We start from the raw sequence: 62,380 nt of genomic DNA on the forward strand, positions 1-62,380 counted from the left end.
TACATAGAATACTTAAGGCCAGTAATTCTAGTTAGTTGCAAATATTCCTTTGATTCAAATGTCAATAACAATATTAATATGAAAATGTTATTGTCCATTTAATGACAAACATACATGTATGATAAAGTTAAAATTGCTATCATAGAATTCAAAATTCATGTGATTCATATTCAATTAATAAAATGATAACATCAGATGGAATTAATGACTTCCTATAACCACTTGTGTTTGCAAAGGGCACTTTGACGGCATGTTGACCCGATTGACAAAATTGGAACTTATGATGAAGTAGATGTGTTTGGATATTTGAAGAATTTGATTAGCTTGGAGTCAACGATCTTTCCTGCCATGTTAACTATTCTCACAAGCCTAGTTTTGTCTATCACTGAAAGATTCCTAATGAGATGGTACATCAGATTTACTTTTATTGTAACTTGGCAAGTTTCAAATCAAAATATTGCTGAATCATTGGGTACTTGAAAACAAAAATCCAGTGCTCAGTTGATGCATGACTACTGCTGATTTAAATACTGGATAGTACTATAGAGAAAATTTCAACTTAAAATCACCCTTTTGAAAAAAATACCATCTTTGTTTAATAATAGTTTTTTATCATTGGCAGGAAGAAAAATGATTTGCTTTTGATTTGAATCTTGACATTTCAGGGCACCAAAGGAGTGTCAATGTTCTACTTGGAAACCAGAAATCCTGATGGCACACTGAATGGTATAGATATACAGAAACTGAAGAATAAACTTGGAACACGACAATTACCCACAGCAGAGTTGTTGCTGGATGGAACAACAGCACATTTGGTAAGTACAAGATATACGGAAAATGGTGTTGGCACTCACATTAGTAACTTTAGGTGAGATATTCAACAGAAAACATTAACATATTTCAGCAAAATCATAGCAACACTGTCACTGAACCGGGATGAGGGGATGGGGAAATACTGTTAGTATACTCCTCCTAGGCTCATATGACAAGTCTACATTCATTGAGGATTGAATCATATACAATAACAGCTGGCAGAGTGATTTAGCAGAAATATACATAACTAATACAAAGTTCAGAACTAATACAAAACATATATTCAATGAGCTGTGTGCAACTACTCACTATGCCAATGACATGTTATATGGATTGCCAAATACCAACATCAGTCTAAGAGCATAGAACTCCACAACTTGACTTATTCTGAAAATAAGGAAACAAGACCACTTTCGACCAATCCATGCAACTTCACAGACATCAAGTAACCAACAGAATTATATTCAAAATCCTGCTTCTTACGTACAAATCAACACATGTACTCTTGCCAAATTAGATGCAATTTGCTGAATCCATTCTGTAGAATGAATGACAATACATGAACTCTTCGTTCCAGTTATGAACTTATAATAAAAAACCTACAGCTATCTATCATTCACATAATATGCCCTGCAACTTTATGGAATCAGTGACTCCTTGCTCTCCATACAGTATCAAATAGTGTAAACTTTAAAACAATTAAAACCCACCTTTTACAGAGAGTGTATATATGACTATTATTTGTAGATTGCACAAGAGCATTACTGATGGAAACTACTGTATGTGCACTATCTATGAACATTTTGTATCATATCGGTATATCATTTCCAAACATCAATGTAATTCTTTTAGATATCGGAACCAGGCAGAGGTATAGCAGGAATAACTGATATGTTGACTGTGTCTAGAATTCACAATGCAATTATGGCTTTGTCAGGAATGCGAAGGTAGGCACACACCCAAACAGCAAACTTTTTTTCCCCTCAGTTGTTAAAATAAGCAGCACCTTACTTCAATTTACAGGGTAATATTATTCCCTGGGCCCATTAGTCTTGATTTATTGTTATGAGAAAAACTGTAATAAAAACAAAAACAAAAGTACTGTGTCCTTGCTTGAGTGAGGGCGCTAAGGCAGTGCATTTTAGTATATCATTTATAATAAATATAAAATGTATAAATCAAATTGTTTTCAGAATGATGAACTTGGCAAGAGATTACAGCACAAGAAGAATTGCATTTGGCAAGCCAATTGGTGACCATGTTGTACATATGCAGACCATGGCAAGGATGGAGGTAGTATAAATTGCATTGTGCGCGTCTTTTTTCTTCTTCTCATCAAATTCTTATCTCTTGACAAAAGCCAGAGAATTGGCTCCATAAAGTAAATGCAGTAGCTCTACCAGTCATCAACATTTACTTGGTAATAATGATAAATAGGAGAATGGTGTAACAAGTAAAACAAATAGAAAGTATTAAAGGCAAACTGTTTTAGTGCACCTCATGTCGAAGAGAATTAACTTCTTTTCGTGCAAGATAACATTTAGGATACTAAAACTCTCATCTCATAATCATGTTTCCTGAAAACATACTATATATTCATGTTGGGGAAACATTCATAATCTACCTACCATAACTTAACTAAATAATAGTACTTCATTCCTGAAGATGTATTCCAATTACCCATTAATACTGAATAGTATTTTCTACCATAAGATCTGTTATAAGTTTGCCTCATTTCTCTGTGTTATAGGTTGAAGCCAGAGGAGCATTTCTGATGTTGATGGAAGCAAGTCGATTACTTGGTTTAGATGAATGTAAAATGGCTTCAGAAGATGAGATCCTGGTTCTCAGAATCTTGACACCATTAATGAAACTATACACAGCTAAACAGGTAACTTTTGTAAGAGTTGTTTTATGGTGTTTGTCTTTGCAGATATAATGTGCTGTTGTGATTAAAATACTGTCCTGGTTACATACTATTGTAATTGTAATGTCTACAGAGAATATTCTGGCATGAAGTAACTGCCTAGTATCCTTACCGGTAACATGTTGCTGTGGTGAGATCATGATTTTATCTGTCAAAACATTTTTCGTCATGATCGTATACATATAAATGCTGCAACAATTTACTTTTAATACTGTCATGTGATTGCACATCATTATGGTCTGAGCTTGTCATTCCTTTATGAACGTCTAACCAGTCATCTATTAGCAACATCAATAAATTTGAAATGGATTATAATATATTTTTATATGAACTGGAGTAGTATTTCCATTGAAGAAGGGTCAGTTAGAGGTCCAAGCCAATGCTGATAATGTCTGTGGATATGGAATGAATACATAAAATTACTCTTAGTGCCACATAATCTCATTCTTAGAGAGTATTGTATGATAACTTTGTCAATCTGCATGATTTTGTCAATCTGTCAATCTTTCAGGCCATGGCACTTACATCAGAAGGCTTAGAGTGTTTTGGTGGTCAGGGTTACATTGAAGATACTGGTCTACCTAGCATATTCAGAGATGCACAGGTAAATACTTGTTAACATTTTTATTGCCCGTAAGGGGAGATGTGGTGATACATGTAGTTATGTGTGTGTGTGTGTGTGTGTGTGTCTGTCTGTCTGTCTGTCTGTCTGTCTGTCTGTCTGTCTGTCTGTCTGTCTGTCTCTGTCTGTCTGTCTGTCTATATGTCTGTCTGTCTGTCTCTGTCTGTCACTGTAATCTCAAATATGGCTGATTAAACTTAAAATGATATGGAATTCAAGTAACACCTTTATTAAAACTAAGGTTAACTTTGAGGTCCTCTATAAGAAATACTTTATGTTGTACTTCAGGTGTGTCTGATCACGTACAGTAGAACACTTCCTTGTCCTTTCAAAACCAAATGAATTCTATAATTAGTGCTGAATTTGCTTATTTGCTTATTAGCTATACTGGTATGCATACATGTACATGTACATTTTGTACATGTACTTTTGATTTGAATGCCTAGAAAATAATGAGTTTCAATTATCTCAAAAGTGTGATATGGTATTTTTAGGTTTGATAAGATGCTTCAAGATGCTGACAAAGATAGCAAACAACAACCTTTCAATATACAACACTGCTAATCCAGCTTTTGATTTGCTAAGATAGACGCAAACTAAATCTATTTTTCTTCAATGTGATAGATTACACAAGTGGATGATAGCTGTTCCTCTGTTGTGCAATTCTAATCACCCTGTGATCAAGATAGTGTAAACATTGGAAGTCCCAAAACAGCACTGCAAGTTCATGGAACTATAAAAAAACTAGTTTTCAGAGATGCCTCCCTGATGAGTCTATATTTAAACCAATGTCCATTCAATAGTTTATCACTGTTTTATCAACATGATGAGACAGTAGTTTTAGTTTTGTGTTTATCTTAGAAAACTGAAGGCTCAACTACGAGGGTAATAGTTCATATTATGCATATATTATGATGTAATAATTACCAGCCATTCACACTTTTGCATTCTTAGGTGTTGCCAATCTGGGAAGGAACCACAAACATCATGTGTTTTGATGTTGTTAGAGCTATTACCAAGACGGATGGTAAGGTCTTACAAGCCTTATTCAGTGATGTTAAACTGAAGATATCAAAAGCATCAACATCATCCAATGAGGACATGAAAAAGAGTTACATAGCAATCAATATCAGTGTCAATAAAATTGGCCAATTTTTGGAAAGAGAAGTGACAAATCAGCCCAAAGTACTAGAGGTAGCTGGTCGGGATTTTGCATACAGTCTGAGCAGGACCTACATAGCAGCACTATTGTTAGAACATGCCACTTGGAGTGAGGCCACAGAACAGGACATAGCTGCAGCTGCAAGGTTAGTTGGAAGCAAATTTCTTGACTTTTGTGTAGATTTTACATTCTTTTGTCTATTTATCTTAGAACAATGTAATTCTGGTAAGATTCTGCATAATTACAATAGTTGAAATGTAACTATTTAGAAATTAGCATATTGATAAAAACAAAAAAATTGCCCACTAATTTATGCTGTTTTCATTTTTTACGGTGTATATCTCATTGTTATTTCTGTAAGACATGGAAGGTACGATTCATGTTATAAATTGCTTATTAGAATTGTTCATGATAGTGTCATTAGTCACACGTTTGTATATGTATTTTCTATTTTTCCAGATGGTGTGCACAAGATCTGTGCCCAGTGGTGACTAACAACAGTCTTGGATATTACACATTTAAGAATACTTACCTGGACAAAGCCCTTGTCATGGACGGATACACCGACAACCCACTTTGTAAAATGTAAATGCCCCAAAATAGAATTGAGTTCTGAACTCAAGGTTTTCCTGTCAATGTTTCCCAACCAAGGGCATAAGACAGCAATAACATTGTTAGTATCACAAGGCTAAGAAATAGAGACATGTACAAAGTTCACCTTTTACAATCCAACATGGACACTAAGTTTTTAAGTTTCTTGTAAAATTTCACACTGAAATTGAACTTCAGAAACTTGTACTCTTTGCGGTATATATTTACAGGGTGTCTTTTACTCATTTGAAAACTTGAATATAAGAGTTTATATTTTATAATCTGCAATTTTACAATAGTGCTTTGGAGATATTACAGATTTATGCTATCTGTAAAACTATGTAAACAGAATTAGGTTTTGTCAAATATTAAAACTATATCAAAGTTCTTTTTCTATATTTACATTGGGGAACTGAATGTTGCTCTAGGTGCTGTAGACTGTAAGATATGTCATGTCACTCAGCCCTCACTGGCCTGCTGAAAGGGGTTGACTAATGAGTGAGGGCGCCCTGTCATGTCATTCCTTACAGACTATAGGTGCTATTGATGGCTTTTTGAATATTTGGTGAATATGAATAATTATGAATAATTTTCCTAACATAAATAAGACTGGCAAGTCAGCTTTCTAATGCTAAGGTAGACACAAACTAAAACAGTAACTAAATCAATTGTTTTTTTTCCATAAGAGTACTTAGACACTGTAAATAAATTTTATGAATAAATACATGACAAACGACAAAGACAACGCATTTTAATGTTAGATAATGTTATGAAAGGACACATTACATTTTAGGTAATAAAGTTTCTTATTCAGAAAGAAAATATTTAGACATCAGGTTTGTGCTAAATTAAACATGCAAAGATGTAAATATGTATTGGCTGTTTTCAAATAAGGACAATCACAGCAATAATTTATAGCTAATCTTTTATAGTTGTCTCACAAATAATGGACCATTGCTAACAGCAAGTACATCTTCACAAATGAATATATCTCCATTTCAGAATGATTTTACACTGTCAGATAGACAGACCTGGATGGAACTTCATAGTGCTTGCTGTAAACGTGAGAACTATTTTTTTCTGGAGAAAAATATTGCACTCAAGCAAATAGCACAATGGAATAAAATTGAAGAGATATTAAATATGTAGTTGTATCAATGTCAATCAAAGGATATTTTATATGAATGTGTAAGTGTGTGAGGTCACACATACATGTATTTCTTGGAAGTGTTTCGAAATCCCTGAATTGTAGAATGTGTTAAAGAAGAGATGTGTATGCATGTCCAGCTATAGAAATTAAGAACATGAAAGTGGTATGAGACTTAATATATGCATGTATGACTCCCCTGCTATTGTAAACAACCTACATTGCTTCACTTAGCACTCTCATACGGAAATGGTGATAATTTCCCACATAGCAGAAGACTTGAACTTGAATGGCTGATAACATGTAGCTGACCAGGCATTTGGCATGGATTATCTTGTGTATCACATGTTTTGTAGTGTGTGAGTGTGGCTGATTTCTTTGGAAATCTCATACATATAGTATTGGATGCCTGATTTCTCCTGATGCTTGTATAACTTTTGACTAAAGGATGGTGATGCATATTTACAACAATAATACGTCATCCTGTAATTGGAAAATTAATTATACCAAATTATAAGAAACTTAAAGCTTGCACTCTTAAGATATTGTGTAATTACCAAAATTCATTAATTATGCAAATGACTCATTACAATTAAAAACTACATTGCCAATATATATTACATATGCATGCTTTGCTATCATCACTGTGTTTACCAAATTATATGAAATTTGAACTTGAATTGCCTAATTTTACCAAAACCCTTTAATTATACAAATGTTACTATAAGATGACCAGCAAGCTATGTTTGACATGTGCCGTTGTTATCACCAAATATATGTATACATTATAAGAAAGTTGAACCTATATTGCCAAATTACCGAAATCATAATGCAAGAGACTCATTCAAACTAAAACATACGTCAATAAGTTTTGTAAGATGAAGTGCACATTGTTGTCATAATTTCATTAGAATTGGTGTAGTAGTAGTTATTGAGATATTGTGTCCACAAGGAGACAAACACATACATACATACATACATACATACATACATACATACATACATACATACATACATACATACATACATACACACACACATACATACATACATACATACATACAGACAGACAGACAGACATGTTCAAACAAAACCATAGCACAACGTTAACCCTTTCCTAGCGGGATGGAAGGTGAAAAAATAAACAAAAGCATGTGTAATACTGAACTACGTATACTGTAGCAATATGATTGATTCAACAATCTTGCCTACGCTATTGGCAATTAAAGCCCAATGTGCTTTATTCTTTCATTATTTAACTCATCTTGACAGATTCTTGATTAGTTATCATCATAAATTCAGATAGTATCTTACGGTATTGCTTAGTCCTGCGTGCAGACGAAGTAATTTGAGATTTGATTCTGACATTGTTCCATCAACACAAGTCAGAATCGAGTCCCAACTTATCCGTCAGCTGCAAATACTACCAGATATTCTTAAATTTAGAGTTATGTATTTATAAGAAAAAGATAGAGATATATTGGAACTGAATTTGAACACCAGTTGTTGAATGGATATTCGTTTCAGTCAAATGCTGCTGGAATTGTGTTACAACATATTCTCTCCTAGATGATATACCTCCATATAATTTTCAGTGGTAAGATTATGCGGTGAGATCCTCGTGAGCTTACAGTAAGTTTAGATTCTGAGCTTACAGTGAGTTGCTGATTCTTAGTCCGTAACATACGTATTGAAAATATGGTTTGAACTCACAATTTGGCGTAGAGGACGTAATTTATTATTGTGGATTTTGTTGTTGTTGTTGTTGTTGTTGTTGTTGTTGTTGTTGTTGTTGATTGTTTGTTAATTCTTGGTATCAAATGCTGTGGACGTTTGTTTTTATAATATGTCTATTATCTATAAATGTATTTTATTTGTGTTTGTAGTTTGTAGTGTGGGTATATATACATATACTACCCCCCCCCCCCAACCGTTTTTGGACTCCGAACATTGAATATATATTTTAAAGCATTATGCAGAGGTTTGAGCCCCTCTCTTTGAACACATGAACGTATTTTCGAAGTTTCAGAACGTAGTTTCCAGGTTGCCGATTTGAAAGTATTTGTCCGAAACTTTGCACTCCTCATCATTTGTAGCTATAAAAATAACGAGTGTGAAGCTACCATCATATTCATATTCATCTTCACTTTCAAAAGTTGACCTCTAGCTCAATGTGAATATGATGATAGCTTCACGTGTTCATCATCAGATTCGAAGTCTTCCGAATAGGTACGAACATGCGTTCGGTAAATCACATATCCTTCATTGGCAGGTTGAAATCATGTGATTATAATTACTTTTCACTTGATTTGCGTGGATTTGCATGCTTTCTTCTTATTTTTGCCAGAGTATCCAATTTGCACCATGAATTATTGTTGTCATGGACCATAATTTTTACAATCGATTGCATTGAACCTCCCCGATCAAGGGAACTACATACATTGTGATAATTGTGGTCTTGACAACACTATTTTGTGTAAATTTCACCAGTGTAAGTGTTAAGTAGGGTTTAAAAGATAGCGACACTGCGGGAAATCAAAACACACCCAGCCAAGCCGTATTTTATTACATTACTCATACAGGTTTTTTGTACACCCAAATATTGATATTTCATTTTCAAAGATATGGGAAAGGCATACTAAACATCCAAATTAGTTTTTTATATGACAACAATAATTCATGGTGTAAATTGGATACTCTGGCAAATCCACGTAAATCAAGTGAAAAGTAACTACAATCACATGATTTCAACCTGCCAATGAAGGATTTATGTGATCTGCCGCGGCCCGAACGCTTGTTCGTACCCATTCGGAAGACTTCGAATCTGATGATGAACGTGTGAAGCTATCATCATATTCACATTGAGCTAGAGGTCAACTTTTGAAAGTGAATATGAATATGAATATGATGGTAGCTTCACACTCGTGAAGTCTCGATGGATCCCTTGTGATGACATCATTATTGGGACATCTGTGGAGCGAGTGTACACTTCCAAGTCCAAAGTTCCGTATAAAACGTACCCAACAAGACTCCTGCAGCATTAATGCCGGTGGGCCAGGTAGAAAATACTGATGCTACAAATACATACAGTACCGTGTACAAATGAGTGCCGATTTTATAGCTGGACTTGTTGGAGGTAATGTGTCATTGTGTTTAATCGTGTTTACGTGCGCACGTACATAAGCCTTATGTGTTTTAAAATGATTAAGTATAACACAGAATTGTTTCCACTCATACCACTGTTGTAAATTCTGCTACACGATATGTCGGTGATACTTCCATCATGATATATGCCAGCAAACATTACTTCACAGGACTCATACTGTAATAGCAATGTGTACTCCACCACACTGGCATGGAGTTATTTACAGGCTTAATCATCCACTGGGTGGAGGGGCTATGCTGTAATGTAACCTTGCAAATGACGGTGTAATCTTCCGGTGTGATATTGACCGATATTGCACGATTATTATCGATACTATAGTGCTACCTGCTGCCTCTACTTGGTCATGTATTGTTTCGCCATCATGTCCATTGTATAAACTACACGGTAAAACAACAAAATCGTAGAGGAAAGAGTTTACCACCTTCCCTAAGATTCAAAGTTCGATGGCCGAACTCAGATTCTAATTACAATTTACATAACATAGTTACATAACTTGTCATTTTACGCGTAGCATGTAAACGTGTGCGTAGTACAGTCAAGGAGTCTCTGTCTGTCTGTCTGTCTGTCTGTCTGTCTGTCTGTCTGTCTGTCTGTCTGTCTGTCTGTCTGTCTGTCTGTCTGTCTGTCTGTCTGTCTGTCTGTATGTATGTATGTATGTATGTATGTATGTATGTATGTATGTATGTATGTATGTATGTATGTATGTATGTATGTATGTATGTATGTATGTATGCATGCATGCATGCATGCATGCATGCATGCATGCATGTATGTATGTATGTATGTATGTCATTGCCACAGTCGCTTGTAAACTGTTATTCCTTTCCTAAATGGTTTTATTCTTGTCTATGACGGTCCTAATACAGAACAATGACGTTATTATAGGGATTGGCGATATTCTTATAAAATCGCAGTCAACGTTTATATGTAAAATCGGTAGCGATGTCATACCCCCTACATACATACAACACGTGCTTGTTTACTTTATTCACTTATTATTTATTTATTTATTCATTTATCTATCTATTTTTTCATTCATTCATTCATTCATTCATTCATTCATTCATTCATTCATTCATTCATTCATTCATTCATTCATTCATTCATCCATCCAAAAATGATCATCAGCTTGATAGATCAGATAGTTAATTACACGGATATAAAACACACAACCACACTTCAAAGTTGTTTAGCGTTTCGTTCTGCCTCGCAAGCCAGTTTCTGCTGATGCAACGAACAAAACAGAAACAGTTTGTAGACACTTTTTTTCAGTGAAATTAAAATGATGTATTTTTTTAATTCTATTTTTTGTCTATCATTAAATAATTTTGTATATATATCGAAATCTACAGGTGGTACAGGTGTTTTTGTGGGGTATCCATTGGATACAATCAAGGTATGTATTCGTTTTGTGGTGGTAAACTAAAATTTTCAATTTAAAAAAAATAAAAACTGTCCTGTGTTTCTTTTCACTTTTTCCGTCCGTCATTTACCGGCATTCATTAATTCCATATATGAAATAAAGCATTTACTGAACATTTTATTGTTTTAGACCAGACTACAGGCACAGAGTTTAGCTACTCATAAATACCGAGGGATTCTGGACTGTATGATAACAACTTTTAAAAATGAAACGGTAAGTATACTCTAGTACTCTAGCATGAACACACACACACACACACACACACAATATATATATATATATATATATATATATATATATATATATATATATATATATATATATATATATATATATATATATATATATATATATATATAACTCGGTGAGTATCAATCTGCTAAGACAGTGCTCTATACCGCAGTGGCAGAGCGCAATAGTGTATATATATATATATATATATATATATATATATATATATATATATATATATATATATATATATATATATATATATATATATATATATATATATAAAGTTAATAAACTCTGTATTTGTAAAAAATGCCTATGCGGGAGTAACCATTGCTCAATACATATGTATGTAGAGCTGTATAAATAACAGTATCAAGCAAGATACTGTGTTATATATATGTGTCTGTCTGTCTGTCTGTCTGTCTGTCTGTCTGTCTGTCTGTCTGTCTGTCTGTCTGTCTGTCTGTGCGCGTGTGTGTGTAATTATATATACTGCCTCAGCGAGCCTAATCTGTAATAATGGTTCATAACTGTTCACATAACAATTTCTAGCCCTACATTGTTGACGATCCAATAATCAGAGGACAGTCTTAACAACCGGACAAGAAAGAAATCATTCACATCAATTGACGTTTTTGTTTTGTGAATTTTAACGTACGCTATTCCTTCGATGTAAATACAAGGCAAATGTGTTAACTATGATATTTTATACACTTTATGTCTTTAAAGATAAATTAGTTACGGACAATAGCTGTCCTGCTACGTCACTATGTGGCTCACAATTAATGGAATTATGGGTATTAAAATCTTTCAGGTCTTTGGATTCTACAAAGGGATGGGTTTCCCTTTGGCAACAATTGCTCTGCAGAATGCCGTTACCTTTGGTGTCTATGGTAACGTGCTTCGCCATCTTTCAGAATGGAAAGGTCGTGACTGGAACCAAAACCCTGAAAATATTGATATATACATTGCAGGTTGTGCAGGTGGTGTGGTTCAACTCAGCATTGCTTGCCCAATAGAGCTGGTTAAAATTAGACTTCAAATGCAAACACATGGGAGAGGTAATGGAAATAGTTACGTATTTCTTTGAGGGAATAGGGAACTTGCAAACCCACCATGTTGAATGTTGCATTTACCACTGTTACCATTACCGTGTTGCTTCATGCTTGACAGTATGCCGCAACATCAATCTTAGGGGCCGTGTCATTTTAAAACTGACGCACAAGAAACGTAATTTCTTCGTTTTAGTTTAACCCCTCCCCCAGAAAGTGCAACATAATTTGTAATACATGGGAAATGTGGCAATGTTTGCAAAACTTTGAAGTGTACACTCTAGATCTGTTTGAGGTAACTGTAGCGATTTTTCTCTCAGTGTCATATCCTCCTTTAGCAAACCCTAACAGAAAATAAAAAGTAAAAAGACACAAAATAAAATGGAAAAAAATTAAAAATTGTTGCAAACAAAAACAATGCTACAGTTATTGCATCTATATTTGAACGCAATTATTTGTAATAAGTATGAAGGTTCACAGCTTCTATTCTTTGTTTATCAGGAAACCCCATCCCTGGTCAGACTATGCCAATCTACAGAGGCCCAATCCACTGCATTGCAACAATTTTCAAAAATGAAGGAATTAGAGGATGCTACAGAGGTTTAACGGTGTTGACACTTCGTGATGTCCCATCTTTTGGTATATACTTCCTTGCCTATGACGTATTCTGTAGGAAACTTACATTTGAAGGACAGAATCATCCAAGCACTTGGGCATTGCTCCTGGCAGGAGGAGCTGCAGGCAGTATATCCTGGGGTATCATCAACCCTTTGGATGTAATCAAAAGTAGGCTCCAAGGTGATGGAGTTAAAAGTAGCAAATATCACAACCTCTGGCACTGTGTTGTGGATAGTTACAAGACGGGTGGAATAAAGGTGTTTTTTACCGGTATGTCAATCAACTGTGTACGTGGCTTTCCTGTAAATGCTGCCACGTTTGCCGTATATTCGCTGATCCTACGAGTTCTGAATGGCCAGGACAAGACACATACTAATTAAGTGTACAAACTACAGTGAATTGCTGCATAAATGAGTTCGAAAGACGAGTAACGTAACATTCAGTGGGATATCAGGCTGTTCCATCACCTCTTTGCGACGAGAGTAAAACAATTTCCTGCAAGTGAGAGTGGAAAATACAGTCAATGGACGGCAAAGCACAGTTAGCTTTCTGTGCTGACTATCATGACTATCAGACTTGTGCTGTATTAGAACTGTTATATTCCAGTACAATTGTGATTAAAATATAATAAAATCTTACGTGCTTATACTATAACAGCCTCTTACAGCTACTATAACGCTTGATAAATTTATAGAAGGGGTTTAGACAGATCAAATCATCAGTGGTTGGATAGTCTGGATGTCAACGTGCGTGCACGTGGTCTCTAACTAAACCACCTAAATCGTAACGATGCAGTACGTATAGGAACTAGACTAAAATACTCAAATATTTTTTGTATGGCCCTCTTCCTTTCCTCATTTTCCTGTGACTCCTCCCTCTTGTGTATGTGGGGGTAGTTTTTTGTTTGAGTGACCCTACAACTTCTACTTCTTCTTCTACTTTTATACTTTGTAAGTATCCAAACAGGATTATCATTGCACAGGTTTAACGCTGGCGGCGTCCTTTAGATCTCATCTCTATGAGATCGGAGATATCAATGCTGGCGAGGGCAGATTTGAAACTGTCTGTTGACTTCGATTGTTGAATAGCCTTGACAGTGGTAAGAGATTCCGTTCTGGAATTATCCGAATAAGAAGTGAATATTCATAACAGCTTTCTTGCCAATGATCGATATGCCAAATTCTTACGTCACGCCTAAGGCCGTAAATAAATTAAAGGACGACTCCCTTATAAACATGATAAAATCTGTTATCAATCAGTTAAAAGAATTTTAATCAGCCAGGGGAGTCTCCCCGCCACTGTCTATGCCCAAACCTAGTCTATCTGCTAGACCTCGTATGTTCTTCCGATACAATACGACACACGACCGAACATCGCTATCGAGGGTGGAACATCCAAGGGCAAGCCCTCACTGCGAACGTTAACTTCGATCGCTTCTAGTATCGAAAGAAAGCCCGAACGTCTAGCAGCAAGACTAACCCAAACCCTGAACACTCAGCAATAATTGATTTCAATATTTAATATTGAAATCAATGATTGCTGATTGTTATATATTTCAAACAAACTTTGCCACACCACATGCACAGTAGTTCAATGAACTCGCATAAATTTAACTACATGGGTTCAGAGTTGACGCAGTACAAATTGTACTGAACCCATCTAGCACAATAAAACAGTCCCTAATGATTACTATATCACAGAACCCAGGTGATATGTTACTTTCATGAATTAGATGTCTCCCGATCCAGTCCTGTTTGCATGCAGTAACCAGAATTTTCCCTTAGTTCTATCTCAGCTGATAGCATGTTGCTCAAATAAGTCAAAGATTGATGCAAACTCTGCAGTGCTACTTGTAAGTGCGGTATGTAATGAATCATGTAGTAATTAAAACACGCATGATGATTCATAACGCACACAAATTATTCACTTCCGATAGATTTGCTAGGGGAGCCATCAGTGATTAAAGGAGCCATATGTATAGCGAAGTGCAATTTACCCCTTTCACTATATAGGGGTCTCCCCTAGAAGCTCTGAATGTTTTTTTTACTATTAAGATCTTTTCGGGCAATAATTCCCAAGCTTTACCAGTACAATACCATAATTTAATTTAGTAACTACATTATAGGTGCTGGAATATTTTTAAAGATTTAATAGTATCTTGACAGTCAGTTAAAGGTAGGTGAAGAGCTTGAGACGGGGATACGCCCAACTCTCTTGGTGAAGCTCGAAGCTCAGGAGATTTGTTTTACTCTCAAAGCCATTCTTTCAACAGCAGACAGCACTAGAGGGCGTCATTCTATGCTCACCTCGATCCGGATCTACATTCCCCTACTAGATAAGTGCACCCGCCCAGTGACCTCAGTGAAAGTATTAGTAAACATTGACCCTATGCAAAAGCAAGGAGAGACCGTATATGCCATAACGCGACGTTGTACTCACAGGGATTTCTTAAATTCTCGAGTTCCATTATATTAAATCTAAAATTAGCTAGACCATGTACCGTTTGAAACCTTTGCAGCTTAGACATTTAAGTCAGATCAGACAGAAGAGCTCGGCAACTGTGACAGTCCAACTAAATGACAAGGATTTTACTAACAAATTCGTACCAGCTACAATGGATTCATTTTCGAGTGCAAAACGGGGTCAATTTTTCCAGCCAGAAGCCCAGTTAGAAAACCAGTACTTGGGAGATGCCCCTCTCAGAGGTTATCTACAGAGGGTTGTACCAAAAGAGGTATGTTACAACCCGGGGTTTGTTTCAACAAACGTTCTCTCAAGGCGAGTTAGTTACATGTAATATGTATGCATCTACTATGATGTACAGTTTGACATAAACCAACGTCGGTGAACATTTGTGATCCGAAATATGTTTCAGAATATACCAAATTATCGATACTATTGACGTATTTGGCCGGTATAGTAATAAGTGAATGGGGTACACACAGGATTCTATAGTCTTGTTGCTAGACCCCTCGGGCTAATATTCTGCTCACTTTGAAGGCGACCGAAGGTCGCTAGTGTGAGGGCGATAGTCCGAATGGTTGTTCCACCCTCATACAATCATGTCATATCTATCAGAAGAAAGTCCAAGGTCTAGCAGCTAGACTAGGAAGGATTCTAGCACTGCGTGATTCTTCTGAAATCAGCTAGGCCTGGTCCATAATATCAGTCACCATTCAAGTGCGGTTTATCAAAATTTGGTTGTGTCATCCCATTTAATGTAGATTCATGTTTGAGTGCAGTTTTTCTCATTGAGTATCGTAATAACCTGATCAGGAGTTCACAATTTGGGTGGAAAAATTCAAAATTAGTAACATAAGGACTTTACAAACTTCTAATGAAATGTCAACCTGGTGGTGTGACAATAATTACATTAACAATTGTACAAATTGTTCTTAACCCATCCAGGGAACTCATCTAGTAAAATATTAAATATCGTACTAGATGTGTTTCCTGGATGGCTTCAGTACAATGCATTATATCATATCTGAACCTTCACACTGTTCACACTCAGTAATATACTCATATTGGTTACACTGAGCAAAAGGGCATCTTGAATTTGTCCACCCACCACTCTAGTTTTTGACTTTTGACTTGACTTTATTTCCAGATACAAAATAATTATGCAAGACCATAAAGAGAGTATGATTACGTAAATAAATGGGAAAGGGGTCAGTTCAGTAAATTATAAGCTTCAATACTCACATCCCAACAATCATGTATGCTCTCTCTCTCTCTCTCTCTCTCTCTCTCTCTCTCTCTCTCTCTCTCTCTCTCTCTCTCTCTCTCTCTCTCTCTCTCTCTCTCTCTCTCTCTCTCTCTCTCTCTCTCTCTCTCTCTCTCTCTCTCTCTCTCTCTCTCATGTATGCTCTCTCTCTCTCTCTCTCTCTCTCTCTCTCTCTCTCTCTCTCTCTCTCTCTCTCTCTCTCTCTCTCTCTCTCACGCGATAGATGAAGTGCACATATATTTATTCACTTAGCAACTAAGACCAAATAGAAACAGTGAAATGATGGTATATATTGTTTGCAATCTACCAGTACTTTTCCACACTAAACATCTTGACTGACAGAAAGCAAGTTGATAGTGATACCATCATATCCTGCCACAGCCATATTTTTTCATTTTTACATGGACGTCACTCGACCTGAAGATTGAGGGATACTTTTGTATCCTGTACAACTACATTTGTATCTAAAAATTTGCAACAGGCTTTTCTAAAGTGTCATGATATCTATTTTACATTTTTTTATATAGATATTGGACAAGATTTCTCCTGATCTCGAGAGATTTGGCCACCGTGTTGCAACAGACATCTATAAACTTAGCAGAGAATGTGAACAGAACCCCCCAAGTCATCAAAAATATGATGCCTGGGGTAACAAAGTGGATGAACTGATTACTTGTCAGGCCTGGAAAACAATGCACAGAATATCAGCAGAGGAAGGCTTGGTGGCAATTGCATATGAGAAAAAATTTGGTCCATGGAGGTATAGTATATACAGTATATGAAGTATCCTGCAGGACATAGTCTAGAAGCTATCCATGGCTTTGATTCTCTTTGTGTTCTCTCACCCCCTGTCTAGTCAAATGATTGTATGTAGAATAACATTCCAAACTACATTTGAAATGACCACCAACAGCTGTACTTAATCCAATCACATTCACACATGACTTACATTCAAACTTGAAAGTGGTGTTACAATGTGGATCAGGACACTTGACTTGCATTCAAACTTGAAAGGGATGTTACGATGTTAACATAATTTGCATAAGCAAGATTAATACATCCATATGATATATGAATATACGTGGATAGAGATCAAAGAGAATCAAAACCGTGTACGTCTCAAAGACTATATAAGACATTTTCCTACTGTTATAACTTTAGTATGATACTGTGTAATAGGAATATCTCCCATTCAAAGGAGAAACACTCAAGAGAGATAAAATTTATTTTGATTTACTAAACAAATAATTTTAATAAAACATCAAATCAACACTCAAAGAAATTCAAGCATCTTACAAATTAAAAAAAAATATATACATGTTTGGGTATTTGTAAACATTCATTTTTAGAAAATGAATTTATACATCAAGAGCTTGGCAATATTGTTGATGAACTAGTAATTATTGCAGACTGATAATTTGAAACATGTTGCATTAAGTTTACTCCTAAGTGAACGAGTGAATACACCATGTTCTAGCATAGTGGAGGGTCTATGGTTCTTGTAACGATGACAAATTTGAAGGAAAACGTTCTCACAGTAGACACATTGTCTCTCTGTTCATATAGTCGTTTGTACCAGAGTGCAAAGTTATACCTGTATGGCCCCTCATCTGGTTTATACTCGTGTCCGCTGGCTATGACTGATGGAGCACTTCAGACCATAGACAGATTTGACAAGGTAGGTATGATAAGTGATTAATACAGGTTGTAATGCACAAGGAGTTCAAAGCTTTTTTAGCATTGAGCTTTCGATTTGTCTTGGTTGATGATCCTCATCAGCATGACAAATTTCATAGTTAGAACTGACCACTAGGTGGCGGTATGATCATCCGATTATATAGTTAAGTCAGTGACCCCAGCTCTGTTGACTTTGGAATTGCTGCATTTGATGTTGATAGCCTCCCTGATCTTTCTCAGGAAATCATGTGGGGAAGTATCAATAATGGAAACACAGTCCCAGTTGATAAAGTTGATATGATAAAGTGATTTAATTACTTGACAAAATAGTGGGTGCAGTTGGTTGGGATCTTGTTTTCATGTCACAGTGTAGCAGTAGTTTATTTCAAATGAAACATAACATAATAATATTAATAATTAAAAAAATAATATTAGATCAATAGATGTAACAGCAAAACAGTTCTGGTGATGACATTGATATAGTTCACTTGTCTAGTTCATGTCCTAGAAACCTAGAAACCTAAGAAGCTATGCTAGTTACATGATATACAGGTCTACAAATAAACAATAAAAGAATCATGGAATACAGATCATACGTACTTACATTTCTATATTGTTGAAAACAAACCAATACTAAACAATATTGATTTCTTTCACATCTGTAATACATTTATTTACAGAATGACCGTCATCCACTTCTAAGTGAACGTGCTTGGCCAAGGTTGATTTCCAGAGATCCTGACCAGTTCTGGACTTCAGGACAGTGGATGACAGAGAGGAAAGGAGGATCAGATGTTGGTAAGTAACAAATCATGTAATTATCTTGATTTCCCCATCTGCTCAGTATTTGGTCTTAAGTACAAAATAATTTTTTTTTAAAAACCCACACAATTGTATGATTGTATGAGACATGGTAACCCATTGTGAAGGTACCTGGATCATTCTGCCTCGATTATTCAGATCGATCCCCAGCATATGTGCACCAAATTTCGTTTGAATTGAGCCAGCTGTGTTTGAGAAAATGATGACACAGACAGACAGACACACAGACACACAGACACACACTTTTCAGGTAATAACAACTCTGCACTTGAATTAGGTGTTGCAGGTAGGAAGATTTCTATTGTATTAAACTGTAAACTGAAATGCACATACGGTATTGCTCAAGAATACCGGTTATTTTATTAATTACATTAGGCTCGATATTACATTAGGCTCGATATTAGCCTAATGTTAATTTGGTGATGCCAAGCTAAGTCTTTCTCTTTGGCAATGCAAGTTATTATTTTCTTCTATTTTCAGCTGCAGGCACAGAAACTGTTGCTGTTCCTCAGAATGATGGCACATATAAGCTGTATGGATATAAATGGTTTTCATCTGCCACTGATGCCAATATGAGCATAACATTGGCAAGAATAGTTGACAGCAATGGACAAGCCAAGGAAGTATGCTTCCCTGTATAGAATGTTTGTAATAGGGATGCTCTCAACCAACTTTCTACATATATTGGCAAAGTGCTCTAAATGAGTACAGAAATTCTACACACTTCAGTGTAAAACAGCAGTCATGAATATTCAGTGTGCAACCATTGAATAGTGTATTTCTGCTGATTCCCATGATACAATAGCTCATAGCGATGTTACCCTATACAGGCATAAGATCAACTTGTCCTGATGTTTCTCTGATACCGCAAGTAATTGTAGGTGATGTAAAATCATGAAATGACACTCCAGAACCCATAGTTTATGAAAATGTCTCTATTTCCTGGAGTGGTGTTCCCTTTTAATGGAATTTATGGTATGTGTTAATCTTTGGTGCAAGTTTTACTGGATTTCTCTTTCATTTCTGGTTTTCTTTGAATCATTCCAGGGTTCCAAGGGACTTTCAATGTTCTATATGGAAACCAGAAATCCTGATGGAACATTGAATGGTATAGATGTACAGACACTGAAGAATAAACTAGGAACGCGACAATTACCCACAGCAGAGTTGTTGCTAGATGGATCAACAGCTCATCTTGTAAGTCTATATTTGTTGTAAACAGCAGCTCAGATTGATAGATAGATAGATACATAGATATACATTGTACAACATACAAGTCAAGGTATGGGCATTTTAAAAAAAACCTACAGAATTTATACCCTGGCCTTGCTTGGCACAAAAATGTTTGTCTAGATCAGTGGTTTTGTGATACTGGAAATAGAATCAAAATGTTCAAAATTTCTCCCATTATTTTCTTACATTATTAAAGCTTGCACATGTATAATTATATTACAAGAATGAATGTTCATGGACTCTGGGTTCATACTTAACAATGAAAATTCCTACTCACAAAGTCAAACAATTCCTAAAAAACAAATCCCAAATTTTCCCTGACATCTCTTCAGCATTGTCAGTAGTACAAGCCGATGATGCTGATGAGATGTCTGCAAAAATTTGGAATTCACTTCCAAGGAACTTTTGACCATATGAGTATACAGAAATTTTCATTATCAAATATAATAATATCATTCTTTAATATTTATTCAGCCAGAAAATACTTGTGATACTCGCTGTTCTAATTATGGTCTAGTGATGACTGCAGTTTACTGTTTCATAGATATTATTCCTCAGAATGTATTTTTGTTCAGACAAGGAAAATATGAAGGACCTAGGGGTCTTATCTCTGAGTGAAAGACACAAATTGACAAAACTCCAAGGTTACAAATATTTTCCAACTAAATTGGAAGAGACAAGATTATACCTGTATGGGCATGATTTGTGAAAAGTTGAGAATAATAATATTGACTGAAATTTTGACGTATATTTTGAGCACTGTAGAACAAATGACACAGACATTCGTTTTACAGTACAAATCCCATATTCCTGATTCTACAATACGCCATATTCCATTTAGAGGAAAGATAAAAGATTTCGTAGTTTGGCCACTGGGAGTGCTGTTCACAAGCCATTTGGAGGCAGGAAGTGAAGGCCAGAATTGTAGCATGAAGACAGCAGACACTAAGTTACCACACATTCTCTATGTTGTTACCACAATACTACATTTTATTAGCGACTACTGATAGTCAAAACATGCCTAACCAATATTGCACTACGTGCTCCTTCATACACATTTCATTCACTATTTCAAGCAACCACCCAGTGGCCATGACAAAAAATTTAGCCCTCACTTTGCCAAATCTGGTGTACCCTCTTGTGGTGATTGCCAGAAATGCCAGAACTTCAGTAACTGGAATACAGATTATTGATTTTTTGTCCAATATGCTGTTTTCTAGATATCACAACCAGGTCGGGGTGTTGCTAAGATTGCTGATATGCTGACAATCACTAGACTTCACAACTCAATCTCTGCTGTAGCAGGAATGAGAAGGTAATTAAAATTGAATTAATGGTATGAGAGGAATGGGTGGGGTGGGCATGCAGGTGGTGGGGGTGGGTCAGATATAGCTCTTACCAAAACTAAACATATTTTTTTGAGCTACGTACGATATGAACAAGATCTGCTGCTTGTACACTAGGCAACCAATTTTGCAAGGAATGCCCAATCATTCACAGTTTTGCGATGGTATACGAGTACAAAACATTACCTCATACGAGGTATGTGATCTTTCATTACCTTGCAAACAGTCTGCGAGGAATGTCACAGTTGGCCTGCTATTCTTTCCATTCCCTTGCAATAACTCCCAGTTAGCTCACGTATAGTAGCTTTTGTATTTTTGTATTTCTAGTAGTATTTGCACTGAACAAGAATAATTTGAATTAGAAAATATTATTCTTCAATCATATAAAAGATATTAGACCATACAAAAGGTGTGTGGTTTGGATAAAAAAATGTCATTTTTGGTCAAAAATGTTAAACTGTGCGGCAGATTGGTCTGAAATTTGATCTAAACATTCTTAGAGATGTGTAAATTAAAAAAACAACAACACATAGAGTATACAGTTGTGCTACAACACCATTTGTGCAATTTTTAAATTATCACCAACTTTTCAGTTGTGCCACAACACCATTGCGCTATTTTACTTTATAGGGGTCCTTTATTCTGTTTCATTTTAGGATTTCAATGAACCGTCATAAGCAAATGTATTAAACAGCACCTAACATGTTTATTCGTGTTGTTTGTTCATTTAAGATTAAATTAACATTTAATTCCAACAAGAATGAAAAAAAGTACAAATAACTAGTAGAAAAGTAAACAATGAATATGATGTACATGTGAAAATTCAATGGCGGGGAGGAGAGACTAAAAACTAGTTTTGTAAAAAAAATACCGTAATTGAGGTCACTCACTTCACGTCCTTGCATAGTAATCATGCCATTGATGTTGTGCTTTGATTTTGTCATTACAAGTTATAAAACCAATCATAATTATATTAAAGTTGCCATATGGATGAGAATTTGGTATTTATTTTGGATTTTTATTTGATAAAACAGCTTCACCATGTTTTTCTACTTGAAAAAATAATGTGAAATAACATATACAAAGTCCATGTTCACATCTCAATAAACGGCAAAACATTAAACAATGTGTAAAATGTTTGTTATTGTACATACAATAACAAACTTTTTACACTTTGTGCATCTTTTTTGCAATGTACTTGGTATATGTTATTTTGCATTATTTTTTCAAGTAGAAAAACATGGTGAAGCTGTTTTATCAAATAAAAATCCAAAATAAATACCAAATTCTCATCCATATGGCCACTTTAATGTAAATATACATGAACCAAGAACATGTTCAAACACTGAGTAGAGCATGTACAATTCATATTTGAATAATGGAACTATTTCTCTAATTTAGGATTTTCTTAAATAGGAAATGTTGTAAATGTTGATACATATTTGACAATTTGTTACGCCAAACTTGCGAAAGTGTATAGGTATAATCTGGTATAATCTGGGATTAAAATCACAGATTAAAGGATTTCTTTAGTTGCTAAGACATAAGACATTATTGTCAGGGGGTCCAGGTTGTTAATTCTTTGAATATTAATGAGTCATTTGCATAATTCATGATTTTCAGCAATTAGGCAATATCTTAAGAGTGCAAGCTATACATTTTATACAATTGGTACACACTTGAACAATGATGACAAACATGTATCCAGTAAAACTTGTTGAAGTAGTTTTTAATCGTAATGAGAAATCTGCATAATTAATGATTTTACACACACACACACACACACACACACACACACACACACACACACACACACACACACACACATTTCACCATGCCTTAGCACTACTGAACCAGTTCAGTTGTGCTAAAATGCCAATCGCGGTGTTTAAAATGTCTTTATGTGAGACAAGTCCTGATGTCTTAACTGAATTTGTCTCAGTAGAGTAGGTGACTGACATGGTTCAACAGATTGACTTCGTAAAGTAGATACATAAAAAATCATGACAAAAAAACAACATGAATGTAAAGGAATTATCACAGTTTGTGGAGGCTGCCAACAAGAGGGTTCACTACCAACACTAATGGCGACTTTCTCTTTGTTTGATTTTATAGGATGGTGAGTCTGGCAAGAGATTATGGCAAAAGAAGAATTGCATTTGGCAAGCCTATCGGTGAACATGCAGTACATATGCAGACAATGGCAAGGATGGAGGTATGATATAACATTATTCCATGATGTGTAAATGCAAGTGTGGCATACTCGAGATACTTGCACAAGTTCTTGCGATATTCTCTTTGGCCATAGAAAACACTGCAAATACCCTGTCTGGCACTCATGGATAATTGAGTTCTGTTGTATATACCCATGTTTATCTGAAATAGCAAAAAAATCGGTAAAAATCATATTGTGCAGTCACTCTTGGTAACAGAAAGGGAGAAAGGGGTAAAAATGGCAGAGAGTCTGTGGTAATTTTAGTTGAGAACCCTGGTAGATTTTACCTAATTACCACCCTTAGCAAAAAACACTGGGTATACTATAAAGTTTTCGGGATTACACTGCAGAGCAAATACCTCCAATATTTATGTGTACCAATGCAAGTACATTAACTAATAATACTCAATCTATAGACATATACTAAAGAAAGTAAAAGATGTTAGTTTGCAGATCACAGTATTAACAGATTCATAAGGTTGAAATTTCAATAATAGAGTAATGTTTTGATACACAACAAAGTTACTCTTTTTTCGTATCTACACTGGGGAGTGATGAACAGGGACGAAAGGGAGTTTTGCTCAGTTATGTATTGGACAATTTATTCCCCACACTGCTATCTAGTGGTGAACAGTGCTATATCATCATCAGTTTGCCCTGAAGAAGGCAACAGTCATGTTACCGAAACATAGACATGAAAAAAAAGTAACTTGGTTGTGTATCAACGAACATCACTCTAAGAATGTAGCTCACTTTTAAAAATCTGTTGTAAATGATAATTCTACTGCAGAAACCAAATTGCTGCTTAGGGCATAGAAGCGCAAAAGTAACCAGTGATGCTGTCCTTTATCAATCAGTATAATCATTGATGCTTTGACAAAAGACATAGGCGAGATAAACATGGGTAACTACTAGTATTATGATATTATGTTCATGCTATGGCATGCATTCTCACAAACTAGAGCTGTTATTTCTTCTGCGAAACTATGAATTAACAAGCTTGACGGTGTCGTAAGAGAGGCTGTGGTTTATGATGATAAGAGCATGTCTTTTTGTAACTTTCAATATACTAGACAGTAAGATTCTTTCACAAGACCTTGATATTATCGAATGTGTATGTTTACAATAGGTTGAAGCAAGAGGATCTCTATTATTAATGATGGAAGCAAGCCGATTACTTGGTTTAGATGAATGTAAAATGGCTTCAGAAGATGATATCCTGATTCTTAGAATCTTGACACCATTGATGAAACTATACACTGCTAAACAGGTTTGTCAATATGTAATTGCATGTAATCAGAAAAAGGAGTATTCTAGGTAATGTCCAGTGTCTGAAATTGAGGGAAGCTGATACAGTCATAAGGACCGATGGCTTGTAAAAGCTGATGCTCCTTCTCGTAAACTGTTAGTCTTTACGTATTGTTTTTGAGTAAAAAAGTGACAAGTTTAAGGGAATTGCAACATAGAAGTGAATTCAGTTGAAATTAGTATTGGAAAATGCTGTTAGAGTAGCTTGTGTAAACATTCCCTGATTTCCTCAAAAAGGGTTGTCAGTGGCCAAGTGATTAAACCACTTGCCTTTTACCACTGCGGTCAGGATTTGAACCCATTCTGGGTTTGATTAAATTTATCACGTGGTAAGTAAGAAGAGTGTTGTTCAGTTTGATTCTTCCGAACAATGCATGTTTTCCCTGGGTACTTCGGTTTCCTCCTGCATTAACACTAAACCCATGACGGATAGCCCTCACTGGACTTCTTCGGAGACAAGTGTTTATACTTAAAGAACTATCCAGTATAAATTAAGATTATTTATTTATTTATCTTTACTATTGTATAGAAACAAAGCATGCCTCTCAATTAATAAATTTGCACATTATCAGCAACGTTAAACTTGCTCAAGTCTCCAGGCATTTTTCTTTCTTTATTTGAATAAAATTGATTTTAAAAACAACAACCCACAACTTGTGTGATATGACTGACTGATTGCAAAACAGTCAAATGAACACGTATAGCCCTGTGGAGGCTACTACTATAGTAACTGGGAATTTTTTTTAAAAAAGTTGAGGCCATTTTCATGACAAAACTAGAAATGAATAACATTCAAATCATGAAGGTAAAACGACTAAAATAAAAATCTGCAAAGGGAATGGTGCCAGTCTACAGCAAACTTTGAACTCTATTGTATCACCTTAGAAGCTAGGTGTTAGGAAACAGACATGCTCTAGACATGACCTTTAAACCTTTGAACTTGGACTTTTTACTAAGGACTTCATCACTGCGGACAAAAGCTTCGGACACAGCTTTCTAAAACTGTTTGTGTTGGAAATTGAAAAGTTTATACTACATTAAGATGGCTAATACCACACACTTTTAACTTGCATATTCGGTTTATGTTTTCAGTATTGCACTGCAGTGTATTTACATATGTACATCCATTCATATCATTCCCTAGTATTATCATGACTACTATCTTCATTTCAGGGTGTAGCTGTTACTTCAGAAGGACTTGAATGTTTTGGTGGCCAGGGTTATATTGAAGATACAGGCCTGCCTTCACGTCTACGAGATGCTCAGGTTAGAAAAGTGGCTCAAAATGTCCAATCTGTAGACCAGTGCTAGCTAGCTATATATATATATATATATATATATATATATATATATATATATATATATATATATATATATATATATATATATATATATATATATATATATATATATATATATATATATATATATATATATATATATATATATATATATATATATATATATATATATATATATATATATATTTATCACATAAATATGTGCATATCTTCTACTGTGTGATGTCAAACAGGGGTGACTTCAGAGCATATCACCCCTGTTCTACCGAACTATTTTTTCTCCGTACCTTGTTCGAGTGTTCGTGTCAATCCTACGCTACGATCAAGTTTATCGTAATAATTATGTGCTTTCAAAACGTAAATGCATACATTACGTTAGTAACGTTACATATATCCTTGGATGGCATGAGTTTCATACGTAGAAGTCCTTTTATTTTTATTTGATACATTTTATTCTATTTAAAAATCACGTAGATTATCGATGTAGCAGCCGGCAAGCTTACTTCAGATTTTCCGTCGAGCTCAGATCTCCGAACTTACACAACCCGAGAAAATATTATTAAAATGACGGCACAAAAATCGTATTCAGACAATTCTACTTACGTTTTAAACTAAATTCGATATTACATGTACATCGCAAGGTTATAACCGATAATTTTGGTTAAGAAACAGTATGACCGATACCATACATGGTAAGCTTGACCTCGCGACAGGTCACGCGATTATGTAATTTGCATAGCCATCGGGTGCCATTTTTTAATACGCGATGAAGAATATAGTGCGATGAAATGATGCAGTATTCGTAAAATACGATTTAAAATTTCAGAAAAATACGGGGAAATACTTAGTTATGTGATAAATATATAATTCCATGAAATCAATGTTAGTTTTACGTCATAATGCTCCTCGTATGATTCCGCGGACTACAACCTACCGGCTCAAATTTGTATTAGTCCGCGGAATCATACTCGGAGCATTATGACGTAAAACTAACATTGATTTCATGGGATTATGTATAAATATATATATATATATATATATATATATATATATATATATATATATATATATATATATATATATATATATATATATATATATATATATATATATATATATATATATATATATATATATATATATACATACATACATACATACATACATACATACATACATACAATATTATGAGATTGACAACTGTTGTCACGTTACGGGAACTGTACTCATGGTGATATGACGAACGAAGAGGTGATATCGGGTAGTAACCAATTTATCAAATGTCTGAAAAATAAAAAAAGCACGGCTGGCAGTGCGCTTTGTGTGTTGCATGACCTGTTATTAGGGGATATTCATGTGCACAGAGATATATTAGAGTAAGGTCTCTAAAAGTTTCCAAAAATGCTTTAATGTGTTAAGAAAACTAGATGGTCAACCGCGAACGTAACTTCTGCAGTATGATAATGAGCGTCAAAGATTGCCCACCATTTTGTTTATGTTCGGAATCAACATGTTTTGTCCAATCAGAAGGGTGTTTTCTGATGACGTTCAACGTGAATATCATGGCGTTTAACGTCCCGTATCAGAAGTGATATTTTGCGTTAAATGTCATCAAGAACGATTGATCTGGGCATAGGTATATGATAATAACGTATAGTTGACACCCAAATATGATCACATTCATAGACTGTGAGTGATTATTTTTAAGGTTCAATCATTTTATTACTTGTCTGCTTCTACATCACAATCACTTTGTGGTGAATTCTGCAGTATCCACAGTTACCAATCTCTGATAGTACAATCAGCAACACTCAGTTGACTTCTACAGTATCTACTATTTTGTATAGGTATTACCAATATGGGAAGGTACTACCAACATCCTGTCTCTAGACGTACTAAGGTCTATCACAAAGTCTAATGGTAAGGTTTTGGAAGTATTCTTCAAAGACATCAAACAAAAGGTAGTCAGTGCATCCAAATCTGAAAACCAGGATGTTCATAGGAGTTGCCTGGCAACGAACATCAGTGTCAAAAAACTGACCAAGTTTCTGGAAAGTGTTGTAACTCATCAACCAGCAGTACTAGAAGTAGCTGCCCGTGACTTTGCATACAGTCTGAGCAGGACCTACATAGCAGCACTATTGTTAGAACATGCCACTTGGAGTGAGGCCACAGAACAGGACATAGCTGCAGCTGCAAGGTGAGTCTCAGACTGGTTGTGAGATGATTGAATTAAGCAATAAACCACCCCCTGGGGATGGTATACTCCTAGTTTTGATTAGTTGACAACATAAACGTGTGAGTGTTAGCGAAAGTGTATATGGAGTCAACTGGTCAAAACCAAGGGGTATACCATCACCAGGGGCAGTTTATTGCTATTATATTATACCAGTATATTGAAATTTGCCAACTGCTCTTTGGAATGGAAATGAAGTGCAGGTATAGATCGGTCCTGAACATCTGTTCAATTTCAATTGTGATTTCTTCCATTATGTAGCGTATATATTAAAGGTGATTCAAAATGCTCACATTCACTATCGCTAATTTGCTAGACGACATGTTTGTGAAATGCAGTCTGGTTTTAAAACTTTTAAAAAGCGTCTGCAAACACCTTAAAATGACCCTTTTTCAGTCAGTTCCCTTCGGATTTACTTCGAGAGTTTTCGGGTATTTCCGGTCCCATCTAGACCACGGGATTTTATGACGTCATAAGGAGTAATGGTTAGCACTAAGCCTATGACGAGCGTAGTCACTAGGTGAATAAAACTCAACAGCATTGTGAAAAAATACATTGGTAGTGGTTGTAATAGATATCAGTAAACAAAAACTACAGTCTACATGTCTTATTAACCAACATTTACCGATATTTACTCACACTTTCTCACTAATTATCTCCCCATATTATGGAAAAATAAATCAAAACGGCTAGACTAGATATACATAAACACTTGTAATGTCGCGTGTTTCACATTTATTGACTTTTATTTATCTGATTCTTTAATTATTTGCCGACAAGAAGCATTACGATACCGTCGTGACGCGTTGAAGGCATCCCGCGCCGAGGACGGCATATATTTAGCCCAATAGTATTCGCGTCGCCTTTTGAATGGCGCATTTAACAACAAAGTAAACATATTTCATCTCGAATAAATATACTAGCTATTTGGCTTGTGAACACAAGTTTACGTCTATTATTTTCGGCCAGGGCTCTCTAGGGCGCAATACTCTAGTCCGAGTCTGAGACCCATGTAAAACCTCAGAAACTCGCATTCGGATCGGACTGAAAAGAAGTACAAGTAGGTCTCATCGACTTGTTGGGGACTCGAATTATTGCTTGTTTTTATCACTGTATACAGGTGATTATTATATATCGGTAGGTGGGTAGTGTTGTCAAGTTTTGTGCAGTCACCGCGGCCGCGGCAGTACAGTAAGCTTATACTGGGATAGTTCCGCCGATCAAAGCTGAAGCAGTGTATGTGCAATCTGATTAAAATCCGATGTGGTGAAAGCGGCTAGAATAGAGGTAAATAAGGACATCTAGCCGCTTTCACCACATCGGATTTTAATCAGATTGTGTATGTACGTATGGAATCGGGAGAGCACATTTGTGTCGGGTTGAATTTATCCACGTGTTGATATAATCCATATTTATCAATTAGATATATTGTAAAATTCTTCAAGTCGTACAGAAATAACGTCTCTAACTTCAAAACAAGCCCTGAGAAATTGGACCGGACGTGGCTAGTAAAGTATCTAGTTGCAGGCGCGGCTTTCTTTCATAACCATGTGCTGGGGTCACGACCTTGATTGCCGACGTCAATATTGTCCAATCATATTTAATATCTTGAACACATCGCGATATTTGATTTGTTGGTTTCCTAAACTGTATACTTCGAATACCATGATTCGTTACAAAATTCTTCAAATGAATATTAAATAGGCTCGTTGTATTCAGTGATATCGCAACAAGGGAAACCATACAAGTTTTCTTCCAGACGAGTTGCTAAAGTCATGTAAATGACAACACGAAACTCACGAAATTTCCTCAATTCTTTATAATTTTATTGCTGATAATATGGGTAATCTAATAGCTAGTATATTTATTCGAGATGAATATGTTTACTTTGTTGTTAAATGCGCCGTTCAAAATGCGACATCAGCGAGTATAGTCCAGTATACTAGTATTAGTGGGCTAAAATATGCTGTCGACGCCATACATGTCGAAGATATTGTAATGCTTCTCCTCGGCAAATAATAACAAAATCAGATAAATAAATTGAAACACGCGACCGACATTACAAGTGTTTATGTATATCTAGTCTAGTCTAGTCGTTTTGATTTATTTTGCCATAATATGGGGAGATAATATTTTAGCATTTATTATACCCACAGACACTGACAATTAGTGAGAAAGTGTGAGTAAATATCGGTAAATGTTGGTTAATAAGACATGTAGACTGTAGTTTTTGTTTACTGATGTCTGTTACAACCACTACCAATGTATTTTTTCACAATGCTGTTGAGTTTTATTCACCTAGTGACTACGCTCGTCATAGGCTTAGTGCTAACCATTACTCCTTATGACGTCATAAAATCCCGTGGTCTAGGTGGGACCGGAAATACCCAAAAACTCTCGAAGTTAATCCAAAGGGAACTGACTGAAAAAGGGTCATTTTAAGGTGTTTGCAGACGCTTTTTAAAAGTTTTAAAACCAGAATATATTTCACAAAAATGTCGTATAGCAAATTAGCGATAGTGAATGTGAGCATTTTGAATCACCTTTAAGTGTATTTTGCTTAGTTTGTACAGTGGCAAGTTCATTTGTGAATGGCCTGAACATCTGTTCAATTTCAATTGTGATTTCTTACATTATGTAGCGTATATATTATTAATATATACGAACGGCCTGAACATCTGTCCAATTTCAATTGTGATTTCTTCCATTATGTAGCATATATATTAAGTGTATTTTGCTTAGTTTGTACAGCGGCAAGTTCTTTTGTGAATGGTCTGAAAGTAGATTCTTTTTATGATGGATTCACGTACAGCAATCTGTGTCACTGTGTCTGCATTTTATGGGCCAAGAATGATGTTGTAGGCTTATGCTGAGCAACAGTAAGACAATTCTGTCTGTGCAAAGCAGAATAGTGCCAATTACCAGACAAACCACCCAGGTTGAATGATGTCCCTTTATCAACCCCACCAACCGTAATTGTATAGTACACCATTGTGATTGATTGCCCTTGGCATTGTGTTTTCTCATTATTTTTAATCAAAGTGAACCTTTGCAAAGGCATTACATTTCACCTATATTTTGTCTTGTAGATGGTGTGAAAAAGATCTGTGCCCAGTGGTGACCAACCACAGTCACGGACATTACAGTACAAAGAACATTCACATGGATAAATCTCTTGTGATGGACGGATACACAAACAGACCTCTGTCTAAGATCTAAACCCAGCTTTATGGACATCACAGTTATGACCCGCTTGACTTGCCTCTTTGACACAATCCAATAAAATGGCACTTGTTGATTCAGTAGAATGGAATCATACAGGAAACATGTTTGTCCTGTTAACCCTTTCATTCCTAGAGATGACATTGGAATAAATAGAAACTTGATTGTAAGAACATTTTCTAAAATTTAAGAATATTACTTCATTGGGAAGTAATATTTCTTGAATTCTGGTCTAAAATAAAGTTGATCTTTTTTGCAAAAATTACAGAGAAACAAGAATTTTTGTTCAAAAATTTTGGCGGGAAAGTTTCTAGTCCTGAAAGGGTTAATATAATTTTGTGCAGTCACTATAAATAAATTGGTATACGTGTCTGCAGTCCAGGAAGTTGCTGGGAGTTAGTAGCATTTGCAGATGATAAATGGTTCAATGCAGGTGAATTTTTGTAAAGACCTGCATTCAGCAAGTGACACTTTAAATCTACTGGCATTCAACAGATGATAATTCAACTTGACTGCATTTGAAGGACAAACTCTGGAGCCCACTTGCATATTGACTATTTTCATGATAATTGGGAATCATTTTAGTTGCATTAATATGAATATTGTCATTCAACAAAATTGATGATTATTTTGATTCAAGAGATAGACATGGCATTTGTGACATTGAATGTTGATAAGAATTTTACTTTGCTCCTAAGTTTTATGTTTTAGGAGCATTTTGCTCACAAAATCTAAAATTCAGGAGCAAATTGATCCTAAAAAAATCTTGCTCAAAGAGTTAACTTCCTAGGCTGGACTCTGTGTACCTGGTTTACAGACACACTGTGTGCAAGTGTGGTAGAGTTAATGGGCATAATGTGAAAGTCAGGTTTCAACTTTATATGTGAAGGGAAACATGTCACAAAAGCAGATCAGGAGTCATTTGACAAATTATCATAAGATGGCCAGCTTTTTTTCAGTTACAACACAATTTTTCAATTATTTAGAACAATTCTCTCTCTCTCTCTCTCTCTCTCTCTCTCTCTCTCTCTCTCTCTCTCTCTCTCTCTCTCTCTCTCTCTCTCTCTCTCTCTCTCTCTCTCTCTCTCTCTCTCTCTCTCTGAAATGTATCATTTTCTGGAAGTAATACAATTGTCATGAAAAGACACTGATCATAAGCCATGTGCCAAATCATGGAGTTTTGGCAAGTTTTGTGATGACAATATGAACACAGATGTGAAGTACTGATAAGTCATGTGACAAATGGTCAGGAAATGACCCTGCTCTTTTTTCCAAACCGTTAAGTTTTGACAATTTTTTTGGTGCATTTGAGAACACTTTCCCTAAAGTTGAGGATATGAACACAGATGTGAAGAAAAAAAATTTGATCAAAAGTTATGTGACAAATGGTCAGGAAATGGCTGAACTCGTTTTTTCCAAATTGTGGAGTTTTGGCAAGTTTTGTGATGCATTTGTGAAAATTTTCCCTAAATTGTAATTTTGATGATATGAACACGTGAAGAAGAAAACTTGATCATAGGTCATGTGACAGAAAATGGTCCTGCTCTTTTTTCCAAATTGTGGAGTTTTGACAAGTTTTGCGATCTTTTGCGATGCATTTGAGAATACTTTCCCAAAATTTGAGGATATGAACACAGATGTGAAGAAATGATCACAAGTAATGTGACAAGTGGTCAGTAAATGACCCTGCTCTTTTCTTGCTTAAAACCATAGTAGCTTTGTCATATTTTCAGTGCCTGTATTTTGAAGACCTTTTTTTCAAAAGTTGTAATTTTCACCAAATTAGATTAGGCGAAGAGAGGACTGTGGGAAAAAAGATGGCTGACCAGGATTAGTGTACATGTATGTCAGTGTTATATTTACAAATTATGAATTCTGCTTGGTTACTTGGGTGCTACTGAAAATATTTTTTTAGTCAAAATGTTACTGTAACACTTTCTTTGTCCTCATGCAGCTGAACGTTAAAAAGAGATTTACATTATTCAAAAAAGTATTGCAATGTAATAAAAACAATGTATAAATTATAATAAGTACATAAATATTGGTATTATTAATGGCAAGAATATGACTAGTTTTTATATGTTCTTTTCTGTGAATTATAACAGGTTACAACTTACAACAGTCAGTTAATCATTTTTGATGCAAATAATTATATTTGTAGTGTTAAATTTCAATATTAAATGGAAAGGTTACTGTGTGAATTCACCTTTATTAAAAAACTTGAACTTATGTTAAATCAGATGAAATGTGTTGGAGTTGGCATCAATCAGAACTTTGATGCTAATAGGTAGAATTGATACACATGTCTAGCTCATTGCATTAGTGTTATCTTACTAAGGCTTACATGGGATTATTCTGTTGTGGACCAACTCTTTCTAACAACATACATGAATATGGCAACATGGAGTAGAATGACAGGAGACAGATGGGAATGGAAATTGCTGGAATAGGGCTTCACCCAACATTGGATGAATATAGCTTCGACCGACCGACCGACCATTCGCCATCCGTCCGACCGACCAACTAACCGACCGTCCATCCATCTGTTAGGGCAAATAAAAAAATAGTGTATTTCCGATAACCTGAGCAACGCTAGTTTTAAGCCCCTGACCCTAAACCTTTGGTTGCATGCAAAAAGGTAAAATGGTAACAAAAAGTCAATAAAATAAAGTTCCGACCTACCTACCCTATTTTCTGAAGTCATGTTATAAAAAGCAAACATTTTATTTTATTTTGCCTTATTGCAGTTGTAAGGTTAGTTTGTCTGTGTATTAGATGTTAGAGAGAGATAATATATGTATGCATGCAGAAAGTACAGTGACAGTTTCACACGAAAAAAGGTGTTTGATTACATATGTATGTTATGAACCAGAGTATACAGACTGAACAAAAAGATAGTGAACCAGATAGAGACACTCATAGTGGCAATAATAGTCTGGACATCTTCACAAAAAGTCCATGTGATGAATTAGAAACACCTGGTGATCACTCTCAACCGTCACCAACTATCATTTTGTAAATGCAGCCATTGTGACATTACCTCAATAAATGCTACCAACAACAAAAAAGATTGACATCCATTGAATAGCTATATCAGAAAATGACATTTATCAAAAAACAAAACTGATGCATGCAAACTTGTGTTCGTTGAATATTACAGCACATGGCGTGCATTGAGTATTTGAAGTGGCCATATGGATGAGGGTCAAATATTTATTTTGATTTTTAATTTGTAAAACAATTTTATCATCATGGCTTTCTCTTGAAAATTCAACGTGAAACAACATAGACCAAATATGTGTTTGTAACTCAATACATTGCTAGAAAATGTGTGAAAAATTTGTTATTGTACATGCAATAACAAAGATTGTACAAATTTATCAATCTTTTGCAATGTATTGAGTTACAAACAAGGACTTGCATGGTATATGTCTCGTATTGATTTTTCAAGTAGGAAGCCATGATGATAAAATTTTGTTTTATAAATGAAATATCCGAATTCAATACCCAATCCTCTTCCATATGGCCACTTTAGATAATAACTTTGATGTGTATTTCACACAGATGGCAAAGAAAACTATCAAAACCCTCACCCGAATGGGCTCAGTTGACTAAATATTATAAAAATGAAATAAAACCAGCTAGGAAAAGTTTATTTAATTCTGATCGTTTAGTAACGATGTTTAAAGTGGCCATATGGATGAGGATTTGGTATAAAACAGATTTATCGTGGATTCCGACTTGAAAAATCAATGTGAAATAATATATGCCAAGTCCTTGTTTGTAACTCAATAAATTGCAAAAGATTAATAAATGTGTAAAATCTGTGTTATTGTATGTACAATGACAAGCCCTACCAGTGAATTATTTTTGATACATTAAATCATATTTTAGTGTTAAATTTCAAAATTAAATGGAAAGGTTACTGTGTGAATTCACCTTTATTAAAAACTTGAACCTACGTTATAAAATCATATGAAATGTGTTGGAGTTGGCATCAATCAGAACGTAGGTTGAATTGATACCCAGCTCATTATTATAGCATTAGTGTTATCTTGATAAGGCTTACATGGGATTAATCTTTTGTTGTGGACCAACTCTTTCTAACAACATACATGAATATGGCAACATGGAGTAGAATGACAGGAGACAGATGAGATGATGGAAATTGCTGGAATAGGGCTTCACCCAACATTGGATGAATATAGCTTCGACAGACCGACCGTCCGTCCGTCCGTCCATCCATCTGCTAGACCAAATAAAAATAGTGTATTTCCGATAACCTGACCAACCTTAGTTTTAAGCCCCTGACCCTAAACCTTTGGTTGCATGCAAAAAGGTAAAATGGTAACAAAAAGTCAATAAAATAAAGTTCCGACACTCATAGTGGCAATATTAGTTTGGACATCTTTACAGAGTCAATGTGATGAATTAGAAACATTTGGTGATCACTCTCAACCGTCACCAACTGTCATTTTGTAAATGCAGCCATTGTGACATTACCTCAATAAATGCTACAAACAACAGAAAGGATTGGCATCCATTGAATAGCTATATAAAAAATGACATTTATAAAAAAACAAAACTGATGCATGCAAACTTGTGTTTGTTGAATATTACAGCACATGGCCTACATTGAGTATTTGAAGTGGCCATATGAGGATCAAATATGTATTTTGATTTTTAATTTGTAAAACAATTTTATCATCATGGCTTTCTCTTGAAAATTCAACGTGAAACAACATAGACCAAATATGTGTTTGTAACTCAATACATTGCTAAAAAATGTGTGAAAAATTTGTTATTGTACATGCAATAACAAAGATTGTACAAATTTATCAATCTTTTGCAATGTATTGAGTTACAAACAAGGAGTTGCATGGTATATGTCTCGTATTGATTTTTCAAGTAGGAAGCCATGATGATAAAATTTTGTTTTATAAATGAAATATCCAAATTCAATACCCAATCCTCATCCATATGGCCACCAAAGCTGATGCATGCAAAATTGTGTTCGTTGAATATTACAGCACATGGCCTGCATGGATTATTTGAAGTGGCCATATGTATGAGGATCAAATATATATTTCGGAATTTTGAGTTATAAAATAATTTTGCTGAAAAGTGTAAAAGTTTGTTATTGTACATGCAATAACAAAGATTGTACACATTTATTGATCTTTTGCAACGTATTGAGTCTCGTATTGATTTTTCAAGTAGGGAGACATCATAAAAAAATTTTATAAATTAAAAATCCAAAATAAATACCCAATCCTCATCAATATAGTCACTTTAAAATATCTATAATTTTAAGAAAAAGCATCTGTACTTTGTGAAGATAGTCATTCAGCGACTTATACTGATTACAAATCATTCAACACAATCTAACATCTAGCTACATTTGGAAAAGCACAAGCAAGGAGAAAAAGTCAACGGCTGAATATCCACAAAATCCAGTCTTATTTATGTTGTATATGCACACACACACTTAATGACTCAACCTTCCCCGTCCGTCGAAATGGACCAGTCCTTTATATTATATTATTATACTGCAAATGCAGTATATTCTTCGTCGTATATGTGTCAAACGGCTCCTGCGATACTCGATCGGCAAAATCATCATCACAGAGCGTAGATTTTAACCCGATTGTAAGAAAAATGAAGTAAGTCTTAAAAGCTTTTGATGTATTTTTCCCGCGAACAGTGCGTATGACAACATCACTGGAGAGAATGTTACATATATATATTTATTCTATGTAGAAATGTCTTGATTGTCATCATTCAGCCATTTCTAGCCTCCTTCGTTGTAGCTTTTATCCCTTTGGGATTCCACTGCACTCACTTAACGTAGTAAGGTGCTGTAGACATGCATATACACGTTGTACATTTTTTTAAGTTCGTTCAATAACTGAAGTAAATTTAAATTTGCGGTCGATGACGAGCTAAAGCCAGAAGCGGTTTTCAAGGCGAACAATTATGTTACATTTAATGTAATTTCAGTAGGCCTCGGTACAGATTGATAAATCTCCGACGGATTATTGGCAACTGCTGTAATTATTGAGTGGTTTCAACTTTATTAGCCTCATTACGCTGCAAATTTGGCAATCTAAAAAGCATGCTTCTAACTCTAGTGTACTGTCTACCACGCTATTTTATTTAATTAGACATGATAATCTCACGATATTGCAATTCTTATTTTAAACATTTCTCTGAAATAGTAAAAACTCAGACGTAGTCTGATATCAGAAAAGACAGACAGGACCTATAGGAATGGGTGGTTTTGCAATGTAGGTATTCGGATTTGTCTATTTACAGATCATGAAATTGTAAATTACCATTTCACAGCAAATGTACAAGAAAATGAGTGAAAAGTATTTTACAGTATTAAAATTATCAAATGCAGGCACTAATGTATAGCCATAAATAGTGTGCCTGTATTTTCTTCAAATTCGGTGTGGAATGTGAAAAGTTGTACACACACACACACACACACACACACACATACGTGTGTTTTATTACAAATGAGGCCTTCAGTACGGGTGTGTGTTATGAGACCCCTAGTTTGTTGTGATGCTAAATCCATGAACATGATATCGTATATTCTTCCCCTAGTAGACTATACAAAAATCATCGCAGTTTAAAGAAACAACCATTAATGAGCTTTCTGTAGGCATGTGAACTTGTGAAGCCTTCCCAGGCTGACGTGGTTTATGGAGCCATTGGGTGTGAAGCATTTACTGGGCATAAGCTTAAAAGTAGAACCTTGGACCGAGTGTGTACTTTTAAGTGGGAAGTAGGGCCATTTACATACTCATGGAAGTAAAGTATAAAATAGGACCTTTATGTATTTTTAAAAGGTAAATTAAGTATCCCGGTATTTTTCGTTGTATCTTTACACAACAGCAACTGCAAAATTTTCAGAAAACTGACAACCTACTGTAATAATCTGGTATTTGACATGATTTAATATGCTTTCTTCCTTGAAATATATATAGACTTTTGAGAATGCAGAGTAGACAGAGGAAAAGATACCAAAAACTCTTGAAAACTTCAAAACCAGTTTGAAGTTTACTAGGTTGTTAGCATGTTATTAGTAGACTTCCTGAAACACGATTGTAGTCATATACTGGCGAGTAAAATCAGACTTTTACCTTTATTTGACAATGATTTAATTGGCCGATAAAGACTAGGTAAAACAATATGGCAAATTTGAACACCCCTTGTTGTAACTGGTCTGCACAAAGGAACAGTGTGATTACATATAGGTTTTTGCATAGTGCTCTTAGCATTCTGAAGTCATGGGCTGATATGACACTAGACACAGATATTACACCAGAGACAGAAAAATATACTGATCATATATTTTTAATTGAAACATCAAAACCAACAGTTAGAACTTTGCTATGTTGTGGACCAACATTATTTTGTTTTGGAATACAGAATTCTACTTAAAAGGGTTTCTTAGCTGATCTGGCAAGTAAAACGTGTGCAAGAAGTGAAACAAATTTTGAACATGATGTTTACATAAAGTATACCCAATCCTTGTTCAGTTTATTTATTTTCCAAAAAATGTGAAAAACTGACTTCAAATGAACAATACGAAATACAGTTCCTGCACACCAAAATTTTGCAGTCTGAGTCAAAGTTGAACTTTTTAAATAAAATGGTGTGACAGGTGAACAAAGAAATGAGTAGGTGGCCCAGAATGCCAGGTCCACTTATATTATCACTTCACATACTCCAAAGCTTCATGGTTAGTCAGAGATTTCAATTATTGTGCAGGTACTGAGTATTTTTGTTTGGGCAATGGAAAAAAATAAATTAAATGGTACATTTCCAAGGAAAGCCAAGCATTATTTTCAGAATGTGGTCGATCAATACACTAGCTATTTGTCACAGCTGAATTTATGTATGACATGCATTGAGCCCAGGTGACAGTGTAGTGTCCATAGTTGGCAGAACTCACATGGAGTCTAAAGTAGGTTACATGATGCATTTGTATAAATAACTCTGGCCCACCCCCATCTGTCAAAAATTGTTGTGCCTTATCTCACTAACAAATTTACTTTTTTTTAAAAATAAATAAGAAAAAAGTCTGCTTACAAAGGTCAAACTCTTTCCTGTACATTACAGATTTGTCCAGTTAGTGACTAGCTACTATCTGCATTGAAACATTTTTCCAGGAAGAGGAACATGAATCAAAATTATTCCACTGTTGTTATATTTAGGAAAGTGAGTTTAAAGTATTGAGCTTTTGAAATAAGACTGTGATAGGTTAGCAAACAAGTTACTATGTAGCCTAGGATCAATTCAACTTCCTAATACTATAGTCACCACAAAGTCACCAAAGCTTAGGCCACAGATGAGAGATTCAATTTCTGCTGTAATTTCAAATAGAAGACACAAGTCAGATTGTGTACACATTACAAGCTACAAAGTAATACTTTGGTGTGTGTATTTTCAACAGAAAAGCAGGACCATTCACACACCCTTGGTACCATGGTACAATAGAAGGCCCTGGAGTGTGATAATTTAAGTGACAAATAAGGCCATCTACACACTCTTAGTAATATGGCAACATGACAGACCTTTGACTGTCTATTTATACATTGAAAGTTGGCCATTTATACAATCATAGTAATAATATGGCACAATGAAAGGAGTTTGTAGTGTGTACTTTTACGAGGAAAGTTGGACATTTACACATTCAAAGTATTTTGGTAGAATGTATTTTTTAAGTTGAAAGTGGGGTCATTTAAACACTCATGGTAGTTTGGTGGAGAGAGAGACATTATTGTGTTCTGAAGTGGAAAAGTAAGAAGTCCCAGAATGTAAACAGACAAGAGGTCAACTACAAGCTATGCAGCTTTGAACAGCAACCAATACACAATTGTAAGATGACTGATGACTCAATATATTGTTCTCACATTTGACAGCACTTCATATATGTGGTCTTGCTAGATATTAGACTTTAGGGGGATATTACACCAAACACAGAAAAAATATACTGATCACATATTTTTAATTGAAACATCAAAACCAACAGTTAGAACTTTGCTATGTTGTGGACCAACAATGTTTTGTTTTGGAATAAAGACTTCTACTTAAAAAGGTTTCTTAGATGATCTGGCAAGTAAAACCTGTGCATGAAGTGAAAAAATGAAGTAAGAAAAGTTTCAACTTAAACTTTGAACATGATGTTCACATTAAGTATAACCAAGCCTTGTTCAGTTTATTTATTTTTCAAAAAATGTGAAAACCTGACTTCAAATGAACAATAAGAAATACAGTTCCACCATAATACTCAGTGAAGGTTGAACTTTTTAAATAAATGATGTGATAGGTGAACAAAAAAGTGAGTATGTGGACCAGAATGCCAGGACCACTTAAATTATCACTTCACATACTCCAAAGCTTCATGGTTAGTCAGAGGTTTCAATTCTTGTGCAGGTACTGAGTATTTTTGTTTGGGCAATGGAGAAAAATGAATTAAATGGTACATTTCCAAGGAAAGCCAAGCATTATTTTCAGAATGTGGTCGATCAATACACTAGCCCATGGTCACAGTTGAATTTATGTATGACCATGCATTGAGTCCAGGTAACGGTGTAGTGACCATATTTGGCAGAACTCACATGGTGTCTAAACTAGGTTACATGATGCATTCGTATAAATAACTCTGCCCCCCCCCCAACCTGCCAAAAATTGTTGTGCCTTATCTGACTAACACATTTACTGTGTAAAAAACAGAATAACAAAAAATTCTGCTTACAAAGGTCAAACTCTTTCCTGTACAACAGAGATTTGTCCAGTTAGTTACTAGCTACTACCTGCATTGAAACATTTTTCCAGGAAGAGGAACATGAAGCAAAATTATTCCATTGTTGCTATATTTAGGAAAGTGAGTTTAAAGTATTGAGCTTTTGAAATAAGACTGATAGGTTAGCAAATAAGTTACTATGGAGCCTAGTATCCATTCAAGTTCCTAATACTATGGTCACCACAAAATCACTAAAGCTCAGGCCACAGATGAGAGATTCAATTTCTGCTGTAATTTCAAATAGAAGACACAAGTCAAATTGTGTACACATTACAAGCTACAAAGTAATACTTTGGTGTGTGTATTTTCAACAGAAAAGCAGGGCCATTTACACACCCTTGGTACCATGGTACAATAGAAGGCCCTGGAGTGTGATAATTTAAGTGACAAATAAGGCCATCTACACACTCTTAGTAATATGGCAACATGACAGACCTTTGACTGTCTATTTATACATTGAAAGTTGGCCATTTATACAATCATAGTAATAATATGGCACAATGAAAGGAGTTTGTAGTGTGTACTTTTACGAGGAAAGTTGGACATTTACACATTCAAAGTATTTTGGTAGAATGTATTTTTTAAGTTGAAAGTGGGGTCATTTAAACACTCATGGTAGTTTGGTGGAGAGAGAGAGACATTATTGTGTTTTGAAGTGGAAAAGTAAGAAGTCCCAGAATGTAAACAGACAAGAGGTCAACTACAAGCTATGCAGCTTTGAACAGCAACCAATACACAATTGTAAGATGACTGATGACTCAATATATTGTTCTCACATTTGACAGCACTTCATATATGTGGTCTTGCTAGATATTAGACTTTAGGGGGATATTACACCAAACACAGAAAAAATATACTGATCACATATTTTTAATTGAAACATCAAAACCAACAGTTAGAACTTTGCTATGTTGTGGACCAACATTATTTGGTTTTGGAATAAAGACTTCTACTTAAAAGGGTTTCTTAGATGATCTGGCAAGTAAAACCTGTGCATGAAGTGAAAAAATGAAGTAAGAAAAGTTTCAACTTAAACTTTGAACATGATGTTCACATTAAGTATACCCAAGCCTTGTTCAGTTTATTTATTTTTCAAAAAATGTGAAAAACTGACTTCAAATGAACAATAAGAAATACAGTTCCACCATGATACTCAGTGAAGGTTGAACTTTTTAAATAAAATGGTGTGATAGGTGAACAAAAAAGTGAGTATGTGGTCCAGAATGCCAGGTCCACTTATATTATCACTTCACATACTCCAAAGCTTCATGGTTAGTCAGAGATTTCAATTATTGTGCAGGTACTGAGTATTGTTGTTTGGGCAATGGACAAAATGAATTAAATGGTACATTTCCAAGGAAAGCCATGCATTATGTTCAGAATGTGGTCGATCAATACACTAGCCCATGGTCACAGCTGAATTTATGTATGACCATGCATTGAGTCCAGGTAACGGTGTAGTGACCATAGTTGGCAGAACTCACATGGTGTCTTAAGTAGGTTACATGATGCATTTGTATAAATAACTCTGCCCCCCCCAACCTGGCAAAAATTGTTGTGCCTTATCTGACTAACACATTTACTGTGTAAAAAACAGAATAACAAAATATTCTGCTTACAAAGGTCAAACTCTTTCCTGTACAACAGAGATTTGTCCAGTTAGTGACTAGCTACTACCTGCATTGAAACATTTTTCCAGGAAGAGGAACATGAAGCAAAATTATTCCACTGTTGCTATATTTAGGAAAGTGAGTTTAAAGTATTGTGCTTTTGAAAAAAGACTGATAGGTTAGCAAATAAGTTAGTATAGAGCCTAGTAACCATTCAAGTTCCTAATACTATGGTCACCACAAAGACACTAAAGCTCAGGCCACAGATGAGAGATTCAATTTCTGCTGTAATTTCAAATAGAAGACACAAGTCAAATTGTGAACACATTACAAGCTACAAAGTAATACTTTGGTGTGTGTATTTTCAACAGAAAGGCAGGACCATTTACACACCCTTGGTACCATGGTACAATAGAAGGCCCTGGAGTGTGATAATTTAAGTGACAAATAAGGCCATCTACACACTCTTAGTAACATTGCAACATGACAGACCTTTGACTGTCTATTTATACATTGAAAGTTGGCCATTTATACCATCATAGTAATAATATGGCACAATGAAAGGAGTTTGTAGTGTGTACTTTTACGAGGAAAGTTGGACATTTACACATTCAAAGTATTTTGGTAGAATGTATTTTTTAAGTTGAAAGTGGGGTCATTTAAACACTCATGGTAGTTTGGTGGAGAGAGAGACATTATTGTGTTCTGAAGTGAAAAAGTAAGAAGTCCCAGAATGTAAACAGACAAGAGGTCAACTACAAGCTATGCAGCTTTGAACAGCAACCAATACACAATTGTAAAATGACTGATGACTCAATATATTGTTCTCACATTTGACAGCACTTCATATATGTGGTCTTGCTAGATATTAGACTTTAGGGGGATATTACACCAAACACAGAAAAAATATACTGATCACATATTTTTAATTGAAACGTCAAAACCAACAGTTAGAACTTTGCTATGTTGTGGACCAACATTATTTGGTTTTGGAATAAAGACTTCTACTTAAAAGGGATTCTTAGATGATCCTGCAAGTAAAACCTGTGCATGAAGTGAAAAAATGAAGTAAGAAAAGTTTCAACTTAAACTTTGAACATGATGTTCACATTAAGTATACCCAAGCCTTGTTCAGTTTATTTATTTTTCAAAAAATGTGAAAAACTGACTTCAAATGAACAATAAGAAATACAGTTCCACCATGATACTCAGTGAAGGTTGAACTTTTTAAATAAAATGGTGTGATAGGTGAACAAAAAAGTGAGTAGGTGGCCCAGAATGCCAGGTCCACTTATATTATCACTTCACATACTCCAAAGCTTCATGGTTAGTCAGAGATTTCAATTATTGTGCAGGTACTGAGTATTTTTGTTTGGGCAATGGAGAAAATAAATTAAATGGTACATTTCCAAGGAAGGCCAAGCATTTTTTTCAGAATGTGGTCGATCAATACACTAGCCCATGGTCACAGCTGAATTTATGTATGACCATGCATTGAGTCCAGGTAACCGTGTAGTGACCATAGTTGGCAGAACTCACATGGAGTCTAAAGTAGGTTACATGATGCATTTGTATAAATAACTCTGCCCCCCCCCAACTGTCAAAAATTGCTGTGCCTTATCTGACTAACATATTTACTGTGTAAAAAACTTATAACAGATTCTGCTTGCATAGGGTAAACTCTTTCCTGTACAATAGAGATTTATCCAGTTAGCAACTAGCTACTACCTGCACCAAAGCATTTTTCCAGGAAGAGGAACATGAATCAAAATTATTCCACTGTTGTTATATCTAGGAAAGTGAGTTTAAAGTATTTTGCCTTTGAAATAAGATTGTGATAGGTTACCAAACAAGTTAATATGTAGCCTATAATCCATTCAAGTTCCTTATACTATGGTCACCACAAAGTCACCAAAGCTCAGACCACAGATAAGATAGTCAATTTCTGCTGTAATTTTAAATAGAAGACAATACAAGCTATGATGTGTGTATTTTCAACAGAAAAGCAGGGCCATTTACACACCCTTGGTACCATGGTACAATAGAAGGCCCTGGAGTGTGATAATTTAAGTGACAAATAAGGCCATCTACACACTCTTAGTAATATTGCAACATGACAGACCTTTGACTGTCCATTTATACATTGAAAGTTGGCCATTTATACAATCATAGTAATAATATGGCACAATGAAAGGAGTTTGTAGTGTGTACTTTTACGAGGAAAGTTGAGCATTTACACATTCATAGTATTTTGGTAGAATGTATTTTTTAAAGTTTAACATGGGGTCATTTAAACACTTATGGTAATTTGGTAGAGAGGGAGACATTATTGTGTTTTGAAGTGGAAAAGTAGGAAGTCCCAGAATGTAAACAGACAAGAGGTCAACTACAGGCTATGCAGCTTTGAACAGCAACCAAAAAAATGAATTAAATGGTACATTTCCAAGGAAAGCCATGTATTATTTTCAGAATGTGGTCGATCGATACACTAGCCCATGGTCACAGCTAAATTTATGTATGACCATGCATTGAGCCCAGGTGACGGTGTAGTGACCATAGTTGGCAGAACTCACATGGAGTCTAAAGTAGGTTACATGATGCATTTGTATAAATAAGTCTGCCCCCCCCCCCTCATCTGCCAAAAATTATTGTGCCTTATGTGACTAACAAATTTACTTTGTAAAAAACTTAATAACAAAAAAATTCTGCTTACAAAGGTCAAACTCTTTCCTGTACAACAGAGATTTGTCCAGTTAGTGACTAGCTACTACCTGCATTAAAACATTTTTCCAGGAAGAGGAACATGAATCAAAATTATCCCATTGCTGTTATATTTAGGAAAGTGAGTTTAAAGTATTGTGTTTATGAATTAAGACTGTGATAGGTTAGCAAACAAGTTAGTATGGAGCCCAGTATCCATTCAAGTTCCTTATACTATGGTCACCACAAAGTCACTAAAGCTCAGGCCACAGATGAGAGATTCAATTTCTGCTGTAATTTCAAATAGAAGACACAAGTCAAATTGTGTACACATTACAAGCTACAAAGTAATACTTTGGTGTGTGTATTTTCAACAGAAAAGCAGGGCCATTCACACACCCTTGGTACCATGGTACAATAGAAGGCCCTGGAGTGTGATAATTTAAGTGACAAATAAGGCCATCTACACACTCTTAGTAATATGGCAACATGACAGACCTTTGACTGTTCATTTATACATTGAAAGTTGGCCATTCATATAATCATAGTAATAATATGGCACAATGAAAGGAGTTTGTAGTGTGTACTTATGAGGAAAGTTGAACATTTACACATTCATAGTATTTTGGTAGAATGTATTTTTTAAAGTTTAACATGGGGTCATTTAAACACTCATGGTAATTTGGTAGAGAGGGAGACATTATTGTGTTCTGAAGTGGAAAAGTAGGAAGTCCCAGAATGTAAACAGACAAGAGGTCAACTACAGGCTATACAGCTTTGAACAGCAACCAAAAAAATGAATTAAATGGTACATTTCCAAGGAAAGCCATGTATTATTTTCAGAATGTGGTTGATCGACACACTAGCCCATGGTCACAGCTAAATTTATGTATGACCATGCATTGAGCCCAGGTGACGGTGTAGTGACCATAGTTGGCAGAACTCACATGGAGTCTAAAGTAGGTTACATGATGCATTTGTATAAATAACTCTCCCCCCCCCCTCATCTGCCAAAAATTATTGTGCCTTTTGTGACTAACAAATATACTTTTCAAAAAACTTAATAACAAAAAATTCTGCTTACAAAGGTCAAACTCTTTCCTGTACAACAGAGATTTGTCCAGTTAGTGACTAGCTACTACCTGCATTAAAACATTTTTCCAGGAAGAGGAACATGAATCAAAATTATTCCATTGTTGTTATATTTAGGAAAGTGAGTTTAAAGTATTGTGCTTTTGAAATAAGACTGTGATAGGTTAGCAAACAATTTACTATGGAGCCCAGTATCCATTCAAGTTCCTTATACTATGGTCACCACAAAGTCACCAAAGCTCAGGCCACAGATGAGAGATTCAATTTCTGCTGTAATTTCAAATAGAAGACACAAATAAGTCAAATCATGTACACAATACAAGCTACAAAGTAATACCCTGGTGTGTGTATTTTCAACAGAAAAGCAGGGCCATTTACACACCCTTTGTACCGTGGTCAAATGGAAGTCCCTGGAGTGTGATAATTTAAGTGACAAATAAGGCCATCTACACACTCTTAGTAATATGGCAACATGACAGACCTTTGACTGTCCATATATGCATTGAAAGTTGGCCATTTATACAATCATAGTAATAATATGGCACAATGAAAGGAGTTTGTAGTGTGTACTTATGAGGAAAGTTGAACATTTACACATTCATAGTATTTTGGTAGAATGTATTTTTTAAAGTTTAACATGGGGTCATTTAAACACTTATGGTAATTTGGTAGAGAGGGAGACATTATTGTGTTCTGAAGTGGAAAAGTAGGAAGTCCCAGAATGTAAACAGACAAGAGGTCAACTACAGGCTATGCAGCTTTGAACAGCAACCAAAAAAATGAATTAAATGGTACATTTCCAAGGAAAGCCATGTATTATTTTCAGAATGTGGTTGATCGACACACTAGCCCATGGTCACAGCTAAATTTATGTATGACCATGCATTGAGCCCAGGTGACGGTGTAGTGACCATAGTTGGCAGAACTCACATGGAGTCTAAAGTAGGTTACATGATGCATTTGTATAAATAACTCTCCCCCCCCCCTCATCTGCCAAAAATTATTGTGCCTTTTGTGACTAACAAATATACTTTTCAAAAAACTTAATAACAAAAAATTCTGCTTACAAAGGTCAAACTCTTTCCTGTACAACAGAGATTTGTCCAGTTAGTGACTAGCTACTACCTGCATTGAAACATTTTTCCAGGAAGAGGAACATGAATCAAAATTATTCCATTGTTGTTATATTTAGGAAAGTGAGTTTAAAGTATTGTGCTTTTGAAATAAGACTGTGATAGGTTAGCAAACAATTTACTATGGAGCCCAGTATCCATTCAAGTTCCTTATACTATGGTCACCACAAAGTCACCAAAGCTCAGGCCACAGATGAGAGATTCAATTTCTGCTGTAATTTCAAATAGAAGACACAAATAAGTCAAATCATGTACACAATACAAGCTACAAAGTAATACCCTGGTGTGTGTATTTTCAACAGAAAAGCAGGGCCATTTACACACCCTTTGTACCGTGGTCAAATGGAAGGCCCTGGAGTGTGATAATTTAAGTGACAAATAAGGCCATCTACACACTCTTAGTAATATGGCAACATGACAGACCTTTGACTGTCCATTTATGCATTGAAAGTTGGCCATTTATACAATCATAGTAATAATATGGCACAATGAAAGGAGTTTGTAGTGTGTACTTTTACGAGGAAAGTTGAACATTTACACATTCATAATATTTTGGTAGAATGTATTTTTTAAGTTGAAAGTGGGGTCATTTAAACACTCATTGCAGTTTGGTAGAGAGGGGGACATTATTGTGTTTTGAAGTGGAAAAGTAGGAAGTCCCAGAATGTAAACAGACTAGACATCAACTACAGGCTATGCAGCTTTGAACAGCAACCAATATACAATTGTAAGATGACTGATGACTCAATATATTGTTCTCACATTTGACAGCACTTCATATATGTGGTCTTGCTAGATATTAGACTTTAGGGGGATATTACACCAAACACAGAAAAAATATACTGATCATATATTTTTATTTGAAACATCAAAACCAATAGTTAGAACTTTGCTATGATGTAGACCAACATTATTTTATTTTGGAATAAAGACTTCCACGTAAAAGGGTTTGTCAGTTGATCTGAGAAGTAAAACGTGTGCATAAAGTGAAAAAAATGAAGTAAGAAAAGTTTAAACTTAAACTTTGATCATGGTGTTTACATAAAGTATCCCCAATCCCTGTTCATTTTTTTTTATTTTTCAAATATTTGAAAAGCTGACTTCAAATGAACAATAAGAAATACAGTTCCACCATGATACTCAGTGAAGGTGAACTTTTCAAATAAATTGGTGTGATAGGTGAACAAACAAGTGAGTAGGTGGCCCAGAATGCCAGGTCCACTTATATTATCACTTCACATACTCCAAGGCTTCATAGTTAGTCAGAGATTACAATTATTGTTCAGGTACTGAGTATTTTTGTTTGGGCAATGGAGAAAATGAATTATATGGTACATTTCCAAGGACGGGGTAGTTCCATGCATTATTTTTAGAATATGGTCGATCGATACACTAGCCCATGTCACAGCTGAATTTATGTATGACCATGCATTGAGCCCAGGTGAGAGTGTAGTGACCATAGTTGGCAGAACTCACATGGAGTCTAAAGTAGGTTACATGATGCATTTGTATAAATAACTCTCCCCCCCAACTGTCAAAAATTGCTGTGCCTTATCTGACTAACAAATTTACTTTTAAAAAACTTAATAACAGATTCTGATTGCATAGGTTAAACTCTTTCCTGTACAACAGAGATTTATCCAGTTAGCAACTAGCTACTACCTGCACCAAAGCATTTTTCCAGGAAGAGGAACATGAATCAAAATTATTCCACTGTTGTTATATTTAGGAAAGTGAGTTTAAAGTATTTTGCCTTTGAAATAAGACTGTGATAGGTTACCAAACAAGTTAATATGTAGCCTAGAACCCATTAAAGTTCCTTATACTATGGTCACCACAAAGTCCTCAAAGCTCAGGCCACAGATGAGAGATTCAATTTCTGCTGTAATTTTAAATTGAAGACACAAATAAGTCAAATCATGTACACAATACAAGCTATAATAATACCTTGGTGTGTGTATTTTCAACAGAAAAGCACAGGGCCATTTACACACCCTTGGTACCATGGTACAATGGAAGGCCCTGGAGTGTGATAATGTCAGTGACAAATAAGGCCATCTACACACTCTTAGTAATATGGCAACATGACAGACCTTTGATTTTGACTTCACAATTATGAAAAAGAAAAAAAAGACCTTGAAAAAGTAGGATCATTTACAAAGTAACATTGCAACATGGTTAAATGTGCGACAGGGGAGAGTACACAAACTCTTTTTTATAAACATCAAAGCCAACAAAGTTACAAATATACCATACTGAGAACCCATGTTTTTTTAATATTGGGTAAAAAAAGTCATTTCCCAGATAAACAAATTCCTACATACTCTGTGAAGTCAAACTTGCATATGAAGAGGAAAACAGGAACTTGGAAAACTCAACGTCAAAAAGCCTTCACCTTTGAATAAAATGTTTTGATGAAGTATCTTAGTTACTCTAGTTCATATGAGCTGTCTTTCAAAAATGTCAGAAAACAGGCGCCAAAAATCAAACACCTTACAGCACACTTAAGTTTTGTTTTGTCAGCGAAAGGTTGAGATTTTGAAATCAGTGGGTAATCACAAAATATGTAGCCTAGAATCAAAGCCAGTTCCGATTGCATTTATTGTTAGTGTAACACAACACAAAGGCTTGATGGTCAGTCATTTTAATTACAATGAAAATTGACTAATTTTGATTAGAAAATGCTCATATGAAAATTACATTGTGTGGTAAATTTCCATGGCAATGCCAATGTTTTCAAAATGTCAGTACTATACCACACCTGTTTGATTCCTTTTTCCCCCTTTTTTCATATGATATTGCTCTGGTTTGAACATGCCATTTTATTTATTTCCAGTCCCTGTTGCACAACACTTTCTCCTTCAATTGGCATTCTTCAGCTTCAGTCTTTATTACAGCTTTCCTCTTTTGAATGTGAGACATGAAATGCCTGTCAATGGCTTCTTCTTCAGCCTTTGTCCATGGCAATTTTCGTCGAACAACTTTAGACTTTGTCCCAACTACATGTGCAAAGAAAAAGGGACAATTTTCAGCAATATACATTAAACAGAACTCTAGTGTGTTCAGACCCATGTTGCATCCAAACACTATGTCAGCCCACAACTGCTTGAAAGAAAGTTTGACACTAACAACTTGTTAGCATATGTAGGTCCATATATATATTATTTGTTACAGTCATGTTGTAACCACTCATAATCAGTGTCTAGAATGATACAAATATTTTTGGTTACACATTTAATGTTTTCTCATCCATATATACTATTTATTGTGCCATGATTCATACAATAATATGCTTATACAGCAAAAGGAATGCAAACAGTATTCAGCAATGAGCCGTTTCTTTACAAATCAAGGAATTGCTATATTTACACAAAATGCAAGCATCATTTAGGTATAATCACTGACAGAGATAATTTAATTGTATGACATCAAGCTGAAGTCCAGTAAGAAATCTGAGGGTGTTCCAGTATTCCATATGCTGCAATGCAAGTCATCTCATTCCCTTCTCATGCATTGTCAGTTTTATGCTCAGATGTCTAGCAAGACATTAAGAGATTGATCTGGCATTTGGGACCGGTCAGTTTCTTTGCCCTGGGGGGTGGGGTGGGTGGATTGGGAGGGGGTCACCCTGTTTTTGAAATTGTCAGTGGGGGGGGGGGGGTATTCTGTTTTTAAAATTATGGATAGGGGGGAGGGGTCATTGTGTTTTGGATTGTGATGGAAGAAAAAAATCCTTTTTCTGCAATGGCATATAGCCTTGTCAGAAATGTGGTACATGTAAATATTTGTTCTTGTCCCTGTTTCTTACATGAATTTTTTAATATTACTTATTAGTTCAAGCATAACTATAAATATACATATACATGTATTACCTAGCTACCACACTAGTTACAGAACATGTCATGTAAATGATTGACTGTTTCACAATCAGTGCTTCACTTATATTGCACTTTGGGGCAAAAGTGAACTTGAAGGTTTCGTAATCATGGTAATCTTCATAGATAGTTTATAAAAGAAGTTAATCTAAAATGTTCCCTACTCGTCACTATGAACTTGTCAGAATTAATACACTTTCTATTTTGGACACTACAAATCACCACATCTCATCAATTTCCAGTTTCTATAAATACACTAGGTATGACCACCTAAAGTTCTCTAACATACCGGTGACTTTACTATACATGCAATATTAATGCCACTATACCAATGTTACAGGGCCATTTTTATGTGACATGGGAAACCCATTTAAAACTTACATTTACGTTAGTTATTCGAAGCTTGGAAATATTAGCTCAAAGGATATGAATAACCTAAGCATTTCCTTAATAGAAGCAAAAAACTGCAGATCTCCCAGGGGGAAACCCCCAAGGACTCCCTCACCCCCAGAGGTCACTCATGCATTCAACCAACAACCTTTTTACTGTCATAATGGTATTAAACTTTTCTTAAATATTTTCACCCAATTCTAATTTGAGATGATATTGTCTTTTAAAGATGTGAAATGTTTGCCAAGGTAGTCTAAAATTGTCTTAAACTCCAAATCTCCCCTACCAATGATAGTACCAGTAGATGTGCTGACCTTTACTACATGTATATAATGATGTCATTTAACTGTTTAAGAACATATTTTCAACCCTATGTAAGTTATAAATAATAGTTTCTGATACTTGATTGTGCTGTCTTGTAAAGCATGGATTGAGTTATTGCTTGAAAGGGTTTGAATAGCCTAAAATTGGCTTTAAGAATAACAATCCTCCAGGGCTTCTAGAGGGAGATCCCTTGGACCCCCCCCCCCCCACATAAGGTGGACATATCCCAGTCTCAAGCTCTTCCCGACTTACTGTCAAGATGCTATCAAAGTATAAGTATTTCAACCCTGTGTAGTTGCTTTTTACATGTTGGTGCTGTCTTGTAAAGCTTGGAAATTATTGTCTGAAAGGGTCTGAATAGTCTCAAAATTGACTTTTCACAGTACAAAACCTCCAGGATTTCTAGGGGGAGACCCCTAGGACCCCTCCCCCACTACATGAGGTGTACACTGTAAATTTTGTATGGTAAGCATAAACATGGTCTATATTTTCATTCATTTGTGACTTTTCGTTTTTCAGTACTCTTGGCTTCTGTGCTTTCCCTTTTCAGACTACCCAGATTTAGGCATGTCGCCATCAACTAAAATTGTACAGCCCTAGAAGATCGCCTCTGTCTGGAACATGAGCGACTACTTTTAAATAAAAAAACACATACATGCAGATGAATGTCTCTATCCTTTGATGAAAGGCTTGGCAACAATAAATGCTGAAAATGTTGACAAAAATAGATGAATTCAACAACATCTACAGCACAGAGGGCCACACATATGAGCGACCATATTCAATTTGAGTTTGCTCACTGTGAAGGGTCAGAATAATAGTGTCGCCAATTCATTTTGAAACTCTGAAATAATGGTCTTAAATGGTAGTCATTAAATTACCAAAATATGAGTGGTGGATTACTAACCTTCAGAAAAAGGAAACTCCAATGACAGGACTTGTCATGAGGTCGTGAATGCTCCCTGGAAGTACTCACAAGTGAACAGCAAACTTACACTAGTTACAGAGATACGCGCATGCGCACATGAACGATTTCAACTCTTGGTGGCGCTATGTGCCTAGAACATGTGTGTGTGCTTTCCTGGTGACTTTTGCGAACACTCACGCCGATTTTCGCACATATTATATTTTTGACAAAAAAGTAGGACCATCGCTGAGAACATTTCTAGGCACTTTTTATGCCTTTTTAAGCGTAATAGGAGGGCCAAAAGTGTGGAGCCCGAGTGCGTGGCTTCACAACATTTTGTGGCTTTACAGCGGTGGTGGTTTCGGGGGGTAATGGATTGACATTTGATAAACACACACACACACACACACACACACACACACACACACACACACACACACACACACACACACACAGAAACGCACGCGCGTATGTATGTATGTATGTATGTATGTATGTATGTAGAAAGAAATGCATGAGGAACTAATAAACCAGTCCGTATATATAGCTGTTAAATCCGACGTTTCGAATAAATATTCTTATTCAAAGGAAAAATTGGCGAGACACAAAAATGCCAGGTCAAAACCCGAACATTTCTAAATATAATGGAACAAAACCGCGCGTGATATATATAAACGGTTATATGTGGGATAAGTTCTTAAATTCGCACGCACCAAATAGAACCCAATAGAATACGCCTGAAATTTAAAAAAATACCCAGTTTTTTTATTGGGAAAGACATATGTATTTTGTATGTATGTATGTATGTATGTATGTATGTATGTATGTATGTATGTATGTATGTATGTATGTATGTGTGTGTGTGTGTATGTGTGTGTGTGTGTGTATATATATATATATATATATATATATATAAATATATATATATATACATATATATATATATATATATATATATATATATATATATATATATATATATATATATATATATATATATTTATCACATAAATACGTGCATATCTTCTACTGTGTGACGTCAAACAGGGGGTGATTTCAGAGCATATCACCCCTGTTCTACCGAACTATTTTTTCTCCGTACTGTTCGAGTGTTCGTCCAATCCTATGCTACGATCAAGTTTATCGTAATAATTATGTGCTTTCAAAATGTAAATGAATACATTACGTTACGTATATCCTTGGATGGCATGAGTTTGATACATAGAGGTACTTTTATTTTTATTTGGTACATTTTATTCTATTTAAAAATCACGTAGATTATCATAATATAATAATAATAACAGTTTTATTTCGAGAGCAAGCTCATAAACAAAATAAATTGCACGAACAACACAAAAAACAGACACAAAAAGACTAATTTACAGTACACATTTAAAAACATTCAATAAAAAATCTTCTCCAAAATTTACTATTAAAAATGACAAAATCTGACAACGATGCAGCAATCAAAATATTATTACTCGCTTTAAGTCTAAAATAAAATTTAGATTTCAGAATACGCTGCTTACTTTCAAAAGTCATAATGAAACTACGAACAAACATGTTAGAAATACTAACACGCCTCTTGATACCAAGTAAAATTCTAAAAGCATTATTGTACGCAACTCGTACATCATTAAAACACTTACTGGTATAAACACTCCAAATATGCGAACAATACATTGACGAACAATACGCTTGAAATAAAATACATTTAACAGAATATTTAGCGATGTAGCAGCCTGCAAACTTAATATATCACAGAATTCGCGACTTTCACAGCTTATATGATATCGATAATGGATACAGATATCACGCTTTGAACAAAATAGATGACAATTGTCTATTAAACGACTACCAGCGACTGCTGTAAACTCGTACTACATAATTATCCCTTCTCTATATAGTCACGATTATAATTATACAGTTATAATTTACTACCTTCAAATATTCCACCTACCACTAAAATTTGTCTTGGATGCATAACACTTTTTGTGACGGACTGTTTAGTCTGGGAACGCTAGTAAATATACTACCAAAATCGAATTTGAGTAAAAATTAAGATACAAAGGACGGATATATAGAGGGAGACAGCAGGGGTTTTAGACATAGTATGTTTGTGTTTCCTTCTGATATATAAAATGTATCACTATATGATTGTTTCAGTCAGGAGTCAGATATTTTGCGCGAAATATTGTTTTTTAGATTTAATTTTGCACGTTTTACATTTTTGACAAGTTACAAATCTTGAACGAAATACATCCAATACATTTTTGTACATTCTGTGATTGCACGAAATATACACTCTAGGATCGGGCGATGGTCCGAGGAGCTTACACGAAATACATTTCATATTCGGGTTGTTGTTTTTTTTTTAAATTTAATACATTTTTACATTCTGTGATTGCTCGAAATACATTCTAGGAGTGGGGTGGGGTGGGGGGTCGTCCAGGAAGCTTGTACGCAATACTACGTTACCATAGTTATGGTATGTATTCGTCCAACTATTCACGTACAATGTGATCTATGCACGTTACTGTATATTCACACAAAATAACTATCACACAATAAAAGTGTTTGGATAAATCATTTTTTTTTGTACAATAGGGATGTTTGTTCATCATTAGTATTGCCGGTCGGCCCTGATCTGAACTTGCAGAATAAACGCTTTACTTTAGATTTGTTTAGACATGCACTAATTTTTTAAAAAATTTTTTTATACATCTCTCTCTCTCTCTCTCTCTCTCTCTCTCTCTCTCTCTCTCTCTCTCTCTCTCTCTCTCTCTCTCTCTCTCTCTCTCTCTCTCTCTCTCTCTCTCTCTCTCTCTCTCTCTCTCTCTCTCTCTCTCTCTCTCTCTCTCTAATAAAGGGAACACAGTTTGAGGAAACAGCATCCGGAAAGCCAGCCACACAAGAAACTTACAAAATCCATCGGAGTCACATTGTTGGTCCTTTTTTCTTTTTCTGGCTTGTACATAAGTTATGTCAGGATGAATATAACGAATTATCCACCAATAATGAATCCTAATAAATACAAGACCGTCGTTGAGAATGACTTGTTAAGAAAATGGTCAACGTTAAAAAGTTCCGTGGATCTTTTGAGAAAAGGACTTCTACAACTTGAAAGAAACATGTCGAGGTGGAGAAACGACGAGGGCATCAGTGCAACAATGATGAAACGGGCATTGAAGCACGTAGAAAGTACAATTGACTTTCAACGGGTGATATTACATGCAATACAAACAAAAAGAGCACTGCATATTGGAGTAGCAGGAGGTTCTATTTCGGCGACACGTTATTGTTATGCCAACATTTTAGTCGAAGCTATGCAAGCTACATTAGGGATTCCTGTGATACTGCACAATGCAGCGATTGGGGCAACAGACAGTAGATACTTTGCATACTGCTTTGGTTATCATTTGAATATTCATGAACTGGACATCGTCCTTTGGGAGTTTGCAGCCAACGATTTCATAAAGAAAATCGGTCCTTGGGCCCAAGAAGAATTTACAAGAATGGTACTGGAGCTACCAAATCGACCCCAATTGATTTTTGTCAATTTTTTACATGGCGCACAGATGGAGAGCAAATCACCATGTCTGAATAATGAAAAGATTGCAAGCGAACCTTTAAGTGAATACTACAATGTCTGTTCAATTAGTATGCCTGATGGTGTGTGCCCTGCAGTAAAAGAGGGGAAATATGCAGACTTGATAGCTGGCCATGGAGACAACCACCCCAGTATGAAGAGTCACAGAATGGTGGGAACATTCCTTACTGAACTTTTCAAAGAAGTGCTCTATAATTTAACTAATAGCAAGACAAGTGTACATTCCCTGGAAACACTTGCAATGAAACTTTCTCCAAGAAACGGAATTCAAAAACCATTGTTCAAAGATGCGATACTGAACTCCCCAAATTGCTGGTCATTTATGGGTACCAAGGAAAATACGAGTGTACAATTAAGTCCAATTAAAGTGGACGGCTGGCAATTACTGACACCGAAAAAACAAGCTGACCCTACCAGAACAGATATCAAACGATTTTGGCAAAGTGACAAACCACAGGGTATAATTATTTTCACTTTTGATATCCCACCATACAAAGATCTGAATTGTACTGTTTCCATATCAACGTCAGGGTGTCCTCAATGCGGGAAGGCTAAAGTCTATATAGATGAAGACGAGGAGGGGGCTACTATAGTGAATGGAAAATGGGGATACGCAGTGACACTGACCCAAAGAATTTGTTTTAACCTTTGTCCAGGAACTCACAATCTAACTCTTGTCTCGCAAGACAGAAACCCTTTCCGACTGGCCGCAATAATGACGTCATATCGGCTTTAGCTATTTTACCACATTTGTGATACATTTAGTGGCATTCTGGTCTTGAGCTACTTGCAATTATGTTGATAAATTATGCAACTAGTATGTCATATTCACTATTTATATATCTCTCCGTTGATTTTAATATTTCAAAGACTCTTTTTAAAGTATGTTGATCAGGTTGGTGACTTCAACATATTTTTAAAAATATTGTCTGTTTAGTCTGTTTACCCCCACCAATACATATACACCAGATTCTTTTATGCAACTAATACATCATTCCATGCACACACATACACACATACAATTATACACTAGTATGCACACATACATACGTGTATGTCAGCAAATAAACAAAGAATCAAACAAACAAACAAACAAACAAACAAACAAACAAACAAACAAACAAACAAACGAACGAACGAACACAAACAGGCATGCATGCATGCATGAATGCATACATACATACATACATACATACATACATACATACATCCATATATATATATATATATATATATATATATATATATATATATATATATATATATATATATATATATATATATATATATATATATATATATATATATATATATACAAAATACACAAGTTCGGACGAAGATCGCATTCAAGCGTGAAACTCTGAGTAACGGCTCCGTACCATAACTTGTGTATTTTGTGTAATACAGCTCTACTTCTCAGTATTGAGCGCTTTTCCTTCAGTTTATGACTTACCTCTTACACTGAATTAGTATATAATTATATATATATATATATATATATATATATATATATATATATATATATATATATATATATATATATATATATATATATATATACTCAACATATACAATATGTATACTGCAGAGCAAACAGTGCTCAATACATATACATGTAGAGCGGTATAACTATTAAAAATAGTACAGTATCAAGTAAGATACACAGGAGCCGTTACACAGTGTGTCATGCATAGGGGGCTCGTCTTCCAACAGTGAATGAATTGCAATAATAAACAAGTGATGTAGAATATACAATAAAATGAGATAAAATGAATTAATACTTAGTCTGGGTTCTTTTTTGATAGATCGAGAATGTGCGACTTGATGAGTTAGATGGATTAAACGTGTATACAAATAATGACGCATGTGCGCATGTGCATAATGGGTTGGCTATTTAAATTATATCGTGGGCACGCGCTTCAACAACACTGTCACCTGTACACAAATATATAAATGTAGGAAAGGGTTAAAGCTTCCCAGGCCAAACAATTCTAGTCAAACCACAACAAATCAAAAACCACAAAATCAAACCCCAAATACACAACACCTTACGATCGACAACATAATTGAGTAACCTCACAACTAAAATAGAGAACACCAAAGTGGCAAATTAAAAAGATACGCTCAAAAGTATATAATTTTTTGCCGATTTTAGGAACGTTCAGGCAGAGGTCGAGCTCTTTACAACATCCGGGTCTTATACAGTGTTCAGCGCGTACAAAGACGCGCACGACTACAGGTGTATTTGCGATACCCAAGGGCCAAGAGATGTTATTTATGTATATTCTACATCACTTGTTTATTATTGCAACTTATTCACTGTTGGAAGACGAGCTCCCTATGGACAGTGATCACATCGCTTTGAAACATTAGAATAGGATGGTGCGCGTGTGATGACAGACCAGTCGATGGTATACTCTCGACCTTGACCTTTTCTTTTCAAGTTCCAGATATGTTTTGATAATGATAGCTCAGTACAGCATTGGTATTTCTCATTGGTGATGGATTGTTTGTGGTTGACATGTCGGAGTTTGAAACTGTTATCCGTTAAACCAATAAATACATTAAAACAAGATACCACAGCTGTACTGAGCTATCAAAACATAATGAAAAGAAAAGTTCAAGGTCGAGAGTATACCATCGACTGGTCTGTCATCACACGCGCACCATCCTATTCTAATGTTTCAAAGCGATGTGATCTCTGTAGGCAATATAAGTGACTCGATGGATAGATAGCAAACGTTCGAAGTCGTCCTTACTTCAATCCCAAGTTGAAATCTTGATAGCGACGTTTCGGTTTGTCTAGCACACCTTTATCAAGCTGTTACATGTTACATACATACATACATACATACATACATACATACATACATACATACATACATACATACATACACATGTACACACCTGTTTGATTATCACTCAGGACAAGTGTACTCTTTTGAAGAGAAATCTACATTTATAACAAGTCATTGAAATAACTAAGTCTAAAAAATGTCCAACCTTGAGAGACAAGGAATAAATCAAAGACAATTGCTTTTCCTTTGTAACATAAACATACATACACACATATGTGCATAAATATACATACATACATACATACATACATACATACATACATACATACATACATACATACATACACACATATATACATACATACATACTGATAAATATTCACTAACCAATCACTCGAGTGCGCACACGTACATACATACACACACACACACACACACACACACACACACACACACACACACACACACACATAGACGAACAATAACAACAACAGCATTTTTGGCCTACGCGTGGTGGTTTTATGAATGTTTTTTTTTAACTTAATATCTAGAGCTGTATTTATAGTAATAAATAAGACATATCAATATTATAAGGTTTTTAATGTATGTTGTTTTCAATTGTATAAAGAATTATATTCCATCTCTCTTCATTTGCAATTTGCTATTTTTTTCGACATTATTCTAGTTTTAAAGCGTTTCCATGTAACCCTGGTTGCGGCACAGTTCATTTCAATGGACTTAACATCATTATTATTGGACACCTGGTAGGTATAGTCTATAATTAAATTGTATACATTATCGGCGACATGTTGTCTCTTATTTTCAATATATTTATTTCATTGACGTACGTACGTTTATTAAAAGTGTTTTCAGTTGGTGTTTATAGAAGTTTTATTTGACAAAATATTTTACGAATATGAACGAGAAATTTATGCAAACTCAGACGACCATATAGTTATTTGAGATTCCAATGATGAATACGTATATATAGACTGTAAGATACGTCGTGACGTTCCGCCCTCACGGTCCCCCAAGCTCACCCGCGACGTGGGAGGGGTTGGCCGATGTGTGAGGGCGCCCGTCACGGCGTACCTTACAGACTAACGTGTAAAGTGAAGTGTGCCATCTTCTGTTCATACATGCTTCCTGAACAAGAAAAGGGTTGTACGTATTACGAATATATTGACACTGACTTGACGAAAAAATGACATGAATGTGTAACACTCAACTTATAATACTCCAGGACATATACATGTGTCAACTATCGTAATCTATATGTTCCTATATTGAATTTTATTTATTATTTGAATCAGGCTCGAGGCCCATATAAACAAGGCTTTAATAGATTCAGTTCATGAATTTAACTTCGTATTGCACCGAAATTTTCAATTAGCCCACTAAAGCTTTCGCCAGGTATCCACCATGGCTTCGTCACTGGTTTACTAATAGCTCATGAATTGGCGACATACCATGACTTTAGACTGAACGTTTGCACAGGTGAGCATTCATCATACTATTGAATAAAGTAGCATAAAAAAGTAATGACAGTGCCTCCATCCATGATAAACACACTGTACATAAACATTGCTACTGTCTACCACTCTCTTGTGACAAAGTTTTAGACGCTTTAACTTTCCGGACAAATTTACCACCGTCTATATACCTATATTTTCCTATCATTAAAGTCATCACTGCGGCTATAGTTTGATGTCCTTTGATCATCTAGTTCTGTAGCCTAGTTTTTTCTCTCTGCCCGTGTGTCTTTTAGTCTTTTTGTTTGTCTATTTGTCTATTTGTCTGCCTGCCTGTCTGTCTGTCTGTCTGTCTGTCTGTCTGTCTGTCTGTCTGTCTGTCTGTCTGTCTGTATCCTTATCGTTTACACTATATATGTCGTCAAAAACTACTGGGCTGTGGTTTGGGTTTACTTTTGCTGTCAAGTTGTTCAAGGGAAAATGGTGAGATCAGATTTAGTGAGTATGTCTTTAGGAGTAGTTAGATCAAAATTTTTTCAGGACGAATCGATTACGTTGTTAATACAAATTAAGTCTACGAAGATGTGACTTTAGGTAAAAAAAAAGAAAGAAAGAAAAGTACCCATAAATGATATGTTTTTGTGTTCTTTTCTTTTTCTTTTCTGGTTGGTTGGTTTATTAGATTGTGTTGAATATTCCTTCTTGGATGGAGCACCCTCTTCAAGGGGTAAAAGTTACACAGTTAAAAATCGAAAGAGTTAAAATAAAACACACTCTGATACAAGGTAAATGACTACTCCTGATCCC

At 35.3% G+C, this 62,380-nt stretch overlaps 4 protein-coding genes across 4 annotated transcripts in view; all 4 read left to right on the forward strand.

The window, feature by feature from the left end:
- Positions 1 to 6,242, forward strand: part of LOC144449178 (acyl-CoA dehydrogenase family member 11-like) — a 10,805-nt gene extending 4,563 nt beyond the window's left edge. Inside the window, exons 6-12 of the mRNA XM_078139679.1 lie at positions 666 to 815; positions 1,666 to 1,760; positions 2,007 to 2,106; positions 2,564 to 2,704; positions 3,252 to 3,344; positions 4,317 to 4,669; positions 4,984 to 6,242. Of these exons, the coding sequence (XP_077995805.1) occupies positions 666 to 815; positions 1,666 to 1,760; positions 2,007 to 2,106; positions 2,564 to 2,704; positions 3,252 to 3,344; positions 4,317 to 4,669; positions 4,984 to 5,113 (1,062 nt within the window). The 3' untranslated portion in view covers positions 5,114 to 6,242. The remainder of the gene's footprint in view (positions 1 to 665; positions 816 to 1,665; positions 1,761 to 2,006; positions 2,107 to 2,563; positions 2,705 to 3,251; positions 3,345 to 4,316; positions 4,670 to 4,983) is intronic.
- A 3,122-nt stretch (positions 6,243 to 9,364) lies between these two features.
- Positions 9,365 to 13,135, forward strand: LOC144449675 (solute carrier family 25 member 45-like). The gene is made up of 5 exons (XM_078140248.1): positions 9,365 to 9,398; positions 10,781 to 10,824; positions 10,981 to 11,064; positions 11,900 to 12,146; positions 12,639 to 13,135. The coding sequence occupies exons 1-5, from the start codon at positions 9,365 to 9,367 to the stop codon at positions 13,133 to 13,135; spliced, it is 906 nt and encodes a 301-aa protein (XP_077996374.1).
- Positions 13,136 to 15,254: 2,119 nt separating this feature from the next.
- LOC144449281 (acyl-CoA dehydrogenase family member 11-like) lies at positions 15,255 to 32,181 on the forward strand. Its single transcript, XM_078139796.1, has 12 exons — positions 15,255 to 15,489; positions 17,010 to 17,242; positions 18,049 to 18,160; positions 18,840 to 18,957; positions 19,462 to 19,604; positions 20,029 to 20,178; positions 21,435 to 21,529; positions 23,676 to 23,775; positions 24,905 to 25,045; positions 26,257 to 26,349; positions 28,232 to 28,584; positions 31,710 to 32,181. Exons 1-12 carry the CDS (start codon positions 15,370 to 15,372, stop codon positions 31,837 to 31,839), a joined length of 1,788 nt encoding a protein of 595 aa, XP_077995922.1. The 5' UTR covers positions 15,255 to 15,369; the 3' UTR covers positions 31,840 to 32,181.
- Positions 32,182 to 56,683: 24,502 nt separating this feature from the next.
- On the forward strand, positions 56,684 to 58,039 carry LOC144449676 (uncharacterized). The gene has a single exon (XM_078140250.1). It carries the CDS (start codon positions 56,684 to 56,686, stop codon positions 58,037 to 58,039), a length of 1,356 nt encoding a protein of 451 aa, XP_077996376.1.
- Positions 58,040 to 62,380: the final 4,341 nt, after the last annotated feature.

This window comes from Glandiceps talaboti, chromosome 18 (assembly GCF_964340395.1).
Source record: "Glandiceps talaboti chromosome 18, keGlaTala1.1, whole genome shotgun sequence".
Taxonomy (NCBI): Eukaryota; Metazoa; Hemichordata; class Enteropneusta; family Spengelidae; genus Glandiceps; species Glandiceps talaboti.

Coding starts and splice junctions, on each gene's coding strand:
- LOC144449675 (XM_078140248.1), top strand. CDS start 9,365: ATGAGTGCCGATTTTATAGCTGGACTTGTTGGAG. Junction 9,399..10,780: donor TATAGCTGGACTTGTTGGAG/GTAATGTGTCAT, acceptor CGAAATCTACAG/GTGGTACAGGTGTTTTTGTG. Junction 12,147..12,638: donor AATGCAAACACATGGGAGAG/GTAATGGAAATA, acceptor TTTGTTTATCAG/GAAACCCCATCCCTGGTCAG.
- LOC144449281 (XM_078139796.1), top strand. CDS start 15,370: ATGGATTCATTTTCGAGTGCAAAACGGGGTCAATTTTTCCAGCCAGAA. Junction 18,958..19,461: donor GAAAGGAGGATCAGATGTTG/GTAAGTAACAAA, acceptor TTCTATTTTCAG/CTGCAGGCACAGAAACTGTT. Junction 28,585..31,709: donor GACATAGCTGCAGCTGCAAG/GTGAGTCTCAGA, acceptor TTTGTCTTGTAG/ATGGTGTGAAAAAGATCTGT.
- LOC144449676 (XM_078140250.1), top strand. CDS start 56,684: ATGAATATAACGAATTATCCACCAATAATGAATCCTAATAAATACAAG.